Here is a 60948-nt window from a genome sequence, read left to right on the forward strand (position 1 = left end):
CGTATAGGCCTCTCTGGGACCATATGGGCACCTATGGGACTGTATGGGGCCATACTGGGGGCTGGATGAGACCCTCAGGGTTCAGTACACGGCGCTCGCTGCGTGGTGCAGCACCCGGCATTGCACGCCCCTCGGTGCTGGACGGCGTTGCACGGCGCTCGGTGCGTAGTCCTTGGTGCACGGTGCTGCACGGCTCCCACGGCCTGAACCTCGCTGCACAGTGCTGCAGGAAACTCGGCGCGCAGCCTCGCCGCATGGTGCTGCTCGGTGCACGGTGCCGCTCGGCGCGCAACCCTCGGCGCTGCACGACACTTGGTGCACGGCTCTCGGCGCACAGCGCCGGCCACCTCTCGGTGCTCGGTCCTCAGCGCGCGGTGCCGCGCGCCGCTCGGCGCACGGTGCCGCGCAACCCTCGGTGCACGGCGCTGCACGCCCTCGGTGCACGGTGCAGCACGGCGGGCGGTGCACGGTGCTGCACGCTGCTGCACGGCGTTCGGTGCAGGGTGCTGCTGGGCGCCCAGCGCTCAGCACCCAAGCCCAGCACCCGGTGGTGGTAGGCTGGGTGCCGCAGCCGGTGGTTTCCTGCCTTCCCAGCAAGGCCTCGCACGGGCGGCGTTTTCCGGTGACTTATCTGGCGTCCGCAGCCGGAGCAGCCCTGGGCACGGCGGTGCACACGCGTGGGGCGCGCACGTGGGCGCACACGTGGGTGCAAACGCGTGGGCGCATGCATAAGCGGGGCCGCGTGCACCCACGCGGCCACAAACGCGCGTGGGCGCGTGCACAGGCGTGTAGCGGGGGAGTACGAGCGCTTGCACAAGCGTGTGCGCACAGCGCTGGGAGCACGAGCACGAGCGTGCACGGTGCAAGTGGGCGACGGCGCAGGCGCGTGCGCGCGCCGCAAGCGTGCGTTAGCACGCGTTTTGCGCGCTAGCACGAGTGTGCGCGTGCACGTGCACAAGTGTGTTCGTGCATGGTGCAAGCGTGCAATAGCCCAAGTGCACATGCATGAGCGTGCATGACGCAAGCGTGTGCGCGCACGACAGGCGCGTCCACCTGTGCGCAAGCACGCGCGTGCCTGATGCCTGCGTGCAAGGGCACAAGCATGCGTGAACGTGCGCACGCGTGCGCCGGCCTGTGCGCGGTGCAAACGTGTTGCACGCGCGCGTGAACACGCGTGCAAGCGTCTGCCAGCGTGCAATCAGCCAAGCGTGTGTCCCCCTCGGCTCCACGGTGTCCCCAGTGCTGGGGACAAGGTGTGTGTGTGGGGGTGGCCGGGAGCCCGTGTCACCGGGTGGGTGACACCCCCCCCCCGTGTCACCCCACCCCGTGTCACGCCGCGGTGTCACCCCACCCCGTGTCACGCCGCGGTGTCACCCCATGTCCTGCCGCTTTCCGCATCGGCCTCGCCGTGGGGACACGTGACAGCTGGGAGTGTCCCCAAGCTGTCCCCAACTTGTCCCTCCGGAGCATCCCCGAATTGTCCCCAGCATCCCAGGGCCACCGTGGGGACAGGGTGACAGTGGTGTCCCTGATGTCCCCAGCTGCAGTAGCCCCTGGGGATGGGGACACCCCCCCCCCCCAGTGGCCCTGGGGACACCGGTGACCCTCAGGACATCCCCAGTCCTGGGGATGTCACCGATGTCCCCAAAAGTGGGGTGATGCGGTGGCACCTCTGTGGTCCCCATGGGGAAAGTGCAGGGGACGCCACAGGGGGGCCACAGCGTTGGGGACGTGGGGGGGGGGGACACACACATCCAGAGACCCCCCCCCCGGGGACACAAAGGGGGTGACACCATGGGGACACTGCGGTGGAGGGGACAAGGACCCTTTAGGACAGCGGTGGCACCGGGAGGGTGGGTGATGCCACGTGGCCACGTCCCCCCCCCCCCCGTCCCCCCCCCGCCGTGTCCCCATGACAGGGGGAGCCACCCCGGGGTGGTGACACCGACGGGTGACGTGGGCCCCGTTTCCTCCGGGGCCCATAAAGCGGGTGCAGGTCCCCAGGACGGCGGGTGACACGGCGGGTGACACACCGGGGGTGGCCCATGGGGGACGGCGTCTTCGCCCTGGCGGGGCCCTGGCCACCGCTACCCCCCCCCAGGGCACCCATGGGTGCTGCCACCCCCCCCGTCCCGGCGTGGCGGCGACGAGTCCGGGGGGGGGCTTGGGGACGCTGGGTGTTGGGGACACTGGTGGCCCTGGCACTGGTGGCGGTGGCGGTGCAGGGCTGGGTGCTGGCGGGGGTCCGGGGGGAGCTGCAGAGGGTGACAGCGCGGCTGCAGGTGAGAGGGGACGTGGGGACATTGGGGGGGGAGGGGGGGACACGCACGCATGTGGGGGGGCTTGGGGGACGTGGGAGTGGGGGGGGGGGGACATGGGGCGTATGGGGACACAGGGACGTGGGGGGATATAGGGACAGAGGGGGACATGGGGGATGTTGGGGATATTGGGGACATGCAGGGACACAGGGACATGCGGGGGACATGGGGGGAACTGGGGGGATATAGGGACATGGGGGATGTTGGGGACGTGGGGGGGTATTGGGGACATGCAGGGACACAGGGACATGCAGGGGACATGGGGGGACATGGGGGATGTTGGGGACATGGGGACATGGAGGGATGTGGGGGGATATAGGGACATGGGGGATGTTGGGGACATACAGGGACATGTGGGGGACGTGGGGGATGTTGGGGACATACAGGGACATGGGGACGTGGGGGGACATGGGGGATATAGGGACATGGGGGATGTTGGGGACGTGGGGGATATTGGGGACATACAGGGACACAGGGACATGCGGGGGACGTGGGGGGACATGGGGGATGTTGGGGACATGGGGGGATGTGGGGGGATTTAGGGACATAGGGGGACATGGGGGATGTTGGGGACATGGGGATGGGGGGGATGTGGGGGGATATAGGGACATAGGGGGACATGGGGGATGTTGGGGACATACAGGGACACAGGGACATGCGGGGGACATGGGGGGACATGGGGGATGTTGGGGACATGGGGACATGGGGGGATGTGGGGGGATATAGGGACGTGGGGGGATATAGGGACATGGGGGATATTGGGGACATGGGTGACATAGGGGATATGGGGGGACATGGGGGTCATGGGCATATACAGGGACACAGGGACATGTGGGGGACACGAGGACACGGGGGACACAGTGGTACAGGGAGACACGGGGACGATGGGGATGGGGACACCTCGTACGTGGGCAAGACATGGCTGGAGGGACACGCGTGTGCGTGTGGCAGTGGGTGACACCACGTGTGCGTGGGAGGGGGCCGTGGCGGTGCACACGTGTGTGCGTGTCCCCTTGTGTGTCCCGCTGTCCCCTCTTCTGTCCCCATGTATCCCGGCGTGAGCGTCCCCGTGTCCTCTTGTGTCCCCTCGTGTATTCCCAGGTGTCCCCTCGTGTCCCCACGTGCACATCTGTGTCCCCCCACGTGTGTCCCCGTACCCAGGTGCGTGTCTACCCACGCATGCCCCCACGTGTCCCCGTGTCCCCCCACGTCCCACTTCGTCCCCGTATCCCACCACGTCACCATGTCCCCGTGTGCCCTCGTGTCCCCATGTGTCCCCTGACCCATGTGGGTGTCCGCAGGCGAGTGGGGACCGGCCGCTGTCGGAGAAGGTGCAGCAAGGTGGGTCCCCAAAAATGGGTCCTGGGGTACACGGGTGCCACCACCCTGGGGACATGGGTGCCATTGCCTTGAGGACATGGGTACCACCACCTTGGGGACATGGGTGCCACCACCCTGGGGACATGGGTGCCACCACCCCAGGGCCATGGGACCCCCCCACAGCCTGAGGACATGGGTTGCCACCACCTTGGGGACATGGGTTGCCACCACCCTGAGGACTTGGGTGGCAACCACCCTGGGGACATGGGTGCCACCACCCTGGGGACACTGGACGTCACCTTGGGTTCCCTTTGCAGATCGCCCCCCAACTAAGAAGCCAGCAGCTCATCTGATAGGTAAGGGGGGGGGGCAAAGGGGGGGGCCCAGACGCCCGGGTCCCCAACCGGCGGGTGGGAGTGGGTGGCCCAGACGCCTGGGTCCCTCCGTGGGGGTGGAAAAATGTGGGGGGGTGCTGGAAGTTTCCGATGGGGGGGGGGGTGGGGAGCCAGGATGCCTGGGTCGCTCTGGGGGGGGGGAGTTCCACTGGGGGGGTTGGGGACCCAGATGCCTGGGTGCCCCTATAGATAATGGGGGGGTGCTAGAAAGTTTGGGGGTGGGAGTCAGCACCCTGGATCCCTGGGTGTCCCTATAGATTAGTGGGTGCTGGAATGTTTGGGGGGGGTGTCAGCACCCCAGATGGCCTGGGTGCCTCTATAGATAATGGGGGGGGTGCTGGAAGGTTTGGGGGGGGTCAGCACCCCGGATGCCTGGGTGTCCCTATAGATAAGTGGGTGCTGGAAGGTTTGGGGGGGTCAGCACCCTGGGTGCCCCTATAGATAGGTGGGTGCTGGAAGGTTTTGGGGGGGTCAGCACCCCAGATGCCTGGGTGCCCCTATAGATAAGTGGGTGCTGCAATGTTTGGGGGGGGTCAGCACCCCAGATTCCTGGGTGCCCCTATAGATAGGTGGGTGCTGGAAGGTTTGGGGGGGGTCAGCACCCCAGATTCCTGGGTGCCCCTATAGATAGGTGGGTGCTGGAAGGTTTTGGGGGTTCAGCACCCCGGATGCCTGGGTGCCTCTGTAGATAATGGGGGAGTGCTGGAAGGTTTTGGGGGTGTCAGCACCCCAGATGCCTGGGTGCCCCTATAGATAGGTGGGTGCTGGAAGGTTTGGGGGGGGGTCAGCACCCTGGATGCCTGGGTGCCCCTATAGATAGGTGGGTGCTGGAAGGTTTGGGGGGGTCAGCACCCCAGATGCCTGGGTGCCCCTATAGATAAGTGGGTGCTGGAATGTTTGGGGGGGGGGGTCAGCACCCCAGATGCCTGGATGCCTCTGTAGATAATGGGGGAGTGCTGGAAGGTTTTGGGGGTGTCAGCACCCCAGATTCCTGGGTGCCCCTATAGATAGGTGGGTGCTGGAAGGTTTTGGGGGGGTCAGCACCCCAGATGCCTGGGTGCCCCTATAGATAAGTGGGTGCTGCAATGTTTGGGGGGGGTCAGCACCCTGGATGCCTGGGTGCCCCTATAGATAGGTGGGTGCTGGAAGGTTTGGGGGGGGTCAGCACCCCAGATGCCTGGGTGCCCCTATAGATAGGTGGGTGCTGGAAGGTTTGGGGGGGGTCAGCACCCCAGATTCCTGGGGTGCCCCTATAGATAGGTGGGTGCTGGAAGGTTTGGGGGGGGTCAGCACCCCAGATGCCTGGGTGCCCCTATAGATAGGTGGGTGCTGGAAGGTTTTGGGGGGTCAGCACCCCGGATGCCTGGGTGCCTCTGTAGATAATGGGGGAGTGCTGGAAGGTTTTGGGGGTGTCAGCAACCCAGATGCCTGGGTGCCCCTATAGATAGGTGGGTGCTGGAAGGTTTGGGGGGGGGGTCAGCACCCTGGATGCCTGGGTGCCCCTATAGATAGGTGGGTGCTGGAAGGTTTGGGGGGGGGTCAGCACCCCAGATGCCTGGGTGCCCCTATAGATAAGTGGGTGCTGGAATGTTTGGGGGGGGGGGTCAGCACCCCAGATGCCTGGATGCCTCTGTAGATAATGGGGGAGTGCTGGAAGGTTTTGGGGGTGTCAGCACCCCAGATTCCTGGGTGCCCCTATAGATAGGTGGGTGCTGGAAGGTTTTGGGGGGGTCAGCACCCCAGATGCCTGGGTGCCCCTATAGATAAGTGGGTGCTGCAATGTTTGGGGGGGGTCAGCACCCCAGATTCCTGGGTGCCCCTATAGATAGGTGGGTGCTGGAAGGTTTGGGGGGGGGTCAGCACCCTGGATGCCTGGGTGCCCCTATAGATAGGTGGGTGCTGGAAGGTTTTGGGGTGCTCAGCCCCCCCCGACCCCTCGTCTTCCTCCCCGCAGCCGGCGCCGACGTCTCGTCCCAACCCAACGGGTCCCTTCGGTGGGAACCCGGCAAATCGTGGGCCTTCATCCGAGGTCTGGGCTACCGCGGCGGCTCCCTCGTTTGCCGTCAGCCCGGTCTCTACTTCGTCTACGCCAAGGTGCAACTGGGTGCTCCCGGGTGCCCGACGCGTGCCGCCACCCTCCACGGCATCCACAAACGAACGCCCCGTTATCCCGGTGTCCTCGATCTCCTGGTGAATAAGGTGGTTTATTGTCCCCAAGCCCACGGGGTCCCCTGGGCCCGGCACAGCTTTTTGGGGGGACTCGTGCGCCTCGAAATGGGGGACGAGGTCTTCACCCGGGTGCAGGCACCCGAGTTGGTGCGGGCAGTGGATGGCACCCGTTCCTATTTTGGGATGTTTATGGTGTAAATTTGGGGGGGGTGAGGGGGGGTATTGGAGGTCTGGTGGGACCTTGGTTGTCACCCCTGGCGTTCCTGGGGGGGGGGGGGGGGCCGTGGGTGGGTGTGGATTCTCCAGTGGCTCGTATAGGGTTGGGCATGGGGGTGTCAGTGGGCTGATACGCCCCCCCCAAACCCCAACCTGACCCATCCGGATGCCTGGGTTGATTTTTGGAAGCCTGCTGGAATCCCACTTATCCCTCCTGAGATCCCTGAGGTCCGGGAAGAGGGGTGTGGGTGGGTGTGGATTCTCCAGTGGCTCGTATAGGGTTGGGCATGGGGTGTCAGTGGGTTGATACGCCCCCCCCAAACCCCAACCTGACCCATCCGGATGCCTGGGTTGATTTTTGGAAGCCTGCTGGAATCCCACTTATCCCTCCTGAGATCCCTGAGGTCCGGGAAGAGGGGTGTGGGTAGGTGTGGATTCTCCAGTGGCTCGTATAGGGTTGGGCATGGGGTGTCAGTGGGTTGATACCCCCCCCCAAACCCCAACCTGACCCATCCGGATGCCTGGGTTGATTTTTGGAAGCCTGCTGGAATCCCACTTATCCCTCCTGAGATCCCTGAGGTCCGGGAGGCAGGGGGGGGGGGGTGGAAACCGTGCTGTGGATTCTCCAGTGGCTCCTATAGGATTGTGCATGGGATGCTGATGACCTGGACTCTCCAGACTTGGACCCTGACCCACCTGGACCACCGGGTCCCTCACTGGAATCCTGAGGAGCCCCCTTTGACCGCCCCCCCCGACATCCCTGAGGCTCAGGACTGGAGCCCAGTGGGGATTCTCCACTGGCTCGTATAGGGTTGTGCATGGGTTTGTTGATGACCCGGACCCTCCAGACCTGGACCCTGACCCACCCGGATGCCTGGGTCCTTCTCCGGACCCCCAAGGGACCCCCCAAGACCCTTTTTGCTGCCCCCCCCCCCCCGCTGAAGTCCCTGAGGCTCTGGACTGGAGAACAGTGTGGATTCTCCAATGGCTCGTATAAGGTTGTGCATGGGGGGGGGCTACCGATACTGAGAGCAACCCCCCCCCAGACCCCTGGGACCTCTTTTTACCTATTTATTTGTGGAGGGGTTTAACCCTGATATTCAGGGGGGGGCCCCCAAACCCCGATCCCGTCCCCAGGATTGCCCCCTGACGTGTGCCTGGGTCCCTCACCCAGCATCAGCTCTGCTGTGCCCCAGTTTCACCCCAGGTGGGGCCAGGCAGGGGTTGGGGGACCCCCCCCTCAAATTGGGGGACCCCCCCGGGGAGTCCCCCACCCTGACCCCCTCCGCATTCTGAGCTAAAAATAAAAGTGAAGAGAAACTGTTGGGTGCCAGAATTTGATGAAGGGGTGGTGCAGGGGCAAATTGGGGGGGGGGCAAGGGCAAATTTGGGGGGGTCTGGGGTATATTGGGGGGGCCTGGGGAAAATTGTGGGGGTCGGGTAAATGTTGGGAGGGCAGGGGCAGATTGGGGTAGTCTAGGACAAATTTGGGGGATGGTCTGGGGTATATTGGGGGGGCTGGGGCAAACTGGGGGGGGGCTGGGGCAAATGTTGGGGGTGCAGGAGTAAACTGGGGGATGTCAGGGCAAATTTGGAGGTGCAGGGGCAAATTGGGGGGGCTGGGGTGTATTGGAAGGGTCTGGGGTAAATTGGGGGGGTCTGGGGCAAATATTGGTGTTCAGGGGCAGATTGGGGAAGTCTAGGGCAAATTTGGGGGTGTCAGAACAAATCTGGGGGTGTGGGGCAAAGTGGGGGGCTGGGGCAAATTTGGGGTGTCTGGGGGATTTGGGGGTAAATGTTGGGGGTCAGGGCAAATCTGGGGGTGCAGGGGCAAAGTGGGGGGGGACTGGAGTATATTGGGTGGGGCCGGGGCAGATTTGGGGGTGCAGGGGCAAATCTAGGGTCTGGGAGGGGCAATAGGGAGGAAAAATGGGGGTTAGGAGAAATTCGGGGGGGCTCAAGGGCAATTTTGGGGGGATCAGGGGCTATTTGGAGGGGGGGGATTGGGCCAAACCAGCCCTTCCCAGTTCCCAAGCGCCCTTTACCCTTTGGAGTGGAGATTCTCTGCTGGCTGCTATGAGGTTGTGCCCCCCGTTTTCTCCCTGCTCTGGGGGGGGGGGGTGTATGAATCCAGGATTTGGGGGGGGCAATTGAACCCCAGATGCCTGTCGTCACCCCCCCCAACCCCCCAGGACCTGGGTCCCTTCCACCTCCTCGTGCAAGCGGTGCACGGCCCTCGTGCGAGTGTGACACGGGGAGGATTTCCTGCTGCTGGGGGCCGGATAAGGCCACAGCGGTGGGGGGGGGAACTGGGACTGGGGGGGCCGTGGGGGTTGGGGCCCCCCCCTTGCAAAACCCAGACGCTTGGGGTTTTTTTTTTGTTTGTTTTTGTTTGTTTTTTTTTTTTTCCTCTAAGCAGCGGGACTGCGGCACCTAAGAAAGTGGGGCACGGGGCGGGGATTGCCCACGCGTGTGCTTATGCACACGTATGTAGATTGGCATTCGCACGTGTATTTGCATTTGCACGTGCACGTGCATTGCACACGTATTTGCATTTGCACACGCCTGTGCGTGGCGCACGTATGTGCACGTGCACACGTATGTGCATTTGCAAACGTTCTTGCTTTTGCGCATGCCCGTGCATGCGCACACGCATTTGTGCATGCGTGTGCACGTGCACGGACACATGCATGCACCCGCACCTGCCCGTGTGCTCACGTATGTGTGTTCGCATGCGCACACGTCTGTGCGTGTACACGTATGTGCGCGTGTATTTGCGTGCGCACACACACGCAAAGCTCTGCACGAACGTGTGGCAACCCAGGCGGCCAGGCCAGTGACACCCCTGGGAGGGGGGTGGCTCCGGGGGGGGGTCCCCACTTTTTTGGGGGGGAATTAAGGCCATTTTGGGACACTGGGAATCATAAATAAATTTATTAAACAATAAATAAAGCGGCTCCGAGCACCGGATAATAATTTAGGGGGGGAGGGGTGCCCCCAGGCCGGCTGGGGGGGGGGTGGGACCAGCAGGGACCCCCCACGTGTCCCCAGTGTCCCCAAAATGGGGGTCTGTGAGGTCCCTTGGTGTCCCCAAGTGTCCAGCATTGGGGTCCCCAAATGGCCAGCATGGGGGTGTCCAAGGTCCCTTGATGTCCCCAGGTCTCCAGCATGAGGCTCTGCGAAGTCCCTTGATGTCCCCAACCTCCAAGCGGGGGGGTCTCTGGACCCCAAATCTCCAGGCACGGAGGCGAGAAATGTCCCTTGATGTCCCCAGATCTCTGGTCATGGGGGTCTTGGCACCCAAATCTCCAGGCATGGAGGGTAGCAATGTCCCCAGATGTCCCCAAATCTCTTGTCATGGGGGTCTGGGGACCCAAATCTCCAGGCATGGAGGTAGCAATGTCCCCAGATGTCCCCAAATCTCTGGTCACGGGGGTCTTGGCACCCAAATCTCCGGGCACGGAGGTCAGCAATGTCCCCAGATGTCCCCAAATCTCTGGTCACGGGCGTCTTGGCACCCAAATCTCCAGGCACGGAGGTCAGCAATGTCCCCAGATGTCCCCAAATCTCTGGTCATGGGGGTCTGGGGACCCAAATCTCCAGGCATGGAGGTAGCAATGTCCCCAGATGTCCCCGGATCTCTGGTCATGGGGGTCTTGGCACCCAAATCTCCAGGCATGGAGGTAGCAATGTCCCCAGATGTCCCCAAATCTCTTGTCACGGGGGTCTGGGACCCAAATCTCCAGGCATGGAGGTAGCAATGTCCCCAGATGTCCCCAAATCTCTTGTCACGGGGGTCTGGGGACCCAAATCTCCAGGCATGGAGGTAGCAATGTCCCCAGATGTCCCCAAATCTCTTGTCACGGGGGTCTGGGGACCCAAATCTCCAGGCATGGAGGTAGCAATGTCCCCAGATGTCCCCAAATCTCTTGTCACGGGGGTCTGGGGACCCAAATCTCCAGGCATGGAGGTAGCAATGTCCCCAGATGTCCCCAAATCTCTGGTCACGGGGGTCTGGGGACCCAAGTCTCCAGGCATGGAGGTCAGCAACGTCCCTTGATGTCCCCAAATCTCTGGTCATGGGGGTCTGGGGACCCAAATCTCCAGGCATGGAAGTCAGCAATGTCCCCAGATGTCCCCAACCTCCAACCAGGAGGGTGACCAGCCTCAAACCCCACCGGTCACCCCCTTGCCACCCCACGCATCACCCCCCGGCGATACGCAGCAGCCCTACGAAATTGCTTTCCCGCTTGTCCTGTGCCAGCTGCCACCCGTCCCCAGATATATTCCCAGCCAGCTCCAGGCGGAGGACATCCCCACGTCGGAGTTGCCCGACGGCTTGGGCCAAACCAGACCGTGCCGGATCGGATCCCGCGTTGTCGGGTAGCGCCAACGGCACGGTGAGCAATGGGTGCCGTGAAACGTCATGTCGGAGCTGGAGGGTGACGGTGCCGGGGGGACAGGTTGATGCCGTGCAGGTGACGGCAAATTGGCCGTAGAAGAGGTAGAGGCCACCCGCTGTCACCTGCAGCTTCCCGGCTGTCATCTGTACGTCACTGCTGAGGAAGACGCCGTTGATGCCTTCCTCATAGCGCCAACCGAGTCCTGATGGCACCACCAAGGAGCCTGGGGGGGGGAGAAGAAGGGAGAGGGGTGGTGGGTGATCCCGGTCGGTGATGGGTGCTCCTGATGGGAGATGGGTGCCCCGGTGAGAGATGGAGGTCCTTGATGGAATATGGGGTGACCCCGATGGGACATGGGATGTCTCCAATGGGAAAGAGGTGTCCCCAATGGGAAATGGGTGCTCCTCCTTGGTAGTGGGTGCCCCCAACGGGAGATGGTGCTGCAGCCCTCCTCGATGCCCCCGAGGCACTGCAGCCCACCCAGGGGTACCTGGGATGGGACCAGGGGATGACAGGGACAGAAGATGCTCCGTGAGACCCCGGGGACAGGGGATGCTCTGTGACACGGCAGGGATGGAGGATGCTCCGTGACACCCCGGGGACCACAGGGACGGAGGATGCTCCATGACATCCCGGGGACCACAGGGACGGAGGATGCTCCGTGACACCCCGGGGACCACAGGGACGGAGGATGCTCCATGACATCCCGGGGACCACAGGGACGGAGGATGCTCCGTGACACCCCGGGGACCACAGGGACGGAGGATGCTCCATGACATCCCGGGGACCACAGGGATGGAGGATGCTCCGTGGCACCCCGGGGACCGTGGACTAGAGGGACGGAGGATGCTCTGTGACACCCCGAGGACCGTGGACTAGAGGGACGGAGGATGCTCCGTGACACCCTGGGGACCACAGGGATGGAGGATGCTCCGTGACACCCTGGGGACCACAGGGACAGAGGATGCTCCGTGACACCCCGGGGACCACAGGGATGGAGGATGCTCCGTGACACCCTGGGGACCACAGGGACAGAGGATGCTCCGTGACACCCTGGGGACACTCCATGACGCCCTGGGCACCGCGGCCGCCCTGTGACACCCCCAGATGCTCCAGGCCAGGGTTGATGTTTCCTCTCCGAGGGCGGAAGGAGGAACCCGCGCGACAGTTTTCGAGATGACTGGGCGAGCCGCCTATGGAAGGACTAACCCCCCCCCCCCCCCCGTCGTGTGTGTGTCCCCCCCCGCCACCGCTTTCCCTGGAGCCCCTCACCGTGGCCTCAGGCCTGGGGGACTTACCAGCACTCAGCAGCATGTGGGCGGCCGTAGCAGCCTGCGAGGAAGAGGAAAGAGAGTGTCAGCGGGACGGGAAGGAGTCGAGCATCCTCATCTCCATGAGTCGTGTGTCCCCCCGCCCCGGTGAAGGGGAAGTTGGGTGTCGCATCGGGATTTGGGGACTTTCCAGCACCCCGTGGGGTATTTTGGGGGGTCCCCAGGGGAGGGGGCGACCCCTGGATTTGGGGGTGGGGGAGGATTTGGTGCCTTTGGGGATGGGAAACTGAGGCACGGGGTGGGGGGGGGGGGTGTTGGAGGCCTGATGCATCTTCCTTCCTTCCCCCCCCAAGCCAGGTGGATGGACACCCCGTGGGTCCCTGGGGACAGACGGACACCAGCAGGATGCGCAACCCGGATGGACGCCCGGACACGCGGAGGAACGGACACCCAGAAGGATGGGGGGCGGGGGGGGGGGGAAGCCCGGATGGACAGACACCCGGGTGGGTGGACATCCAGAGGGATGGACAGATAGCTGGACAGACACCCAGATGGACAGACGGACACTCAGACAGATGGCCACCCAGACAGATGGACACCCAGAGGGACACTTGGACAGATGGACGGACCCCTGGGCAGACAGATGGACACCCAGGTGGATGGACACCGGCGCAGACACCAGGACAGAGGGACACCCAGACAGTGGGATGGACACCCGGACAGACAGACAGGTACACAGACGGATGGATGGACGGACAGCCAGACCAGGACAGCACCTGGAAAGACAGACATGTGGACAGACGCCCGGACCGATGGACATGCAGACAGACAGACAGACGGACAGACCCCTGCGCAAGAGGAACACCCAGGTGGATGGACACCTGGATGGACATCTGGACAGCCACCTAGATGCACACCCTGACAGACAGACGGACGACTGGACGCCCAGGTAGACACCGGGATGGGTGGATAGATGGACACCCGGACTGATAACTGGACACCCAGACAGATGGACACCCAGACGGATGGACAGATGGACACCTGGACGGACACCTGGACAGACAGACGACCGGACACTTGGATGGATGGACACCGAGACAGACGGACACCCAGAGTGATGGACAGACAGACTGATGGACACTGGGACGGACAGATAGATGGACACCAGGACAGACAGACACTGGGCCAGATAGACATCTGGACAAGATGGACACCTGGACAACCGGACAGATGGAGGGATGGAGACCAGGACAGACAGTTGGACAACCAGAGAGATGGACAACCAGATAGAGGGACACCTGGACAGATGGACAGGCAGGCGCCAGGACAACTGGACAGACGGACACCGGGATAGACAGACACTTGGACAACCAGAGAGATGGACAACCAGACAGATGGACACCAGAACTACTGGACAGACACCTGGACACCTGGACAGATGGAGGCTTGGACAACTGGACAGATGGACAACCAGACAGATGGACACCCAGACACCCGGACAGACAGAAACCTGGACAACCAGAGAGATGGACAACCAGACAGATGGACAGCTGGACAGACGGGCAGATGGACAGACAGACACTTGGACAACCAGCGAGGTGGACAACCAGACAGATGGACAGACAGACACCTGGACAACCAGACAGATGGACACCTGGACAGATGGGCAGATGGACAGACAGACACTTGGACAACCAGACAGATGGACAGACAGACACCTGGACAACCAGACAGATGGACACCTGGACAGAAGGACGCTTGGCCAACCAGACAGATGGACACCCAGACGGATGGACACCAGGACAACCGGCCAGACAGACCCCCCGGAACAACCAGACAGACGGACACCCGGACACTTGGGACAACCGGACAGACGCCCGGCCACCAGGACGGACAGACAGACACCTGGCCAACCGCGTACCCGGACGGACGGACGGACCCCCAGCCCCCCCTTTTCCCGGTGCCCACCTGCGGCGGGGTCCCCCCGGGGCTCACCCCCAGGATGACGGTGACCGTGGCGGCGGCGACGGCGGCTCCGAGAGCGGCGGCTCCGAGAACCGGGAGGAGGAGGCGACGACACCGGCTCCGGTACCGGCACCGGCACCGACACCGGGATGGACACCGGCACGGGCAGGGAGGCAGCGGGGGGGTCTCGGGGTCGACGAGCGGTGGCATCGTGGCGGGGACCGAACGGCGGAGCCGCCTTATAGAGGGACGGGGAGGGACCGGGGGGGGGACACGGGACCGGGGAGGGGACGGGGACACCGGGGAGGGGATGGGGACACCGGGGGGAGGGACAGGGGAGGGACCGGGGGGGAGCGGGCGGGGTCGGGGAGGGGCCGGGGGGGCCGGGGAGGGACAGACCGACACCGGGGGGGGCTGATTGACACGGGGGGGGACAGATTGACACCGGGGGGGGGGGACAGATTGACACCGGGGAGGGACAGATTGACACCGGGGGGGGACAAATTGACACCGGGGAGGGACAGACCGACACCGGGGGGGGCTGATTGACACCGGGGGGGGACAGATTGACACCGGGGAGGGACAAATTGACACCGGGGGGGGGCTGATTGACACTGGGAAGGGATAGATTGATACCGGGGGGGGTCAGATTGACACCGGGGAGGGACAGATTGACACTGGGGGGGGACAGACTGACACGGGGGGGGCAGATTGACACTGGAGGGGGGACAAATTGACGCCGGGGGGGGGCTGATTGACACGGGGGGGCGACAGATTGACACCGGGGAGGGCTGATTGACACTGGAGGGGGGCTGATTGACACCGGGGGGGGGGGACACTGGGTGGGACCGGGGCGGGTCCGGGTGACACCGGGGAGGGGCGGGGGGGGGTAGGGACAGACCGGCACCGGGGGTGGGGGACAGACCGGGGAGGAACCGGGGGCGGGGGGAGCCCGGGGGACACCGGGAAGGGGGGGGGGGGGGCTGGAATTGGGACGCAGAGGTCCGGGGACTGCCCCAGCCCCCCCCCCATCCTTGGGTGCCCGGACACTTGGGTCCCTTTAGCACCCTAGGGAGCAATTTTGGGGGGGGGGGAGGGGAGTTGGGTGCCCGGCGGTGACGTCACGGCGGAGGGGAAGTGCCCCCCCCCCCCCCCGCCTCCCCTCCCCACGGGGATTTCGCCTCCCCCGGTCGTGACGGAGCCACGGAGTTTCCTGCCACGGAGCCGGGCCGGAATTTCTGCCCCCCCCCCCCCCAAACCCCCGGGTGGGGTGGGGAACGGGACCGGGACCGGGAAGGGGTTTTGGAGGGTGAGGCAGGTTCCCGGAGGGTGCAACGCTCCGTGGATGTGCCCACGCGTGTTTCTGCAGGCGGTTGTGAGCACCCGTGTGGGGTAAAGCCTGAGACCACCCCCCCATGGGGGACACCCCACTCCCCCATGAAGACCCATGGGAGACCACCCCCTTTTTTAGCCCCCCCCCATCCCCAATGAGAGAGCCCCACGGGAAACCCCGTGGGAGACCCCCCCCATGTGAAACCTCCCAAGTGGGACCCCCCCCAAGAGAGACCCCCGTGGGAGAACCCCCCAAGTGAGACCTGCAAGCAAGACCCCCCCCATGGGACACCCCCTAAGTGAGACCCTCAAATGAGCCCCCCATGTTAAACCCCCCCAAAATGGGACCCCCACGGGAGACCCCACCCGTGGGAGACCCCCCCCCAAGTGAAACCTGCAAGCGAGACCTCCACATGTGAAACTCCCCAAGTGAGACCCCCCCCATGGGAGACCCCCCAAGTGAGACCCCCAAATGAGCCCCTCCCATGTTAAAACCCCCCAAAATGGGACCTTCATGGGAGACCCCACCCATGGGAGACCCCCCCCCAAGTGAGACGTGCAAGCGAGACCCCCCCCCCCATGTGAAACTCCCCAAGTGAGTCCCCATGGGAGACCCCCCATGGGAGACCCCCCCCATGGGAGACCCCTCAAGTGAGACCCCCCCAAATGAGCCCCCCCCATGTTAACCCCCCCAAGAAATGGTACCCCCATGGGAGACCCCCACCCCCCATGGGAGACCCGTAAGTGAGCCCCCTCCATGTTAAATCCCCCCCCCCCCACGCGAGACCTCCATGTAAAAGCCCCCCATGGGGGTTCCCCCATGGGAGACTCCCCTGACAGGCCCCGCCTTCCTCCCCGCCCCTTCCTCTGGCCCCGCCCCTTGCTAGCCCCGCCCGCCCCCCAAGGACGAGAGTGGCCCCGCCCCTCTCCGCGACCCGCCAATCAGCGCCCCCCGCTGCGGGGAGGCGGCGAGGGCGGCGCGCGGACGAGTGACGCCAGCGCGCCCGCGGAGGGGGGGGGGAGGAGGGGGCGGGGCCGGAAGGTCGCGTTCACGTGACTCAGGCGCTGGGGAACGCTGGGAGGCGGCGGGCTTACACCCCCTCCCCCCCCGCCCTTCTCCGACGGTATGGGGGCGTGGTCACGGGTGGGGATTGGGGCGGGGATTAGGAGTTGTGGGCGGGGTCGACAGGTGTGGGCGGGGTTGTGAGGCACGGCACTTCCGGGAAGGGCAGGTGGCTGCGGGGGGGTGATCCCAGACCCAGGGTGGGTTATTGGGGGGGGGGGGCTGGGAAAGGGGGTCCCCTTGGTTTGGGGGGGGTCCCCTTGGTGGACGGGGGGGTCCCCAGGCCCTGGGGGGGGTCATAAAGTTGGGGGGGGGTGTCTGGGGTCTGGGGGGGACACACACACACAGAGTAATGGGGGGACTGGGGTGAGCAAGGGGTTTGGGGGGGTCCCTGGGGTGTCACAGGTCTCGGGGGGGGGACACACACACTAGGGACAGGGGTGGCTGTGGGGGTGGGACGGGGCAGGGTGGACATGGACAGGCGGGGGGTGACAGCAAGGGTGGGGTGGCCATGGGGGGGGGGGGGACAGCGAGGATGGGGTGGCCATGGGGGGGGGGGGGACAGCAAGGACAGGGTGACCACAGGGACAGGAGTGACCGTGCAGAGAGGTGGCCGTGGAGAGGGGGGGGGACACACAGGTTCAGGGTGACCATAAGGACAAGGGGGGGGGACACACACCAAGGATGGGCGGGGTCATTTGGGACGGGGTGGCCGTGGGGACAGAGGGGACAAGCGGGATGGGGTGGCCACAGTGTTGGGGTGACCATAAGGAGAAGGGGGACACCAAGGATGGGGGGGGGGACACACGACGTAGTTGGGACAAGGGTGGCCACAGGGATGGAGGGACAATTGGGTGGCCTTGGGGACAGAGGGGACAATCAGGCCATGGTATCGGGGTGACCATCAGGACAGGGGTGGCCTTGGGGACAGAGGGAACAACCAAAACGGGATAAAAAAACCCAGGATTGAGCTTGTCCCCTTTGTCACAGGGACCCGTCGTCACCTCGCCGTCACCGTCACCCAGCAGGTACTGCCGTCCTGGGTGGGAGGGGGACGACACACACCGAACCCCAAAACCGCCCCCCAAAAAGGGATTATTTTGCCCAATTTGAGCCTTTTTTTGCCCCATTTCGCTCTTGCGTTTGCCGCTGGTGAGCTGCAACATCCACACGCCTTTTTTTGAGCCCAAAAAGGGGGAAATTGGGGTTTAAGGAGAAAATCCGGTGTCTGAATCTGCTCTGGGTGTGGGAAGTGGCTAAAACCATGCATATTTTGGGGGAAATTAGGCTGGGTTTGGTACCATCCGCCTCTTCCCTTCGGGTCATTACGCCCGCGCCAAGAATTGTGGCAGACTGACGCCAGGGCGCTGCCGCCACCACCACCTTCGTTAGGGGGTAATTATGCAAACGAGCTGGGTTTGGACTGGCGCGCGGGTTGAGCCGGAGAAGTGGTACTGGGTTCAATTAAACGGTTCAATTAAACTGGATCCAAGTCACTGGGTTCAATTCATTGGGTTCAATTAAACTGGGTTCAATTCATCAGGTTTAGTTAAACCGGGCTTGATTAAATGGGGTTCAGTGAATCAGGTTTGATTAAACCGGGTTCAATTAAACCAGGTTCATTTAAACTGGGTTCAATTCACTGGGTTCAGTTAAACTGGGTTCACTGGGTTCAGTTAAACTGCATTCAGTCAAACTGGGTTCAATTAAACTTGGTTTCATTAAACTGGGTTCAGTTGAGCAAGTTCAGTTCATTAGGTTCAATTAAACTGCGTTCAGTCAAACTGGGTTCAATTAAACTTGGTTTCATTAAACTGGGTTCAGTTGAGCAAGTTCAGTTCATTAGGTTCAATTAAACTGGGTTCAGTTCACCAGGTTTGATTAAACTGGGCTCAGGGAAACCAGGTTCAATTCACTGGGCTCAATTAAACCGGGCTCAGTTAAACTGGGTTCAATTAAACCAGGTTCAATTCATTCCGTTCAATTAAACCAGGTTCAGTTAATCCGGGTTCAATTCACCAGGGTCTGGGGACGGTGGCACCATGCCGCGGTGGTTTTGGCACATCCCCGGTCGGTGCAACCCGATCTCATGGGTTTGGTTTTTTGGTTTTTTGCCTCCATCCTGGCAACATTTTCCAGCTCCCGGCACACCGGCATCCCCATGGATCTCCTCGCCGGCATCGGCTACGCCTGCGCCGGGCTCCTGGCGGTGCTGGCGGCGGCACTGTTGGGGATGGCGTATCGCTTGGGGCTCCTCTACCAGCTCTGGCATAAGGTAGGATGAAACGGGTGAGAACGCCGTGGTTTTGCCGAAAAACGCCTATTTTTTAAGTGATCCCAGCCGGCGGCTCGGCAAAGGGATGGCGACCCCGCGTACATCCTCCCGGTCATCTCCCCACCGTGCAGGTAGACCCCCGAAGCCCCCGGCACGGTGGTGAGTTGGTGGCGGAGGTGCTGAAGGCACACGGCGTCCGTTTCGTCTTCGCCTTGGCTGGTGGCCACATCTCACCCATCTTGGTGGCCAGCGAGAAGGTGGGCATCCGCGTGGTGGACACCCGGCACGAGGCCACCGCCGTCTTCGCCGCCGATGCTGTCTCCAGGCTCTCGGGTGCGGATATGGATGGGGATCCCATGGCCAGCACCTTCTCCTGCCCCAACGGATGGAGGATTTTGGGGTGTCCCAGCTTGGTGGGGTGCTGGTTGAGCGGAGAAGCGTTCAAAGACTTTGTGGGTGTCCAGGGTCGCTCCATGGTGGGTTTTGTCCCCATTTATCTCCCCCGCCGGCGCTAATTTGGTAGCTCTGGTGAGGAGAGGATGAGGAGAAGGTGACCCCATGGCCAGCACCTTCTTCTGCCCCAACGGATGGAGGATTTTGGGGTGTCCCAGCTTGGTGGGGTGCTGGTTGAGCGGAGAAGGGTTCGAAGACTTTGTGGGTGTCCAGGGTCGCTCCATGGTGGGTTTTGTCCCCATTCTTCCCCCCCCCCCGAGCTAATTCAGCCGCTTGCGTGCCAACGAGATGAGCAACCAAACGTGCCCGGAATCCCCGGCCAAAAATCGGGGTGCAGAGGGACCCACTTCCACCCCCCCCATATTTCCCCGCAGGTCGCATCGGTGTCGCCGCCGTCACCGCCGGTCCCGGCGTCACCAACGCGGTGACGGCCATCAAGAACGCCCAGATGGCCGAGTCACCGTTGCTGCTCATCGGGGGAGCAGCCGCCTCGCTGCAGAAGGTGGGGGGGACCAAAGAAATTCCCTCTCGGACCCATTTTTTGGGGGGGGTTCCCCCGTTTTTGGGGGTTCAAGGCTTGTTTTTCTCGCAGGGTCGGGGAGCGCTGCAGGACATCGACCAGCTCTCGCTCTTCAAGACGCTCTGCAAAGCGTGCGTCTCGGTGCGCGCCGTCCGTGACATCGTCCCCACCCTCCGCAAAGCCATCGCCACCGCGCAGTCGGGGACCCCCGGTAAAAAATTGGGGGGGTTCCCCCAAAACCACCCCCAGAACGCTTGGGCGATGGGTTTCTTTCCCCGCCACGGGTCACCCGGGATGATTTACAGTGGTGTTTTGGGGTGGTGGTGTTTTGGGGTGCCGCTGTTTGAATTGGGAGGGGGGGGTTTAGCCCCCAAAAGCGGTTTTGGGGTGACATTGGGGGCACCGTCTGCACCCCAATTTTTTAGGACCCGTCTTCATGGAGCTCCCCATCGACGTGCTCTACCCCTTCCACGTGGTCGAGAAAGAGATCGGTGGCACCAAGAACGCCCGGGGGCTGCAGGGAAAAGTGGTGCAGTGGTGAGTTGCAGCCCCCCCCCCCCCCAGCACCCTAGGGTGCTGCTGGCACCCCAAGGGGTCCCAGCACCCCAATATCCACCCCCCTGGTAGGTACCTCCAAAACTACATCCGTAACCTCTTCGCGGGTGCCTGGGAGCCCCGGGACATGTCCCCGTTGCCCGTCCAGGTGCCGCTGGCCACCGAGGATGAGGTGGGTTTTGGGGGGGATTGGGATGGGTTTGGGGGCTGGTTGGGGCAGGTTTGGGGTAAGGCAGAGCTGGGGTTTGGGGTGAAAACAGCTGGTTTTGGGGTTCAGCTGAGCTGGTTTTGGGGCTAAACTGTGCTGATTTTAGGGCTTAGTTGAACCAGTTTTGGGGGATCAGCTGAGCTGGTTTTTGGGGCTCAGCAGAGCTGATTTTGGGGCTTAGGTGAGCCAGTTTTGGGGCTTAGCTGAGCTGTTTTTGGGGCTCAGCTAAACTGGTTTTTGGGGCTGACTTGAGCCAGTTTTGGGGCTTAGCTGAGCTGGTTTTTGGGGCTCAACTGAAGTGGTTTTTGGGGCTGACTTGAGCCAGTTTTGGGGCTTAGCTGAGCTGGTTTTTGGGGCTCAGCTGAAGTGGTTTTGGGGGCTGACTTGAGCCAGTTTGGGGGCTCAGCAGAGCCGATTTTGGGATCAGCTGAGCCAGTTTTGGGGTTTAGCTGAGCCGGTTTCAGGGTCCAACTGAACTGGTTTTGGGGCTCAGCTAAGCCAGTTTTGGGGTTCGATAGGGCTGGCTTTTGGGGCCAACCTTGCCAGGTTTGGTGCCCAACTGAGCCAGTTTTGGTGCTTACTGAGCTGGCTTTTTGGTGCCCAAATAGGGCTGGTTTTGGGGCTGACCGAGCTGGTTTTTGGCACCCGACCGAACCGTTTTTTTGGGGCTGATCGAGGTGGTTTTGGGTCGCACGCAGGTGCAGCGATGTGCGGAGCTGGTGAGCCGGGCCACGAAGCCGCTGGTGCTGGTGGGCAGCCAGGCCATGCTGCCGCCCACGCCGGCCGAGGAGCTGCGGTGAGATGTTTTGGGGACGGATGAACTGGTTTGGGGATGGATGAACCGGTCTGGGGATGGTGGAGCCAATTTGGGGGCTGCTGAGCTGGTTTGGGGATGGATGAACCGGTTTGGGGACAGTTGAGCTGGGTTTGGGGACCGATCAGCCAGTCTGGGGGCTGGTGAAATGATTTGGGGACAGCTGAGCCAGTTTGGGGGATGGATGAGCCGGTTTGGGGGATGGGTGAACTGGTTTGGGGACAGTTGAGCCGGGTTTGGGAATGGTTCAGCCAATTTGGGGGTCTGGTGAGATGATTTGGGGACAGATCAGCCAATTTGGGGTCAGATGAGCCTGTGTGGGGACAGATGAGTGGGTTTGGGGTCAGATGAGCTGCTTTAGGGATCAACCAGCCAGTGTGGGCACAGATGAGCCAGATTTGGGTCCGACTGAATGAGTTCTTGGGCTCAACTGAGCCAAGTTTTGAGGCCAAACCAAGCTGGTCTTGGGCCAAACTGAGCCAGTTTGGGGGCTCTGACAGAGGTGGTTTTGGGGCCAAACCGAGCCAGTTTGGGGCTCTGACAGAGGTGGTTTTGGGGCCAAACCGAGCCAGTTTGGGGCTCCAACTGAGCTGGTTTTGGTGCCAAACCCAGCCAGGTTGGGGCCCTGACTGAGTTTGGTTTTGGGGCCAAACCAAGGCAGTATGGGTCTCCAACTAAGCTAGTTTGGGACCCCAACCAAGCTGGTTTGGGGGCCAAACCGAGCCATTTCGGAGCCCGACCGAGCCGGTTTTGGTGCGTGCTGATGCCCACCTACCTGCAGCGCGGCGCTGGAGGCCCTGGGCATCCCCTGCTACCTGGGGGGAGCGGCGCGGGGGCTTCTCCCCCCCGGCAGCCCCCTCCTCCTGCGCCAGAACCGCCGCGACGCCCTCCGCGATGCCGACCTGGTGCTGCTGGCAGGTACTGGGATGGGACACACCCGCGACACCCGCTGTGTCCCCGTCCCCATCCTGACACCCTGTGTGTGTCCCCAAGGCTCCGTCTGTGATTTTCGCCTCTCCTACGGGCGCCTTTTCAGTCGCCGCGCCGTCATCGTGGCCGTTAACCGGGACCGGGCGCAGCTCCTCCGTAATTCCGATGTCTTCTGGAAACCCCGGCTCGCCGTGCAAGGTGAGACCCTTAACGCCAGCCCTGGCTCCCCATCCCCTGCCTGAAATGGGCGGCGTGGGGGTGCGATGAGTTGGGCGTTCTCGGCAGGAGACGCAGCCTCCTTCGTGGTGCGGTTGGCGCGGAGCCTGCGGGGCTACACCTGCCCCGGTGACTGGGTGGAGGGGCTGCGCGAAGCCGATCGGAAAAAGGAGCAGGCTAACCGGTGAGCGCACGCGGGATGGGGACAGGCGTGGGGATGAGGCTGGAGATGAGGATGAGGACAGGCAGGAGGATGGGAACGGGGACAGGGAGAGGCTCAGGGACTGGGATGGGGACAGGGACAGGCGTGGGGATGGGGACAGGGATGGGGATGAGCGTGGGGACAAGCATGGGGACACAGGGATGAGGACAGGGATGGGCACAAGAACAGGGATGGTGTTGGATAGGGATAGGGATGGGCATGGGGACAGGGACTGGGATGAGGATGGAGATAGGGATGGGGATGAGGACAGGGATGAGGATGAGGACAGGGATGGGCACAGGAGTGGGGACAGGGGTGGGGGACAGGGATAGGCACGGAGATGGGGACAGGGATGGGGATGAGCGTGGGGACAAGCATGAGGACACAGGGATGAGGACAGGGATGGGCACAAGAACAGGGATGGTGTTGGATAGGGATAGGGATGGGCATGGGGACAGGGACTGGGATGGGGACAGGTGTGGGGATGAGGATGGAGATAGGGATGGGGATGAGGACAGGGATGAGGATGAGGACGGATGGGCACAGGAGCGGGGACAGGGGTGGGGACAGGGATAGGCACGGAGATGGGGACAGGGAGAGGCTCAGGGACTGGGATGGGGACAGGCGTGGGGATGGGGACAGGGATGAGCGTGGGGACAGGGACGGGCACAAGAATAAGGATGGCGTCAGGGATGGGGACAGGGACTGGGCTGGGGACAGGGAGGGGTATGGATGGTGGCCTGTTTGGGTGGGGGGATCCCAGCCCCTTTCTGGGGGCTCCCCATTTCCAGTTTTGGGGGATCTCAACCCATTTCCAACTGGGATGGGGGAGCCCCCATCCCCATTCTTTGGAGGATCCCACCCACCTCTTCCTTGCCCGGGGGGGGGGGGGTCTGTGGGGTGTCTCCCCCCAACAGGGAGAAGGCAGCGACCCCCACCCCGCAACACCTGAACCCCCTGGACCTGCTGCACCGCCTGGATGCGCTGCTGCCCCCCGAGAGCCTCCTCGTAGCCGACGGGGGGGACTTTGTGGGTACCGCCGCCTACATCGTCCGTCCCCGACGTCCCCTCGCCTGGCTGGACCCCGGTAAGAAACCGCCCCCCCCCCACCAGCCCCAGGCATGCTGTCACCGTAGCGGGGACACACACGGGTGACGCCGCCGGCTGTTGTCTCCGCAGGAGCTTTCGGCACGTTGGGAGTCGGCGGAGGGTTCGCGCTCGGCGCCAAGCTCTGCCGTCCCGACGCGGAGGTACGGGGCTGCGGTGGCCCACGGGGACGGCGATCGCCGTGCCACCTACTGTGTGGCCTCACGGTGTTTGTCCCCTCCCCGGCGCCAGGTTTGGGTCCTCTACGGTGACGGCTCGCTGGGCTACAGCTTGATGGAGTTCGACACCTTTGTGCGGCACAAGGTCAGACGGTGCCAAAAATGGGGTGAGGTGGGGGGGGAAATGGGGTCTTGTCACCGTCCCGGGGTGTCACCGGGGCGCGGTGGCCCTGTGCTTTGTCCCCTACAGACGCCTGTCATCGCGCTGGTGGGCAATGACGCGTGCTGGAGCCAGATTTCCCGGGAGCAAGTGGCTTTGCTGGGAAGCAACGTGGCGTGTGGCCTCGAGTACCTGGGTGCGTACTGTCCCCCCCCCTGCTTTGTCCCCAGATTTGGGGACACCTGGGTTGACCCCATGTCATCTTAGAGTAGATGGAGCCATGCCTGGTGTCACCACGTCACCCTGGGGAGGATCAAGCCATGCCTGGTGGCATCATGTCACCCTGGGGTGGATGGAGCCATGCCTGGTGGCATCATGTCACCTTGGGTCGAGCCATGCCCGGTGGCACCGTGTCACCCTGGGGTAGATTGAGCTGTGCTGGGGGTCACCACATCACTCTGGGGAGGACCAGGCCATGCCTGGTGGCATCACATAGCTTTGGGGACCGTCACCTCCAGGGACGATTGGACTGTGCCTGGTGGACCTGTGTCACCCTTGGGAAGATCTGGCCGTGCCTGGTGGCACCGTGTCACCCCAGATCTGGCCATGCCTGGTGGCACCGTGTCACCCTGGATCAAGCCATGCCCGGTGGCCCTGTATCACCCCAATATCAAGCCAGTCCCATGGAGGTGACAAGGCCACCACCGCTGTCCCCTCCCTACAGACTACCACGCGGTGGCCGAAGCGCTGGGTGGCAAAGGCTTCGTGGTGGGTCGCCAGGACCGTGAGCGGCTGGACGCCGTCCTCCGTGCTGCGCAGGACGCGTGTCGCCAAGGCCACCCTGTCCTCATCAACGCCCTCATCGGCAAGACCGACTTCCGTGACGGTTCCATCTCCGTCTAGGGACGGTGTCCCCAAAATGTCCTGGCCGTGTCCCTGGCGGGGCAGGGGGGACCAAGGAAAGGGGTGGGTTTGGGTGACGCTGGTGCTGCACGCCCAACCCTCCTCGGCAATAAAGCAGCACCGTCTGCCCCCACCCACCGTCCTGTGCCATCAATTTGGGTGCCGACACCCCAGGGACACCCTAAGTGACACTTTGGGGACTGTCACCCCCCCCCCCCCATCAAGACGGCATCACACCAACACACGCAGAAGGCCTGGCAGCGAGTGCAGCTTGTGTCATTTATTGCTGGTGACGGTGACAAGGCAGTGGCAGGGCAAGGGGGGGGTCAGGCCACCCCGGGGGGGGTCAGGGGACAGCTTTGTCACCCCTACACCCCCCCCCAGGCCTGCCTGCACCCCTTGCCTGGGCGCTTTAACACTGGTGGCTCAGCCCGGCCGGGCCGGTGGTTTCACATTCAGCTGGTTCCTTTAAGGCTAATACTGAGCGAGGCTGGTTTTGGGGAGGGGGGGGGTGTGTATTTTGGGGACTCCCCCCTCCCCGTTGTAACACTGGCAGTGGGTTTATTTTGGGCGTAAAAAGGGTTTTTTTTTGTTGCAGGCTGCGGTGACGGCGTCTGCCATCCATCCACGCGTACACACGCACACAAAGCTCGAGTAATAAATAAAGCTCAGCGCTCCCGTACCGGCAGCCCCCACGTTGGGGCGGGGGGGGGGCTAGAAAATGGGGGGGGCTCAGTGAGGGTGGGGGTCCCCACTGCCACCCAGGCTGGGCACAGGTGGCAGGAGGGAGCCCCCATTGCCCTCCTTGGGGTGCACACGCAGCAGGGAAGAGGGTTTGGGGGAGCATGGAGGGGGGGCACACCCCCCCCATCAGCCTGAGCGATGGAGGTCATAGACCCTTGTCAATATTTCCTAATACTGGTTTTGGTTTTTTTTTGGGGGGGGGGGGGGGGGGGGGCAGCCTGAGGGGGCCACCAGGGAAGGGAGAAGGGGGTGAACAGGCACTTGAGGGTAAAATTTGGCCATATAAAATAAAAAAAAAGCCGAGCAAGAGGCAGCGAGCTCCACATTCCCCCCCCCCCCCCAAAAGCAATGGGGGGGGGAAATTGGAGCTGGGGCTGTTTGGGGGGGGGGCCCTCACCTCAGCGAAGGCGGCATCACCCTCGCCGTTGGGGTCCCTCCTACTCGGCGCTGTGCAAATCGAAGGCAACTAGAGGCAAGTGCTGCTTTTTTTGGTCGCTCTCGCACCGGTGTCGGTACCGGTTTCGGCATCGGTACTGGTATCGGCATCGTCACTGGTGTTGGCATTGGCACCGGTGTCGGCATTGGCACCGGTGTCGGCATTGGCACCGGTGTCGGCATTGGCACCGGTGTTGGCATTGGCACCGGTATCGGCATCGGCACCGGTATCGGCGCCGGTCTCACAGGCAGACGTTGATCTGCTTGGCAAGCTCCCGCTCGAGGTCGAGGATGAGCGCGTCAAAGTCCTTGAGGTTGAGGCAGGGGCCGAAGGGCGCCTCAGGCTCCTCACCCAGGGCAAAATCGGCCACGAAGAGGGTCCGCCGGTGCGGGGTCCGCCGCGCCGGCACCCCGGTCTCGCCATCACCGGCTGCCACCTCGTCGTAGTCGGCGTCGCCGGCCGTGCCGGGTACCAGTAGGAATTGGTGGTCGCAGATGCTCCAGTCACCGGCGTAGCGGTTGCTGGGGGGGCTCTCCGGTCCTCGGGGACGGTGACGGGCCACCACCGCGCTCTCCAGCAGGTCCAGTCGCAGTGGTGGCCCCCGTTGCTGCTGCGGGCAACTGGGCTGTGCTCCCTCCTGAAATTGGGGGGCTGGGGCCAAGCGGGGGGCTGCAGAGAGAGCGGTAAAGGTGGGGGGGCGGTCACCAGGAGGTTTGTTGGTGTTGGGGGTGGGGGGGGAGCAATGGGGGGGCCACAGAACTTTTGCTGGGAATGGGGGGGGGGGGGGGGCAGACCAGAAAGAAACTGGGAGACCCCCAGGAGAGGTGTTGGATGTGGGGGGGCCATTGACCAGCTGCTGGGAATGGGGAGGGGGGGCCCACGGCAGCAATGTGGGGGTCACAGACCACTGGAGCAGCTGCTGGGGATGGTGACACATGGCGGGGGGGGGGTCACAGACACCTTCCAGAGCCAGGGGGCCCCCCCAAGAGCAAAGATATGGGGGTCACAGACCCCTGGAGCAGCTGCTGGGGATGGTGACACATGGCGGGGGGGTCACAGACACCTTCCAGAGTCAGGGGGGCCCCCCCCCCAAGAGCAAAGATATGGGGGTCACAGACCCCTGGAGCAGCTGCTGGGGATGGTGGCACATGGGGAAGCCATGGCGGCGGGGGTCACAGACACCCAGAGCAGCTGCCACCAACGGTGGCCCAGGTAGTCGCTGTGCAAAAAGCCCCCCCACAATGGGGGGGGTACAGGTGTCCCCCCTACCCCGCTCACCCGGCCAGGCCTGCAGCAGGTAATGCAACACCTCGATGTGCCTCTTGAAGTCAACGGCGCTGGCGATGTCCTCGCTGTGGGCGTAGCTGCGGTTGCCGGTGCCGGGTACCGGTGCCGGAGCGCCGGGGGCTCCTGGTTCTGGGTGAGCAGGACGGGCCCGAAGCAGACGGCGATGTTCTGCGAGTTCATGCGGTTGAAATCGTGGAAGGAGGCCACCAGGCTGAGGTGGTCCAGGAGCCGCGTCAGTGTGGCCTGGGGGACAAGGTGGCATCAACCGGGATGTCCTCTGATGCCACCCCGTTGTCCCACACCCTCCCGAAACAGAGCCGAGGGGAATCGCCCCAGGCGACTTGGCTGCGGATGGTCCCTGGGGCCGAGTCACACAGTGAATGCGGAGGTGGAAATAAATGCTTAAATATCAGAGGGATGTGAAGACACTCCCCCCCCCCCCCAAAAAATTCTTGGGGGGGGTCCTGAGTAGGGAAGTGACACAGGGACGTGCCCCATGTCACAGGTCAAGAAATAAGGACTGTCTGCAGTGGCAAGTTGGGATGGGGGGAGACCACGGGGCTGAGCAGCAACGGGATCCCCCCCCGTAATCCCTCACCACGACTGGGGCACCCCCTTTTTTGGTGCTGGGCACCCATCTTTTCGGCACTGGGCGCTCACCTTCTCAACGTCAGGCAGGCAGTCGAGCAGGGGTGACAGCGTCCCGCTCTCCTGGGGGGGCCCGGGGGGGGTCGCTTGGCCATGGCCTCCAGCACAACGTGGTAGAGCGTGGGGGGTGATGAGCGGCGGTGGGCAGCTCCCGGAGGTAATCCTTGAGGATCCCTGCAGGTGACAGGACGCAGGGAGGGGACGGGACATCCAGCGTGGTCCCGTGGGGTGCACGGGAACCTGCAGGGGCACCCCCCCACCCCAGGACGAGAACCCACCCGTGATGACGTTGATGTCGGGGTAGAGCTGCTCCGAGAGCGTCACGGCCGCGCTGTCCCTCTCAAAGGCATCACGAAGCTCTTTCTTGACGGCGGCCGAGCCGCAGAGCCGGTACAATCCCACCACCTGCAAACGGGGACACCGTCACCGTGGTTTTGGGGGGGGGGGGATTCATCCACCGCAGCCCCCTACAGCTGTCACCGTAAGTCCCCGCTCACCTTCAGCCCTCGTTTCTCTATCTCGGCCACGCATTTCTGGATGAGCAGAGGCACTTTGGTGGCCGCCTTCTCCCTCTCCACCAGCTGGCCCAGCTCCACGCCGAAGACACGGGGGTTCCCGATCACCGGGACTGTCCCACTGCTCCACCAAGGTGAATTTGGAGTAGAGGATACCGCGAGGTTGCAGCCGCACCGCCAGCTGCTGGGCCCGGCAACCTGTGGAGCCGAGCGGTGCCGTCAACAGGGTGCCGAGCCACCAAAACCCAAACCGACCCCACCACGCGGCCGTACCTCTGAAGATGTGGGGCAGGACCACAGTGCCGTGGCAGCAGAGACGGTTGCGGCAGGAGGTGGGATCCCAGGAGAAGACGATCACCTTGAGGTGCCGGGCACCCTCCAGCTCCAGGTTGAAGGTGTGGTTGAGGCCGAGGAACGCCGTCTTGCAGGGCAGCAAAGCCGTGCGAGCCCGGTTGGCCGCGTCCACCTGCAAGACGCAGAAAACCTCCCGGGCTTCGGCCCGTGGTGGCTTCAGGTCCTGCACGCCGTGGAGGTGGACGCTTACCAGCCCCGAGATGTGTTGCCCGCACCGTGGGCGGCATCTCCCCGCAGCTGTAGGGGCGGAAAGCGCCCACATCCAGCCCGTTCTCCCCATCCTCCGGTTCCGGACGTGCCCCAGCTTTAGCCGGCAGCTCCGGGGAGTCGCCGTCACTCAAGTAGCCGCCTTTGCCGGCCGCTTTGGCTCGCGGCAGCCCCGGCCGTGAAGTCACGCTGCTGTCTAGGTGGTAGCGGCTGATGACGTTGCTGGATTCCTTGCGGCTTTCGGAGGGCGAGGTGCCACCCTCTTGGCCCCGGGGACGGGGGCTGCGTAGGCTCAGCTTCCTCCGTAGCTCCGGCAGCTTCTTCATCTTCATGGAGAGACGACGTACGGTACCTGGGGACTTCACCTTGTTGAGGGAACGGCCCTTCTTGGGGCTGGCGGGGGGCGAGGGGGGTGGTCAGCCCTGTCCCCGAGCTCACGCATGGGATCGGCATCTTCGCTGTGGGGGGGGGAAAAAGGGATGAGTGTGTCCTGGGGGGGTGCACTGGGAAGCCTGGGTGGGACAGGGCTGCTCCCCGGAAACTGCTGTGGGGTGGAGGGAGGGTCCCGCGGGATGGGGGTGGCGGTGGGGGGGGGGACAATGTCCTGGGGGATAGGGAAGGGATGGGGACTGCAGGGTGTGGGGGACACTCCCCTGGGGGGGGGGACAGGGACTGTGGGGTCCGGGGGATGCTCTCCTGGGGGACGGGGAAGGGATGGGGACTGTAGGGTCCAGGAGACATCCTTGGGGACAGGGATGGTGAGGTCCCTTCTGGGAAGGGACAGGAACCACTGGCCTGGGGATAGGGAAGGGATGGGGACCAAGGGATCGGGACGATGCTGTCCTAGGGGACAGGGACCATGGGGTCCGGGGGACACGGGACCATTGGGTTTGGGGACCATGGGGTACAGGGGACACCAGGGACAGGGACTATCAGGTCTGGGGACCACAGGGTCCAGGAAACCTCATGGGGGACAGAGAAAGGACAAAGACCACAGGGTACTGCAGATGGAGACAGGACCATGTCCAGGGGGACACTCTCCTGGAGGGGTGACAGGAGGACAAGGGCTTTGGGGGACCGGGGGCCACCACTGTCCCACCTCTCCCTGACCCGTACCACGTGCCGCCCCTCACCACAAGCCTGGGTCCTGCCGGCTCCCGGCTCCTCTCCTTGGCCAGCCGTGGACAGCGCTGGGGCCGTTCCGCTGCGGGGTCCGGAGCTCTCTGCCATCCCCAAACCACCGCGGGGGGGGTCTTCCCTACCCGTCTTCGGGGGTGACTCCCCACCACGGCCCCTCTCGGTGTCACGACTCCCTCCGCTCCACGTCTTCCAGGAGCTCCCAGGCTGGGGGTCCTCATCTTCGGGGATGGGATTGTACCAAATCTCGCCCTCGCTGCCGGCGGCGCCGGCATCTGCCTCAGCTCCACCGCCCGGCTCATCCAGCCCCGGTCCCTTCACCGATGATAGCACCCAGTGCCGGCTGCTCCGCTCCAAGCTCTGCAGGTAGGCACCGTGCCCAGGGCTCCTACTGAGACCACCCAGCTCCCCAGAGCCGTTCACCGCCTCGGCTTCCTCCGCCGGCTCCACATCTTCCTCGCTGGGCTGCTCGATGCTGGGCCGGGGACTGCTGGCAGCAGGGTCCGGCTCGCCGGCGTCTGCCGGATCCGGGGCGGCTTTGGGAGGCGGCAGCTGCCTCTCATCGCGGCCGCCGCAGGAAAACCGGGCCCAGTTTTGCTTGCGGGATGCTGCCGGCACCGGCTCCACCGATGCCGCCTCGGGGTCCACCGGAGAATCGGGGCTTGGCGGAGGATGCTCTGCGGGAGGAAGGAAAAGAGCTGGGCTGAGTACGGGGGTTCCCAAAACACCAACGGGGAGAGCCCACCGGGACACGAGGACCTCTCTCTCGTCGTCCCCACCGAGCATTCCGCCACGCCACCCACCATCCTCACCCTGAATCCGTTGCCGTCCCGAATGGGACCGCCGTCCCGAATGGGACCCCCCGTTCCCCGTGCCGGCTCTGCCGGGGCGGCGGGCAGGCGCAGGCAGCTGCGCGTAGCCCCTTGCCAAGCGGGATTTCCGGTTGTTTACTGCTGGCCGGACCCGTGGCCGTGCTCCCACCGCCCTGGTGTGGGCAAGGGGAGCCCCGGCAAGGAAATTTGGGGTGGGGGGGGCACGGCTGAACCCCTCTGCACCCCAATGGGGACAGGCCTGCACCCCAATAGGGATGGGGGTGGCTCTGCCCGTGTCCCTTGGCTCTGTGCCGCAAGGCAGGGTCCTGTCCCCCCCTGCCTCACACACACACGGGGGGGGTCACCCCAATAGTGCGCCCCCATTCCCTGCACACCCCCCCCCCCCAGTTCATTTGTGGCCCCCCCCGGGTTGTCTGCATCCCTCCAACTTGTGCATCCCAATCTCCCCTCGCACCCCTGTGCAGCCCAAACTCCCCTGCCTTGTGCACCCCAATCCCCCTGCACCCACAGCCCCCCCACCGTGGCACCCCATGGACCCCCACAATCCCCAGGATCCCCCCCCCCCAGCCCCATGACACCATGGCTCGGTGTGGGGCTCCCCCAGAGATGTGGGGTGGGGGCAGGAGGGACCTGGGGGGGGGGAACCCCAATTGCTGTAGGGTACTGAGGGAGCTGGGGTGATGGGTGCCCCTTCCTTGGGGGGCAGGAGGGAAAATGGGGACATGGGGGGGGGGCTTGCTGGGGGAACAGGACCGCAGGGTAATGGGAGACCCTTCCTGGGGGGGGGGGGGGGGAGATATCCCTTCGGGGGGGGGGGGCGGGGGGCAGAAGGGACCCCAGGGTGATGGGGGTCCCTTCCATGGGGGGTCCCTTCTTGGGGGGGGGGGCGGGCAAAAGAGTCCCCAGGGTGATGGGGGCTCTCTTCTTTGGGTATATAACCCCGAAGTGATGGCAGTATCTTCCTTGGGGGGGTCCCCTCCTTTTTTTTTGGGGGGGTGGGGGTGTGCAGGAGTGACCCCAGGGTGATGGGACAGGCCTCTTCTTTAGGGTACAGGACCCCAGAGTGATGGGGGACCCTTCCTTGGAGAGGGGGGGGGACACACACGCAGTAGGGACCCCAGGGTGATGGGGGGGTCCCTTCCTTAGGGGTGGGGGTCCCTTCCTTGAGGGGGGAGTCCCCTCCTTGGGGGGGGGGGTCCCCTCCTTGGGGGGGGGGGGTCCCTTCCTTGAGTGGGGGGGGGGGGTTCCTTCCTCGGGGCGGGGGGTCCCTTCCTTGGAGGGGTCCCCTCCTTGGGGGGGGGGTCCCTTCCTTGAGTGGGGGGGAGTCCCCTCCTTGAGGGGGGGGGGTCCCTTCCTTGAGGGGGGGGGGGTCCCTTCCTTGGGGGGGTCCCTTCCTTGGGGGGGGGGGGTCCCTTCCTCGGGGGGGGTTTCCCCTCCTTGAGGGGGGGGTATCCCTTCCTTGAGGGGGGGTGTCCCTTCCTTGGGGGGGGGGCTGTCGAAAGGCCCCTGTGGTAATGGTTGGGGGGGGGGGGGGGGGTTGTTGTCCGTACCTCTGTCCTTGGCGTCCGCCTTCTTCCCCCGCGGGCGGTCGCGGCCCCTCAGGCGGGAGAAGGTCCGCCGCAGCAACGGCTCCGCCATCTCCCTCACCGGGGTCTCCTCACACCCCTGGGCAACCCCCCCCACCCCTCCACCTCCTCGGCCAGCTCCCCTTTCAGCCCGTCTCGGTCCCCTCAGCCCCAGCCCGGTCCCCCTCAGGCCCGTCGTCGCCGTCCCCCCCCCCCCCCGCCCGCCGCCTTCTCCCCTCCTCACAGCGGCGGGGCCTGAAGCGGCGGCGGCGCCGCCATCCCGCGGCGCGAATTCCTGGGATGCCGCCGGCAGCGCTGCCGGGAGCTGTAGTCCGGAACCACCGGGACCCCCCCCCCCCCCCCGGTACAGAGACAGCCCCCCCGGAGCTTGAACCGGGAACAACCCCTGTGAACCGGCAGGACCCCCCCAGGAGCGGGGACAGCCCCCCCAGAAGGAGAGAGAACCAACCCCCCCCCCCCCCCCCCCCCCCGCAGATCCAAGCCCGCAGCCAAAGGGTGAGGGGATGTGGGGAGGTTTGGGGGGGATTTGGGGGGGTCTGGGGGGGGTATTTGGAGGGCTGGAGGGTATTTAAGGGGGGCTGGGGGGGGTATTTGGTGAGTCTTAGGGGGTATTTGGGGTCTGGGGAGTATTTGGGGGGAGCGGGGTGTCGGGGTATTTGGGGGTCTGGAGGGAGATTTAGGGGGGTATTTGGGGGTCTAGAGGGGGATTTGGGGGGTATTTGGGGATCTGGAGGGAGATTTAGGGGGGTATTTGGGGGTCTAAAGGGGGATTTGGGGGGTATTTGGGGGTCTAGAGGGGGATTTGGGGGGGTATTTGGGGGTCTGGAGGGGGATTTAGGTGAGTCTGGGGGGTATTTAGGGAGGTCTGGGGGGGGTACTTGGGAGAGCTCGGGTGGGGTATTTGGGGGTATGGGGGAGATTTAGAGGGGTCTGAGGATATTTGGGGAGACACGGGTGGTATTTGGGGGTCTGTGAGGCATTTAGGGGGGTCTGGGTGTGTTTGGGGGTCTAGAGGGGGATTTAGAGGAGCCTGCAGGGTATTTAGGGAGGTCTGGGGGGGTACTTGGGAGAGCTCTGGTTGGGTATTTGGGGGTATGGGGGAGATTTAGAGGGGTCTGAGGATATTTGGGGAGGCATTTAGGGGGGTCTAGGGGTATTTGGGGGTCTGGAGGGGGATTTAGGTGAGTCTGGGGGGGTAATGGGGGGTCCTGGGGGGTACTTGGGGGATCTCTGGAGGGGGGTATTTGGGAGAGCTCTGGGGGAGATTTAGAGGGGTCTGAGGATATTTGGGGGAGACATGGCTGGTATTTGGGGGACTGTGAGTCACTTAGTGCAGTCTAGGGATATTTGGGGGTCTAGAGGGGGATTTAGGGGAGTCTGGGGGTATTTGGGGGAGACCTGGCAGGTATTTGAGGGTCTGTGAGGCATTTAGGGGGGTCTGGAGGTATTTGGGGGAGCCCTGGGGGCTATTTGGGGGTCTGGGGATGTTTGGGGGAGACCTGGGCGGTATTTGGGGGTCTGGGAGATATTTAAGGGGGGCTGGGGGGTATTTGGAGGGTCCTGGGGGAGTTATTTGGGGGTCAGGGAGGTATTAAAGAAAGTCTGGGGGGCATTTGGGGGAGCCCTGAGGGGTATTTGGGGGTCTAGAGGGGGATTTAGGGGGTCTGGGGAGTCCTTGGGGATCTGGGGGGTATTTTGGGGAGCCTGAAGGTAATTGAAGGGATCATGGGGGCTTGTGGGGAGCCTGGAGGCCCAAGACCCTCCTGCCCCAATCCTCCATGTGGCATCACCCCCCAAACCACCGCTGCTCTGCCGAGTGACCCCAAAACCCAGAGCCAGGAGCCGCCCCGCACCCATCCACCCCACACCATCAGGGGTCCCCCATCCCACGCAACCCCCCCCCACCCGGTCACCAGAGCAGGGCCTCACTCTGCATACGTGTTTATTGCCCTGCAGGGAACCCCACTCCACCCCGTATCCCAAATTTTCCCCAGAGATCCATCCATGGACCCCAAACGGATGTGCTGAAGGTCAGGGCTGCATCCTGGAGTGCTGCAGGTTAGATGTGGCAAGTGGAAAGGGGCCGGGGGGAGCCCCCGGAGGGGGTGGTGGGTGCTGGGTGGGGGGACGGGGGTCTTGGGGTGTCCCTTGCATGCTCAGGGGTGTCCCTCGCACACCCAGGGCAGTTGACTCGTGCAGGGGTAGTCGTACCACTCGCCATCCTCCCTCACCACCGCGCAATTCTCCTGGTGCCCGCCGTTGGGCTCATTCCTGTGCCAAAAGCTGCAACGAGATGGGGGGGGGGGGGGGATCGGGACAGCTTAGGGGTGTCCCCCTGCGTCCCTAAGCCCCCATCCCCTTGTCCCCAGCGCCCGCTGGGCTGTACCTGCTTTCCCGGGGTAGGATAGTCCCGTTTGCCCGCTTCCAGGTACCCTCGACCTCTTCATCCCTGATGCTGAGCCAGGAGGAGGTTTGCAGCACGGTCCGGATGTGATCCTGGGGGCAAAAGCAGTGTCGCCCCCATGGCAGAGCCCCCCACGGCCCCCTGCCCACCCTCGGGGACAGCGGGGGACCGCAGGTCCCGGTGGCAGGTAGGACCTGATGCCATATCCCCCCCCTCAATACCCCACATCTCCCCAGTGCTGATACAACCTCTGCCCTGGAGTGGGGGGATGTGGGGGGGAGTTTGGGGGTTTTTTTTGGTATTGGGGGACAGTTCAGAGGAGATTTGGGGTCAGGGATGGCAGGGTGAGGGTCCATGGGACACTAGGGCTGGGGTTAAGTTTGGGTTATACACAGGTTTGGGGTTGCAGTTATGAAAAATGAGGGTTAGAGTTCAAGTTAGAGCCTCACTGGGGTCTGGACTATCTTAGGGTTGGTTTAAGTCCTATATATTTAGGGTTAGGGCTGGGTTAGAGCCTCATTGGGGTCTGGACTATCTTAGGGATGGTTTAAGTCCTATATATTTAGGGTTAGGGCTGAGTTAGAGCCTCATTGGGGTCTGGAGGATCTTAGGGTTAGCTTAAGTCCTGTGTATTTAGGGTTAGGGCTGGGCTAGGGCCCTGGTGGCGTTTGGGCTGGCTTAGGGTTAAGTCAAGTCCTATAAATATATGTTAGGTTTAGGATAGGGGTAGGATTACAGTTATGGATAATCAGATTAGGGTTATGGTTAGGGACAGGGTTAAGGTCAGGGTTACCGTTAGGGTTAGGCTTAGGGTTAGGGTCAGGGTTATGGTGAGGTTTAGGATTAGGCTTAGGGTTAGGGATAGAGTTAGGGATAGGTTTCAGCTGGATTTGGTTCAGTTAAATTAGGGTTACAGCTCTCTTAGGAATGGGGTTGGGCTTAATTGTAGAAATATTAGGTCCTAGAGTGTAAATTTCGGGTTAAAAGGACAAAATTTGGGTAAAGCTTAGGGTGAGGGCTCAGCAGCACTCACTTGTGGGAAAAGTGAGGTGTGGGGTGACCCCAAACCTGTCATAGGGTTCAGAACAGGGTTTAAGGGCTTCCAGCTGCTCCCCATCCCACAGAAGATCATAACCTCCCCACAAAGCCCACCTCAGGCCCCACAGTGTCCCCCCTCCCTATCCCCTTTCCTGGATGCCTGGATCCGTCCCCCCTTCACCTTCTCCTCGGGGCTGTCCACCTCCAGGAGCTGCATGCCCAGGACCGAGCAGAATTGCTGGGCCTTCTCCCAGGAACTCACCGTCTTGGAGTAGAAATAGCAGGACTTCCCAAAATAGGTCCAGCCTTTGGAGCAAGGGGGACAGCCTGGGAAGGGGGGACACAGAAAAGTGGGGGGGTCACCCCTCAGTTGGGGCTGCAAGACCCCATAAACTGGAGACAGCCCTGGCCAGAGCCACGACCCCAGCTGCTGAGCGTCCCCACTGGGTTAGCGTCACAGCTGGGTTTGGGTTAGAGCCCTGCTGGAGTTTGGGTGAAATCCTATATATTGAGGGTTAGGACTGGGTTAGGGTCCCATTGGGGTTTGGGTTTAGCTTTAGTCCTATATGTTTAGGGTTACAGCTGGGTTGGGGTTAGGACCATGCTGAATTTTGGGCCAAATTAGGGTTATCTTAAATCCTAGATATTTAGGGCTATGGCTGAGTTAGAGTTAGGACCCCACTGGGATTAGGGCTTCTTTAGGGTTAATTTAAATCCTATATATTTAGGGTTAGGACCGGGTTCGTATTATTGAGGTTTGGGCTAGATCAGGGTTAGTTTAAATCCTACGTATTTAGGGTTATGAACGGTTTATGCTTAAGGCCCTGCTGGAGTTTGGGCTAGCTTAGGGTTAAGTTAAGTTGCATATATTTAGGGTTAAGTCTGCGTCAGGGTTAGGGTCCTGTTAGGGTTAGGTTAAGTCACCTAAGTCACCCTAAAGGTAGGGTTAGGGTCCCATTAGGGTTTGGGCTCAGTTAGGGTTAGGCTAAAAGTCACCTAAGTCACCCTAAAGGTAGGGTTAGGTCAGGTTTAGGGCCCTGTTGCAGTTTGAGTTTAGTTTAAGCTGTATCTGTGCCAGGTTAGGGCTGAACTTCGTCCAGTGTAGGGTTAGGCGAAGCCCTAAATATTGGGGATAAAGGTGCCAGGACTGACAGGAGCGGGAACAGACGTCGTCCTTGCTCCCGTGGACGACCCAGCGGCTCCACTCGCGGTTCCCGCTGTAAAGCATCACCGTGTGCTGCGGGTGGTTGCCGTAATTGAAGTAGAGATCGTAGCCGACGAGTGCCAACAGCCCGCCGTCACGGCACTCCCACCGCTGCAGCTCGCCGTCGTCCCGGCACGGCTCCAGCCCCACGACTGCCCAGCTTTGCCCGCGGGTTGCCGTAATGCAGTGCTGGCTCCCCCAGCCCCGTAGCCGGCCCCCTTGTAACCACTGGAACCGTTGTGCCGTGGCATCGGGCCGGCACGTCGTCACCATCAGTTGTTGCCCCCTGGCCTCCACGCACTTGCGGTGGTCTTCGTTGTACAGCAGGAAGGAGCAGGAGGCTGCGGAGAGGTTCCCGGTGAACCGGGGGGGACACACACGTGGAGGTTGGGGACACATTCGTGGGTGTCACCGCGGAAAGGAAGGGGAGGTGGGGGGACACACGGCATGGACACGCACCCACATTCGGCACCTTCTTCGCCTTCTCTACCTCCAGCGCCTCCGTCAGGGCTGCAACTGCGGGGGCGGACACGGGGGGGGACACACACACAGGTCACCCTGTCACCGCAAGGCACAGGGTGTCCCAGAGCCCTTGCTGTGGCAGGGGTGGGAGAGGGGCTGGTGTTGAGGGGTGCTGAGGACTCGCACCCCCCGTGGAGACCCCCAACACCCCGATAACCTTAACTCTGCCCCCCAGCAGCCCCAGCATCGTCTCCCCAGGTGGAAGGGGGCTCCCCCGAGCCCCGCAGAGCCCCGCTACTCACTGTGCCGTGAGCCGACGGCGAGAAAGAGCACGTTCATCAGCACCGAGACCCCCAGTGCCACGGTGCCCACCAGCACCAGCTTCTCCCTGGAGCAGCACCCTGACGCTGAGGAGGGTGGGTGAGTGACGGCCAGCCCCTGGTTTGGGCAGAGCCGGGTGGCACCAGCTTTAACCGCAGCGTGGTTTTGTCCTTTTGACGATGCTCTCGCCCTTGCCCATGCCGTACGTGGGGGGTCAGGCACGTGCTTCTGGCTTGGCACGGCGATGGCGGAGTCCAAGGGCTCATACAGGTTCTCCTCTGTGGGGCACAGGTCGCTGCAGGCTGGGGAGGGGATAGCGGTGGCAGCACTTGTGGGGGATCTCCCCCTCCCAGTGCCACCACGATCCCTGGGGACTCCCCTCGAGCACGAGGGTGGGGGATTTGCCCTGGTGCCACTTCCCTGGGGACCCCTCCAGGTGTCTCCAACCTCCCCAGGGATCACCCTTGGGCACCAAGGATGGAAATGGGGGTCCCCTTCAGTGCCACTGTCTGCCTTGGGGACCCCCTTCTTGGACACTGGGGGTGGGAGAGTCTCCCCGGGGGTCACCAACCATCCCAGGGATGCCCCCTTGGACATCAGGCACAGAGACGGGGATCCCCCTCAGTGCCGCTGCCCACCCTGGGGACACCCTTCAGGGACCAGGGGTGGAGATGGGGGTGCCCTCTTGGGTGCCTTCTAGGTGCCACCACTTTCCCCGGGACCCCAGTTGGGCACCAGGGATGGAGATGGGGATCCCTCCCTGGTACCACAGTCCATCCTGGGGACCCCCCCTCAGTCACCAGGGATGGGGGAACCCCCCCCGGGTGCCACCACCCACCCTAGGATCCTCCCTTGGGTACTGGGGACAGAGACAGGGGGATGCCCCCCAACACTGTGAGACCCCAAAAGTGACATGGGGTGTGCATTAGGGACTGCTGGGCTCGCCCCCACCCCATCCAGCACCCTGGGGTGCTCCCTACCTTCCCCGCCGCTGAGCTCCAGCGCCCACATTTGCCCCTGCCCGGCTTGGCTGGACTCGACGTTGCCGTACATCGTCCCTGCGGCGCCGAAGAGCTGTCCCCAGTGGGTGTCCCCACTGATAAATCCTCCGGGAAGTGGGTGAGGGGGGGTGCCGGATGCACCCTCGCCCCGGGGATGGGCCTCAAAGGGGCCCCCGAGCACCCGGCGGCTCCCTCCCTGCACCCCAAAGCTTGGCTGGAGGTGGCACCACCAGTGAGAGTCCCCAGTGGGTGCTGGCAAAGACCCCGGTGTCCCTAGGGTCTCGGCGCAAGAAGGCCCTGTTGGGGTGGGGGGTGGGGGGCAAGGGTGCTGCCTGGTTGGGGGGGGTGGGTGCTGGGTGGCATGTGGGGGACTCGGGGAGAGCAAGGGCCGGGTGTCCCCATGGCAGAGGTGTCCCCGTGGCAGCGCCCGGGGTGTCCCCGTGCCCACGGTGCCCCCCCCATGCCCACGCTCAGCAGATGCCGGTGTCCCCGTGGCAGTGCCCGTGGTGTCCCTGTCACCAGGGTGTCCCCATGCCCGGCACATCCCTGGCGTCTGCCCACACCTGGGTGCCCCCACACCCATGGGAGAGCCGGGTGGCCCCGAGACGGGTGCTGGCCCCACGCCGGCTCTGGCCACGCAGGAAGAACTGGGTGCTATCAGCACCCGCCAGCCCCGGCCACGGCTCCCCGGCCACCCGCCGGCACCCGGCTTATCGCATCCGGTGAGAGCGGGCACCCAATGCCGTGGGGCGGGCACAGGGCTGGCCGTGAGGCCGTGGCAGAGCCAGCTGTGCCGTGGCAGTCATGGGTGTCCCGTGGTGGTGCCGGGTGTCCCGTGGTGGTCCCGGGTGTCCCGTGGTGGTGCTGGGTGTCCCGTGGTGATGCCAGATGTCCCACTGTGGTGCTGGGTGTCCCGTGGTGATGCCGGGTGTGCCATGGTTGTACTGCCTGTATCGTGGTGTTGCCAGGTGTCCCGTGGTTGTGCCAGGTGTGCCACAGTGATGCTGGCTGTCCCGTGGTGGTGTTAGGTGTGCCGGGTGTGCCATCATGGTGCTGGCTGTCCCAAGGTGGTGCCAGGTAGCCCATGGTGGTGCCGGGTGTCCTACGGTGGTGCCGGCTGTCCCGTGCCATGCCAGGTGTCCCGTGGTCGCGCCAGGTGTGCCACAGTGATGCTGGCTGTCCCATGGTGGTGTCAGGTGTGCCGTAGTGGTGCTGGCTGTGCCAGGTGGCCCACGGTGGTGCCAAGTGTCCCATGGCTGTAGTGAGTGTCCCATGGTGGTGCCAGTTGTGCCGTGGTGATGCTGGGTGTCTCATGGCTGTACTGGGTGTCCCATGGTGGTGCCAGGTGTGCCATGGTGATGCTGGGTGTCCCATGGCTGTACTGGGTGTCCCATGGTGCTGCCAGGTGTGCCGTGGTGATGCCGGGTGTCCCACGGCGGTGCCGGCTGTGCCAGGGCTGCGCCGGCTGTCCCGTGGCGGTGCCAGGTGTGCGGTAGCAGTGCCGGCTGTCCCGTGGCGGTGCCGGCTGTCCCGTGGCCGTGCCAGGTGTCCCCTGGTCGTGCCAGGTGTGCCACGGTGATGCCGGCTGTCCCACGGTGGTGTCAGGCGTGCCGGAGCGGTGCCGGCTGTCCCCTCACGGTGACAGTTGTGCCGGGTGTCCCCACGGGTCCCCCACCTATCCCTGTCCTCGCAGGACCCCCCACCCCCCTCCTGTTCCCCCGTGTGTCCCCAGAGGGGTGTGTGTCGTCGCCCCCCCCCCCCCCCGCAGGGGTCCCCACGCGTGTCCCCGCCCCTCCCCACGCGTGTGTCCCCCTCCGCGGCCGCCAGGTGGCGCCGTCACGCCCGGAGGGGCGGGGCGGAGCGCGGGGAGGCGGGGCTCGGTACCGGGGAGCGGGAGGTACCGGGACCGGGGAGCAGGGAGCGAGGGTCGGGACTAAGGGATACTGGGAACGGGGAGCAGGTACTGGGGAGCAGGGACCGGGGGGGGGGGGATGCCGGGATCGGGGGGGCTGGAACTGGGGAGCAGGGAGCGGGGGATACTGGGAACGGCGAGCCGGTACTGGGGTGAAGCCGGTGGGGGAGGCAGCCGGTACCGGGGAGCAGGGGGAGCCGATACCGGGGAGGAGGGGTCTGTACTGGGCTGTGGGGCCCGGTTACTGGTAAAGCGATGGGTGTACTGGGCTGGTACCAGGGAACTGGAGAGCCGGTAGTGGGGGACCAGCTTGGGACTGGGGAAGGCACTGGGGAGTGGGACCCGTTGGTACCAGCGCACTGGGTTGCCCATGGAGAGCTGTGCCTATCACCTGCGACACCATCACCAGCTGGGCCCAGCACCCATCACTGGTGTCCTGGGGTGTCCCCAGTAGGGGCTGGGGGAGGGATCCTCCACCACCCCAGTGTGACCCCCCCCCCCCTTGGGTGCTGCCTGCTCACCCCTTCTCTCCTTGCACCCACCGCAGACGGGCCCCAGGAGGACACTGGCAGCACCGAAACCACACCGGGGTGCCGGGACGGGATGGACACCGGCAGCGCTGATTTGGGGCCACGGTGCCAGGCTGGGGCAGATGCCGGCAGTGCCGAATCGATGCCAGTGAGTCAGGACACCGGCAGTGCCGATTTGAAGTCACCGTGCCAACACCGAGCAGATGCTACCAGTGCCAAACTGACACCAGGCAGCCAGGACAGGGCAGGCACCGGCAGTGCCAAAATGATGCTGCGGCGTTGGGCTGATGCTGGCAGTGCCAACTGGGGGCTGCAATGCCAGGATGACAGTGCCAAACCGATGCCGGCGTGCCAGGGCCGGGAAGACACCAGCGGTGCCGTTTTGGGGACATACCACCAGAACCAGGCAGACACCGGCAGCTCCAAACTGATACCAGGGTGCCAGGACGAGGCAGCCATCAGCAGCGCCAGTTTGGGGACACAATGCCAGGACACGGCAGATGCTGGCAGCGCCAAATCAGCCCCACAGAACCAACCCGAGGATGCCGCCAAGCCTAGCCGGCACAACGGTGAGGCCGCGGCAGTGAGTGCCCGTCCCTTTCGGTGCGGGGCATGTGGGAAGCGGTTCGGGGCGAGCGCCACGCTGATGCGGCACCAGGCGCTGCACGGAGCCGAGCGCCCCTTCTCCTGTGCCGAGTGCGGCCGCGGCTTCTGCGACCGGGCGGCGCTGGCAACGCACCGGCGAGGGCACACGGGCGAGCGCCCCTTCGCCTGCGCCGAGTGCGGCAAAGCCTTTGCCGGCAGCGCGGGGCTGCTGGTACACCAGCGGGTGCACACGGGCGAGCGTCCCTTTGCCTGCGCCGAGTGCGGGCAGCGCTTCCGGCAGAGCGCCCACCTTACCCAACACTGCCTGGGCACCCACGGCACGGGGCGCCCGCACCCCTGCCCGCAGTGCGGCAAAGCCTTCGCTCTCCGCTCCACGCTGGCCCGGCACGCTCAGACCCACACCGGCGAGCGGCCCCACGCCTGCGGCGAGTGCGGGCGCCGCTTCCGCCAGCGGGCTCACCTGGCCCGGCACCGCCTGGCACACACGGGCGAGCGCCCCTTCCCCTGCGGCGAGTGCGGCAAAGCCTTCGCCCTCAGCGCCACGCTACTGCGGCACCAGCTGGTGCACACCGGCGAGCGCCCGCACCGCTGCCCCGACTGTCCCCGCGCCTACACCCAAAGCGCCTACCTGGCCCAGCACCGCCGCAGCGCCCACGCCGGCCAACGGCCCCACGCCTGCCCCGAATGCCCGCGGGCTTTCGCCGACCGCGCCAACCTCTTGCGGCATCGCCGGGGTCACGCCGGCGCCCGGCCCCACGCCTGCGGGCAGTGCGGGCGACGCTTCGCCCAGCGGTCGCATCTCCGGGCGCACGCTGGCACCCACGGCGGGCAGGGTCCCTTCGCCTGCGGGCAGTGCGGGCAGCGATTTGGGCGACGGGCAGCGCTGGCAGCTCACGGGCGGGCACACGGCGGGCAGCGGCCCTTTGCCTGCGGGCAGTGCGGGCAGCGCTTCACCCAGCGAGCCAGCCTGGTAGAGCATGGCCGGCGACACACGGGCGAGCGGCCTCACCGTTGTCCCCAGTGTCACCGCGGTTTCCGGCATCGCTCGGCGCTGCTGCGGCACCGGCGGGCGCATGCCGGTGAGCGTCCCTTTCCCTGCGCCCACTGCGGCCGCCGTTACAGCCGTAGCTCCAACCTCCTCCTGCACCAGCGAATCCACGCGCCCGACTAGCACCCATGGGTGCCGCCGCGGGGGTGTTCGTACAAGCGTTACGGGGTGCCAACGAACACCGCGCCGTGGCTTTTGCCGCGCTGGCGGGGGTCGTCCGGCGGTGTCACCCTGGAGCCAAGTGCATCGTGCCTCTGTGCCAGCCCCCGGCCTTGAAGCCTTTATCCCCACGGGATGAGCACTGCCTGGTTAATTTTAAATACTACTACTAATAATAATTAAAGAAGAAAATGTACAGCTGGGTTTGTTTTAAATAATAATAATTAAAAAAAAAAAAAAAAGAGAAAAATGAAAATATACAGCAGTCACTTCCCCTCCTCCCCAGCGGGGCACGGCCGGGCCTTGGAGGGGGGATTTGGGCCAGTGCAACAGTGCAGGAGGGGGGAAAAATGGGGGGTCCCTGGAGCCCCCCCGCGTCACCCCAGCTTGGGGACGGCAACGGGGACAAGCCAGGATGAATGGGAAAGTGCCGCGGGGCCGAGCCCCGGCCGGGGAAGCGGCCGCAGAAAGGGGGATCGGGGTGGGGGGGGGAACGACAACCCCCGGGGTGCGGAGGTAGTGCCGGCTCTTGGGCTCCTTCGGTTGCGTTTGGGGTCAGGCGCGGGGTGCGGAGGGGTCCTGGGCCGGGCTCGGGCGGTGCCGCAGGCTCTTCTCCTCCTCCTGGGGAGAGACGGGACATGGGGACACCGGGACGGGGACACAGCGCTGTCCCCGAGTCCGTTTAGGGGGGGTCTCCACGGCCAGGAGCAGGACCTGCCCCAGGGACACCCCATGAAGAGCATCAGGGCACCCTTGGGAGCCCCCAAACCCAGGGCCATCCCATTTTGGAGGGTGTCCGTGGCCACACACCCCCCATAAAGGGGTCAGGGCACCTTTGGGAGCCCCCAAACCCAGGGGCACCCCATTTTGGAGGGTGTCCATGGCCGGGGACACTCACAGCCTCCAAAGCGCCGGTGCTGGCCCACTCGGAAGGGGCGAACGCGTCCTCCTCGCCCCGCACCGGCTCCATCCCCTCGTCCTCGCACTCGGTGAGGTAGTCGGACTCTTCTGGGGGGACAAAAGGGGGCGCAGGGTCAGGCCCCATATCCGGATTTAGCCCCGTATCGTGGACCCCCGCCCAACTCACCGTCGGCGTATCCGTCGGACAAGTAGGGCTTGGCGGGCTCGATGCGGGACACGATTTCGGCCAAGTCGGTGAAGCCGGCGCTGGGACACGTGAGGACCTACGGGAGGAAAAGAGGGGGGGGCCCCCGAACAGCCCCCGCCCCGTGCACGAGAAGGGTGAGGATGGAAGGGGCAGGAGGAGAGACGTGAGACGGGTAAGGGGGTGGAAGGGCATCAGGGGACAAAGTGAGAGGGACAAAAAGTGACAGGAGATGGACCAAGGGGACAGGATGGACCACGAAGGGACAGGAGATGGACCAAGAAGGGGACAGGAGGATGCCAGTGAGGGACAGGAGATGGATGAGGGTTGAGGGGAACAGGAGATGGACCAAGGAGGGGACAAAGATGTTGGAGGGCACAGGAGATGGACCGAAGGGACAGGAAGATGATGGGAAGGGACAGGAGATGCACCAAGGTGGCAGGGACAGAAAGACGGACCAAGGGGACGGGAGGATGGCAGTGACCGTCAGGAGATGGCCCGAGGGTAGACAGAAGATGGACCAGGGTGGGAGGACAGGGGATGGACCAAGGCACACGAGGATGGACCAGGGTAGGGGGGACAGAAGGATGGACCAAGAGGACGGAAGGACGCTGGGGAGAGACAGGAGACGGAGCAGGGTAGCAGGGTCAGGAGGATGAGCAAGGAGGATGAGCAAGGAGGATGAAGCAGGGCAGGGAGGGACAGGAGAACACCAGAACACCAGGGGGACAAGCTGCACCAGGAGGGCTAGAAGGACACAGGGGAGACGGAGGGGACAAGGGACAAGGCAGCGTGCTGCTCCCTGAAGATGGCTCCAGGGCCAGGGGGGGAAAAAAAAAAATCCTTAAAATCAGGGGGCCAGGGCCAGGGTGGCCCAGCCCAGGATGCCCCAGGGCAGGTCCCCAGGCAGCCACCGCCACCCGTGAGCCCCAGTGCCACCCCCTGCTCACGTCCATGCGTTTGCTCTCGTAGAAGTCGGCCGAACGCCGGTCCTTCACCATCTTCTCGATGATGTCGCCCCGGCTCCAACCGTCGAAGACCACCTTGCCGTGCTGGTAGCCCACGTCCTGCAGGGACAGCGGCCGCAGCACGTCGGTGGGCCGGGCACCCCAAACGATGGCCTGGGGCACCTCAAATGACAGCCTGGGCACCCAACTGACGGGTAGGACATCCCAACTGGTGGCCCAGGATACCCCGTTGATGGCTGGAGCACCCAACTCATGGCCGGGATATGCCAAACGATGACTGGGACACTCAAGCTAGTCAGGACCCCCCAAATGATGGCCAAGGGTACCCCATTGATGGCTGGGGCACCCAACCAATGGCTCGGGCACCCCGACCAATGGCTCAGGCAGCCCAACTGATGGTCAGAGAACCCCAAATGATGAGCTGGGTACCTGGAACGATGGTCCAGGCACCCCAAATAATGGCCAGGACGTGGCAATTATTGGTCCAAGCACCCCGAACGATGGCTCAGGCACCCCCAGATGATGGTCCAGTCACTCTGTTAACGGCTGGGGCACCTGAATGGTGGCCTGAGCACCCAACTGATGGCTGGGGCACTCCACCAATGGCCAGGACACCCCAACCCGTGGACCAGAGCACCCCCAAATGGTGGCTGGGGCACCCAATCAATTGCTGGTTGACCCTACCCGATGGGCAGAAGACCCTGTTAACGGCCTGGACACCCAACCAACGGCAAGGGCACTTCAATCCACATCCAGGGCACCCCATTAGCGGCCAGGGCACCCCAATCAATGGCCAGGACACCCCAACTGATGGCTGGAGAACCTCAGCCCATGGCTTGGGGTACCTCCCTGATGGCCTGAGGCACTCTAAAAGATGGTCCAGGCCACCCCACCGGCCTCCTCATCGCCCAACTCACATAGATCTCGTCGAACTTGCCAAAATCCATGGTCTTGAAGCGATCGATGGGGGGGCGGATGTACTCGCAGTATGAGCTGGACTTCACCACCTCCAGCTGCCGCACACACGACACGTAGGCCAGGCGGGACTGGATCTCCGCCATGTCGGGCACCTGCGAGGACGAGGCGCTCAGCACCCTGCCCGCGCCATCTCACCAGCATCCCCGCGTCCCACCAGTCCTCACCTTGACTTTTTCAGCCCAGGGGTTGAGACGTTTCCAGAGAAGCCACCAGCCAGACAGGCTGTCCCCATAGTTGCACAGGTCCGTCTCATCCTGGCTGCCCACGTCGATGGCAATCACCGTCTTGGCACCCATGTTGCGGGCGATGTCGGCTGCGGGGTGGGAAAGGGAGAAGCTGGGTTGGCAGCGTTGTGGTTTTCCCCGGTCCGAGCCCGTGGCGAGAGGCGGTGGCACAAGCGGAGCAGGGAAACGGGGTTGAGAGATCATCCCTGAGCCTGGGCTGGATGGCAAAGCCATGCTGGGGCTCGTGGTGGGACGAGCAGCGTCCCATGGGTGCCGGAGTTGGGGACAGGAACCCAGCGGCAGGACATGCCGGCGGGGAGCAGAGCAGTGACGCAACCTGGTGCATGTGCTGGGGCAACAGGAGGGCACAGGCAAGTTGCAGCGTCTGTGGTGGGATGCGAAGGAGCGTGGAAATGCCCCAGGAGAACACCCGGTGGTGAGGACACCAGGAGACGATGTGAGGTGGATGGAGACAGCTTGCACGTGGAGGAGGATGGAGATGCTCCAGGAGGGCGCCTGGTGCTGAGGACAACAAGAGATGATGATGCAACATGGAGAAAGGTGGTTTGCACGTGAAGGAGGATGGAGATGCTCCAGGAGGGCGCCTGGTGCTGAGGACACCAAGAGACGATGATGCAGGATAGAAGAAGGTGGCTTGGAAATGAAGGGGCATGAAGATACTGCGGGAGGCCACCCAATACCAAAGACACCGAAAGACGGTGCAGGATGGAGGAAGGTCACTTGCATGTGAAGGAGGATGGAGATGTCCTGGGAGGGCACGCGGTGCCAAGGACACCAGGAGGTGACACAGAATGGAGGGAGGAGGCTTGCACGTGAAGGAACGTGGAGATGTTCCGGGAGGGTACCTGGCATCGAGGACACCAAGAGATGGTTTGAGATGGAGGGAGGTGCCATGCATGTGAAGGAGCATGGAGGGCACCCGGTGTCAAAGACACCAAGAGATAATTTGAGATGACAGGAGGTGACTTGCAGATGAACAAGGATGGAGATGCCCCAGGAGGTGACCTGGTGCTGAGGAGGAGAAGATGAGGCAGGACGGACGAAGGTGGCTTGCACATGAAGGCGTGCCAGGAAGGCACCCAGGGCCACCAAGGGATGGTATGAGACAGAGTGAGGTGGCTTACCCCTGAAAAAGCACGGAGGGCACCTGGTATCAAAGACACCAAGAGCTGGTACAAGACAGACGGAGGTGTCTGGCAGGTGAAGGAGAAGAGAGAGGCCCAAGGAGGGCACCTGGAGCTGAGAACATCGAGAGTGGATGATGTAAGATGGACGAAGGTGGCTCGCACATGATGAAGCATGAAGATGTCCCAGGAGGACACCCAACGCTGGGGACATCAAAAGATGGTGCAGGATGGAGGGAGATGGCACCTGTACCTGCAGGAGCACAGAGATGCCTTGGGAGAACACCCAAAGCCGAGGATACCAGGAGAGGATGATGCAGGATGGAGGAAGGTGGTTGGCACCTAAGGAGCATGGAGATGCTCTAGGAGGGTACTAAGGACACCCAGAGGTGATGCAAGATGGAGGGACGTTTTTTTGCACATGAAGAAGGATGAAGATGACCTGGGAAGCCACCCGGTGCTGACAACACCAAGAGATGATGCAAGACTGTGTGACTTTCCTGGCGCGTGAAGAAGGATGAAGATGCCCTGAGAGGGTGCCCAACACCGAAGACACCAAGAGATGATGCAAGATGAAGGGCTGCATCTTGCATGTGAAGAAATCTGAGGATGCCCTAGGAAGCCACCTCATCCTGAGGACACCAAGAGATGATGCAAGGTGGATGAACTTTTTTTTTTTTTTTTTTTTTTTGCATGTGAAAGAGGATGAAGACACCCTGAGCGGACGCCCAACAACGAAGACACCGAGAAGACGCAAACCCAAGCAAGATGTCCCAAATCCAACCTCAACGTCTCCAGCCATTGAGACCCCATCTCGTGGTGGCCATGCAGCTCCCACCCAACCGCCCGGGGCCGGACCTGGCGCCGCCTTGGCTGCCGCCCCGGTTGGGCGGTGGCGGTGACGGCGTTGAGCTGCTACTTGCCTGGCAGGTTGTTGATGTAACCACCGTCCATCAGTAAGTTGCCGTCCTTGGGGTCGCAGAGTGGCGGTAGGTACCCAGAAAGGGTCATGCTGGCTCGCACGTACCGCCAGAGCGAGCCTGCGCCGGCGGGAACAAACGCAATGAGCACGGCTCGCCTGAGACCCCCCCCCTCGGGGGGGGGGGCTGCCCCTCGCCCCTGCCCGCGCCCAGGGACATCTGCACCCCACGGGTGCCCAACGGGCACCCACGGGTGGCAGAGGAACCTGTCGCGGCGCCCTGACCGGCCGTTTACGAAGCCCAGGTGGCTCAACTTGGGATGGGATGTTGTTTTGGGGGGGGTGGGAAGGGGTTTTTTTTCTGGGGCGGGGGGGGGGGGGCCGGCGGCCCCGGCGAGCGAGATGCTGACCTGGGACATTGTTAACATAGCAGCCGTCCACGAGCCAGTGGCTGTCCTTGGGGTCGCAGAGCGGAGGCAGGTAGGGGGTATAAGATGCACTGGCTCGGACGTAGCGCCAAAGGCTGCCTGCCGGAGGGAGAGGACACGGTCATGGCCACGGGGGGACGGGACGTGCCCGAGCACCCGGCGGTAGGTGACCGAGGATGTCGGCACCGCGTCGGCGGGATGTTTGCAGCCCCAAGACCGAGCCGCTGGGATGGGGAAGGATAGCTGGGCGAGATGCTCGCCGGAGGGTTAGGGGTGGTGAGTGGGGATTAGTTGGCGTTAGAAGCCAGAGGAGCAGGCAGAGCGAGAGCCAGGCTGCTTACGAGCCACCGCGTGCGCCCCGTGGACGGCTCAATGTCCCAGGTGAGCTCCGGCACCAGGCAAGGAGGAGGGGCAGCCACCGCAACATCCCCATCACCGCAATGTTCCCACCACCAAGATGTTCCCACCACCACCACCGCATCATCCCCACCACCACCGCATCATCCCCACCACCACCGCATCATCTCCACCACCACCGCATCATCTCCACCACCACCACGGCATCCCCACCACCACCACGGCATCATCCCTACCACCACCACCGCGTCCCCGTGCTCCACACGCCGTGAGCGTGGGTTACTGGGATTAGTGGTGAGCAGATATGTTAGAAGGGACATGCACGCTTGGGGCGTCAGGATGCGGCTCCACGCTCCAATTCTGCCCCCAACCCCACCAAGGATGTGGGGCACGGCCAGATCCCCATGGGGACCTGAGTCTGGTGGGGTCACCGACACCAGACGGCTCTGGGAAGCCGCCTGGGCTCACCAGGAGCCCTCCAAGCCCTTTTTTTCGCCGTGCCAGGACGCGTCCTCCCCTTGGCACGTGGCAGACCTTCCCCCGTGGGGCAGCGGCACCGTTTTGGGGTGCCGGTGAGAAGGGTCCCCACAAGGGTGGACGTGGTGGCACCGGAGTTTCTCCAGATCCCCGGGGAGCTCTTACCGTCCGTGTGCACCCGCATGGCCGAGGCCGTGATGTCAGTCGTGACGTTGAAGTAGGGCAGCCACAGGTCCTGTGAGGACAAGATGGGGTGGGTGACACCGTGGGGATGTTGGTGGGTGGGTGGGTGGGGAGCTGGTCGGACCCCCCGCCACGAATGGGTGCAGCCCTGGGGGGTGTCTGTGCGACGCACCTCGATCTGCTTGTCCTGGAAAACCTTGTTGATGCTGGCGTTGAAGGCTGAGCCCGAAAACATGGAGGTGATGGGGTAGGTGAGGTCCAGGACGGTCTCAAACACCGAATTCATGCACTGGAGGAAGAGGAGGAAGAAGAAGGAGAAGAGGAGGAGGAGGAGGAGGAAGATGAATAGGAAGGACAGAAGAAAGAGGAGGAGGAGGAGGAAAAAGAAAGAGGAGAAGTATGAAGAAGGAGAGAAGAAGGAGGAGGAGAAGGATGAGAAAGAAAATGGAAAGAAGAAGAGGAGGAGAAAGAAGCAGCAGCAGAAGAAAAAGAGAGAAGAAGGTGAAAGAGGAGGAGGAAAAAAGAAGAAGGGGAGAGAAAGAGGAAGATAAGGAGACATGAAGAAGAGGAAGAAGGAGGAAGGAGAAGAAGAGGAAGCAGAAGAAGAGGAAGCAGAAGAAGAGGAAGCAGAAGAAGAGGAAGGAGAAGAAGAGGAAGGAGAAAAGGGGGAAGGAGACGCTTTAGAAACACCTCAGGCAGGGCTGGCCGTGGGCCGGGCAAGCACCGTGCCAGTGTCCTCCCAAAACAGGGCCGGCGAGGGTCAGGGTTTGCTTTCGCTGGGGTGGGGGACATGGCACAGCACCCACCTTGGCCCACTCGCGCGCCCGCTGCTTGGTGCGGACAGCGCTGCGCTCCTCGGCGTAGAGCGCCCCGATGAAGGCGCCGATGGAGGTGCCGCCCACCATGTCGATGGGGATCCCCGACTCCTCCATCGCCTTGATCACCCCGATGTGGGAGCAACCCCTGGACGGATGGAGAAAATAAAGAGGAGGATAGATGAGATCGGGACCCCCCACCCCGCTGGGTCCCATCCTGCCACGGCGCGGCACCCACCTGGCTCCGCCGCCCCCCAGGACGAGGGCGATGGTGTTGCCGGTGAGGACCCGTGCCAACCGGGAGAAGTCGCTGTGCCGGTCGGCGCTCTTCTCAAACACCTTCTCGTACATCTCCCGCTGCGGACGGGATGGACAATGGGTGACGATGACGGTGGTGGACCACCAAGGTCACCCAGGGGGACACACGTACCAGTTTGGTGGGGCTACGGCGGGAGAAGACGCGCCGGGGACACTTGATGTGGAGGTGGCCCGAGCACCAGCTGCGCATGTTGAGCCATTCAACGGTGCGGGAAGGGCTGGGACCGTCTTCGCGGTGTAGGAGGACCAACTGCTTCAGCGCACGCACCGCCGTGTTCTCCAGCATCTGCTCCAGCTGTAGAAGCCATCAGCCACCTGGCGCGGTGTTGTCCCACCACCGCCAACCCCCCGCCTCACCTCTCCCAGCGCCGGCTCTTGGTCACCCAACCCTACGATGAGGATGCAGTCGGCTTGACGGATGCAGCGCACGGTCCACGGCGTCAGGGTACAGTCGGTTTGGTACAGGACGATGCGGTGGATGTCCTCCTGCTGTGCCAGCCAGCCCGACAGGCGGTACTCCTGGATGCTGCCGAGACGGAGGGGTCAGCCGGCGGCCCGGTGGTGTGTCGCCGATGAAGTTCCTCCCAATGGGAGTTACCTGTCCAGCGCCGAGGAGCCGAGACGGGCACGGATAATGTCGCTGGTGAGGAGCAGCGTGGGACCTGGGAGAGGTAGGGACGTGGTCACCACCATGACGTGGTCACCACCGTGCTGTAGAGCTCTGGTCATCACCGTGCCATGGTTGCCAACATGCCGTGGGGCTGTGGTCACCACCACGCTGTGGTCACCGTCATGCCACGGGGCTGCGGTCACCATGCCATGGTTGCTACCATGCCGTGGGCCTGTGGTCACCACGCTGCGGTCGCTGTCACGCCATGGGGCTGTGATGGTCACCATACCGTGGTGCCCACCACACCACAAGACCATGACCACCTCCATGCCGTGGCCGCCACCGTGCCATGGGGCCGCAATCACCGCCACGCCAGGTCACTGGCGTGCCGCAGGACCACGGTCACCTCCACGCCACAGCCACCACCGCGTCGCAGTCACCGCTCCGCCGGCACTCACCGATGGCGTTGAGCGCGTGCTTGAGTTCCAGCGTGAAGGCAGCCGTGGGCACGTCGTCGCACACAGGCAGCACCGCCACCGTTGACAAGTTGCTGGTGGGGTTGGTGGGCTCTGAGCTGGAAGCCATGCCCAAGCCGGAGCCTGCATGGACAGAGACGATGGGGTGGTGGACACCTTCCCTGCGCTGCTCTGATGATGGCCACCAGCCCTGGAGAGGGCACCCCGTTGTCCTCAATCCCTTTAGGACCTACTTGCAAAGGGCCCACGGAGCTGCTGAAGGTTTCCCAAGATCTTCTGGCTCAGGAGATGGATGAGGCGGGTGACAACCTGCAGGGACGAGGATGGGGATGGCTATCAGACCTGGCAGGGCTTCCCAAGCTGGAGACTCATTAACATCCCAGACCGGTGTCCCACATGCCTTTTTGGGTGCCACCACCACCGCCCCATCCTTGGGGACCTCAGAGGTGGACAACCCTTTAGCACATCAGCCCTTCTCCCCCAACAGCTCTAACCACTTCTTTAATTCCTTAATTTAAGCTAGTTTTAATGAGTGTCACAGCTACCAGCTGCGGGGGGGAGACCTGGAGACACGCTCCTTCCACGGGAAGAGGGTGCAAACCCCAGGACGGGGAACTGCAAGTACCTGGGGGTATCTGCGCTTGATGTTGTTCAAGGTGCCTTCAGGCAGCTTGGCCAGCTCCGTGTCCCGAACCGCATGGACCGTGGTGGCACGGGGCTGCCGGGTGAGGGCTTCCACCTGGAGAAGAAGACATATAGCCAAGAGGTATCGGCCAGACGTATAGGGCGTCCGACCCTCGGCCCTGACACGGCTCTCACCACGCCGATGAGGTCTCCGCGGCCGTACTCCCCGATGAGCTCTTTCTTGCCACTGCCCTTCTGGATGACGGAGCGGAGGCGCCCGTTGAGCGCGATGTAGGTGCAGTCCGACTTGTCACCCTGCCTGGGGGGCACCACCAGTGGCAAGTCGACCCCCTGCCAAGCTGGTCCTCACCAAGTTGAGGTGAGCACCCACCCGTTGGTACCCACCTGTAGAGCGCCCGGCCGGCCTCCACCGCCATCCAGTCAATGGCGAAGTCCATCTGGCGCACGAAGGGTGACATGCGGGCGGCCACGGTGTGGGCGACGCTCAGCACCACGCTGGGCTGCTCCCGCATGATCCTAGGGGTCAACAGCAGTTGGGGGACACGGTGGTGGCCCCAAGAGATGCCACCATAGCGCTCACCCCAGCAATCCACTTTGACACCGATGCTTTGTCCCAAACCTCCTCCACCATCACCGGGACTCACTCGTAGAAGTCCGACTTGGAGATCTTGAGGAACGTGCAGTCACGGTTGGCCTTGATGGTGAAGATGAGGGGCTCGCCGGTGAGCACGGCCAGCTGCCCCACCATCTCGCCGGGCTGCGTCAAGAACAGGCAGACGTCCTCCGCCTTGTCGATCATCCGCTGATATACGTGCAGGCAGCCCCACAGCACGAAATGGAGGCTCACGTCCTGCCGAAACGGCACCCTGTCACCGTTGGGGGCCACCTGGGATCCCCAGGCATGAGGGGGTCCCACCAGCACCGCTTGGGGTTTCTTCTCCTCTTCACCGAGTCTTCCCGGGGCAAGAGCAGGAAAGGTGGCACCCCATGGAAATACGGGGTAGGGGGAATCAAGACGCCACACCAGCTCCCCGAAACCCAGACCCACCTGGTCTCCTTGACGGGCAATGACTGTCCCAGCTTTGGCGTGGTGGAGCAAGACACGGTTGTTGAGGAGGGAAGGGTCCTGAGGGGAAGAACAATGTCACGTGAGGTGGTGGGGACCCCCATGAGGAGACAGAGGACCACCAGGAGGCCACAGAGACCACCACAAAACGACAGGGACCACCACGAGGAGATGGGAACCCACCACAAAGTGACAGGGACCGCCACGAGGAGACAGGGGACCACCCCCAGGCAATGGAGACCACCATGAAGCGATGGAGATCATCCCAGGGAGATGGGGGACCATCCCAAAGAGATGGGGGACCACCCTGAGGCCACGGAGATCACCAGGAAGTGATGGGGACCCACCACAAAGTGACGGGGACCCACCATGAAGCGACGGGGGACCAACACGAAGCGACGGGGGGACCACCACGAAGCGACAAGGGACCACCGTGAGGCGACGAGGGACCACCACGAGGTAATGGGGACCACCACGAGGCAATGGGGACCACCACGAGGCCACAGGGATCCACCGCGAAGCAACACGGGACCAACATGAAGCGACAAGGACCACCACGAAACCCCGGGGGACCACCACGAAGCGATGGGAACCCACCACAACGCAACGGTGGACCACCACAAAACCACGATTCCCCCGCGCTGGCACCGTTTCTGCCCTCACCTCCACCTTCATGAGCTTGACCAGCTCCCGCTTGGCAGCCTCAAAGATGGCACTCGTCTGGCGGCCCTGGTAAGGCCCGAAGGGACAGTCCCCCGTTGCCGAATCGTCCTCGCAGTAGTTGTAGTGGTAGACACCAGACGGTTGCTCCTCCACCGTCACCGACTTGCGTTCCTTAGGCTCGTGCGAGACGGACTGCGGGGAGATGGGACAGCTTTGGCACCCATCTTGCAGCCACCCCGGCGGCGCCGGCGGCGAGGATTCGGGTGGATGCGACGTTGCCGGATCCGGCCTTACCCTGGAGAAGGCGGCCAAGGCGCCGGTGCTGTCCTCCTGCAGCGACACCGAGATGCGGCCGCGTTCGTAGGCCATGTCGAAGTCGGAGCGGGGACCCTTCTGGATGCCTGTGATGGGTGAGGGAGGGGACCGGGGGGGTCGTCGGTGTCCGAGATGGGGATGCCGGGGGGTGGGGGGAACGCGCAAGCACGGTGAGAAGCGGGATGTGCACGAGCCTGGGGGGAGCTACATGACCCCAGGACCCCCCCCACGCTTCCTCCAGCCTCCAACCCACCGGAGATATCCACCGGCATGGAGATGCAACGGCTCAACGGCGGCGGCGGCGCGGCGGTCTCCAGGCCTCCGGCTTTCAGCGGGTCGGCTGCAGGATGAGACCACCCTGAGCACCAGCAGCCCAGTCCCCCCACGGCGGCGGTGGCAGCATGGGGGGGGGTGGTTGGGTCCCGGGACCCCCTTCCCGGCTTTTACCCGGTTCCCTGCCATCATCGGCACTGCTAAGCCCCCGCTTGGCGTGGCGGACGGGGCTGGTGCGGGCGGCGTGGCCGGGTTGGGGGAAGAGCCGTAGCGGTTGCATGTCCTGCAAAGGGGGACATCAGCGGGGCTGGGGGGGGGGGGGGGCGGTCCGGATCCGGCCCAACCGCCTCCATTTTTGGCATGAACTCACGTGGCTGAAGAGCTCGTTCGTCAACCCAAGGTAGTTGTGTAAAGCCAAGAAGGTGACACGCTGCAGGCGCACCATGATGATCTAGAGGGGGACAAGAAGCCGTCAGCGGTCCCCTGCCACCCTAAGGGACGTCTCCATGGGCCCCCCGACTTGGACTCACCTGCACCACCCGCACCAAGCTCTCCGGGTACTTCTCGAAGACGGCAGAGAAGGCTTCAACCGGCAGCCGTAGCACGGTGGAGTCCTCTGCCGCCCGGGCACACACGGTGCGGTACGGTCGCTGGTGGCCCTAGGTGACACGCCGTGGTGTTGGTGGCCTTGCCAGGATGGGGATATCCATCCTGACAATGGATTGGGGATGGTGGCAGCTGGGGGCTGGCAAAGCCCGCCGGTGGCACCGGGCTTTTGGCTGGTTGGGCTCGGGGATGGCCATGGTTGGGCTGGAGGGGTTTGGGGATGGCTGGTGGGGCTTGGAGATGGCCACAGTTGGGCTTGGGGATGGCCGTGGTTGGCTGGAGACGGCCACGGTTGGGCTTGGGGATGGCCATGGTTGGCTGGAGATGGCCACGGTTGGGCTTGGGGATGGCCACGGTTGGCTGGAGATGGCCACGGTTGGGCTTGGGGATGGCCACGGTTGGCTGGAGATGGCCACGGTTGGCTGGAGATGGCCACGGTTGGGCTCGGGGATGGCCATGGTTGGCTGGAGATGGCCACGGTTGGGCTCGAGAACGGCCATGGTTGGCTGGAGGGGTTTGGGGACAGACGGTGGGGCTTGGAGATGGCCGCAGTTGGGCTGGAGGGGTTTGGGGACAGATGGTGGGGCTTGGAGATGGCCATTGTTGGGCTTGGGGATGGCCACGGTTGGGCTGGAGGGGTTTGGGGACAGCCGGTGTGGTTTGGGGATGGCCACGGTTGGGCTGGGAAGGTTTGGGGATGGCCACGGTTGGGCTGGAGGGGTTTGGGGACAGCCAGCGGGGCTTGGGGACAGCCACAGTTAGGCTTGGGGAGGGTTGGGGACGTCCATGGTCAGGCTTGGGGACAGTCACAATTAGCCTGGGGGGCTTGAGAGCAGCCATGATCAAGATTAGGGGGTTTGGGGACGGCCGTGATCAGGTTTAGGGGGCTTGGGGACAGCCACGACTGTCCTGGAGGGTTTGGGGGCAGCCACAATCAGGCTTGGGGACAACCATGATCTGTCACGGGAGGGTGTTGGGGACAACCGCGGCACCAGTACCGTGATGACATCAAGGATGCTCAGCAGACTGTGCACGCTGTCGCCGGGGAACACCTCCTTCATCACCGTCTCCTTCCCATCCTGCAAAGCGCAAATCTCCTTACTCTTTCCGTCGTCGTCCCCCAGAGTGTCCCCATCCCCCTACCACGTCCCCGTCCCCCTCATTGTCCCCGTCCCCGCACCGGTTCGGTGAGGAAGAGCTCCAACTTGCCATCCTGCAGCACGTAGATACTGGTGTCGGGCTGTCCGGGACGGAAAACGTAATCACCTTGTTGACACCGCTGGAAAACCATGTGCTTGCAAAGTTCCAGGAACAACGGCTTCTCAAAGTGGCCCAACACCCTAACGGGGACAAGGACGGGGACAGCGGGTGACACAGAGCCCGCCGGGACCCATCCTGGTCCTCTGGAGCCAGGCCAGCGGCCAGTTGCCACGGCGATGGGGGATGCAGAGGGGAAGAGCATCCTTCAGCGTAGTGGTCCAGCCTCCCCCTTCCAGGATCGGATCCTGACCTGTAGGGCCAGATCCTGACCCTGGGGCTGGATCCTGACCCCCCCCGGGGCCTGATCTTGACCCTCAGGGATGGATCCTGGCCCCCCTGGGGCCTGATCCTGAGCCCCGGAGATAGATCCTGACCCCCAAGGACGGATCCTGACCCCTGGAGCCTGATCCTGACCCCTGGAGATAGATCCTGACCCCCCTGGGGCCTGATCCTGATCCACCTGGGGCCTGATTCTGACTCCCCAGGGCCTGATCCTGACTCCCTGGGGTTGGATCCTGACCGCCAGGGATGGATCGTGGCCCTGGGGCCTGATCCTGACCCCTTGAAACAGATCCTGACTGCCTTGGGGATAGATCCTGACCCTGGAGACAGATCCTGACTCCCTGGGGCTGAATCCTGGCCCCCCGGGGCCTGATCCTGACCCCGAGGGATGGATCCTGACCCCTCTGGGCCTGATCCTGATCCCCAGGGATGGATCCTGATCCCCCCGGGGCCTGATTCTGACCCCCTAGGGCTGGATCCTGACTCCCTGGGGTTGGATCCTGACCGCCAGGGATAGATCGTGGCCCCAGGGCCTGATCCTGACCCCTGGAAACAGATCCTGACTCCCCTGGGGCCTGATCCTGATCCCCAGGGATGGATCCTGGTCCCCCTGGGGCCTGATCCTGATCCCCAGGGATGGATCCTGAGCCTCACCGGACATTTTTGAGCATGTAGAGAACCTCGGAAGGAAGATGGGAATTGGCCACGTCGAATTCGGTCAAGTCGGCTTCCAGCACCGAGGGGGGAGGCTCCTTCAGCTGCAGCGTGGGCAGCTCCTTCTGGATGCGCAGGAACCTTGGGGACAACGAGGTGACATCGGGGCACGGCCACCACCCCCTCACCGTCCCCACCTTCCCGGTGGCCCCTCACTTTTTGGCGATGTTGAGCATCTTGAGCTTCTTCTTCATCCGGGGCCGCGAGGCGCTGGAAATGGTGGTGTCCACCAAGGAGGAGGTGGATTGGGAGACCTGGGGTTGGGGACACCGAGCCGAGGTGTCACCCGAGGGTGACACCGTGAAGTCACCCCAGCTGTCACCCCCGGCGTCACCTTGCGCATGATCTTGCGGCCGTAAAAAAAGCATCTTGTCCCGTTTTCGGAAGCGATATTTCGGCGCTCCCTGCGTGGGATTTCTGAGGAGCACGACGGGGACAGGTTAATGGGGCGCAGCCCTGTCACCCCCCCCCCCCCCCCGTCCCCAAGGCCACCACGGCGGTGTCACCCACTCTTAAGGCGCAGCCGGCGGACCAGGACCACGATGGCAACGGCGACGATGACGGCGAAGAGGCCGAGGCCGAGCATCGCTCCCAGCACCTGCGGAGGGAGAGGAGGGGGGTCCCCACGCGGCCCCCCGGTGTCCCCCAGGGGACGGGGACGAGCGCGGGGAGAGGGGGGGACACGCCAATGGCGCTGCCACCTTGGTGACGTGGAGGGATGGGTGGGACATGATGGCATCGGGGCTTGGGACGCCTGTCCCCAGGGGTGTGGGGACAAATTTGTGTCCCTCAGGGGTGCTCAGCAGCGTTGGGGACCTGGATGCTGTCCCTTGGGGACATGGGGACAAGTCTGTGTCCCCTCAGGGGTGCTCAGCAGCATTGGGGACCTGGATGCTGTCCCTTGGGGACAAATTTGTGTCCCCTCAGGGGTGCTCAACAGCACTGGGGACCTGGACACTGTCCCTTGGGGACAAATTTCTGTCCTTCAGGGGTGCTGAACAGCGTTGGGGACCTGGACGCTGTCCTTTGGGGACATGGGGACAAGTCTGTGTCCCCTCAGGGGTGCTTAGCAGCGTTGGGGACCTGGACGCTGTCCCTTGGGGACATGGGGACAAGTCTGTGTCCCCTCACAGGGGTGCTTAGCAGCGTTGGGGACCTGGACACTGTCCTTTGGGGACAACTTTGTGTCCCCTCAGGGGTGCTCAGCAGCACCGGGGACCTGGCCACTGTCCCTTGGGGACAAATTTGTGTCCCCTGGAGGTGCTCAGCAGCACTGGGGACCTGGCCACTGTCCCTTGGGGACAAATTTGTGTCCCCTGGAGGTGCTCAGCAGCACTGGGGACCTGGCCACTGTCCCTTGGGGACAAATTTGTGTCCCCTGAAGGTGCTCAGCAGCACTGGGGACCTGGCCACTGTCCCCTGGGGACACGGGGACAAGTCTGTGTCCCCTGGGGTTGCTCACTGCGCCGGTGGGGAGCTGCTCCTCGGCGAAGAGCTTGGGCAGCACGGACGTCAGGGACGCATCCTGCGGGGACAAAGGGACAGCTGAGCCCCCCCCGCCGGTGACAGCCCCCTCCCGGGGTGGGGACACACGCAGGAGGTGACTGTCACCCCCCGCCACATCCAGCCACGGTGACATTTCCTACCTCCGCCTCCTCCTGCGGCTCCGACTCGCTCTGCCCCATGGCCGCGGCGGGGCTCTGCCCATGCAAAAACCTGCGAAAACGGGGAAAAATAATTTAAAAAAAAAAAAAAGAGAGAGGTTTGTGACACAGGGACCCGTGACGGCCACCGAGGGACCGGTGACAACAGGGTGACACCCCCGCAGCGGGTAAAAGTCTGCCGGGGGTCGGGTTTGGCCCCGATTTGCTGCCCGATGGGGTGCAGTAAGGGGTCCCCAGGGGGTCCCCAAGATGTTCGGTGACATCGAGTGACCCAGAGGGGACTTTAGGGGGTGTCCCCCCCCCTTGGGGACTTTAGTGTCCCCTCCCCGACGGGGAGAGGAAGCGGTGGCAGGAACCCTCCCGTTGCAACAGCTCTGGTCACTGCGCCGAGGCCACCGGCCGCTGTCACCCGTCGCCGCTGTCACCCGTCGCCGCTGTCACCCGTCGCCGCTGTCACCCCGCCACAAGGCGAGGGTCCCCAAAACGCCGGTGCCACCGCCGGGCCCAGCCTCGGTGTCGTGGGTGTCGTGGTCGTCCCCCCCCCCCCGCCGTCACCACCGTCCTTCCCAAGGACACCCTGGCGAGGTGACGGTGGCATCGGCGGGCACCGGATCGGGGACGTCACCGAGGTTGGCACATGTCACCCCCCCCCCCCCGCCATCACGGCCATCCCGTGGGGGAGGTTGGGGGGGGGGGGGGGGGGCACAGCCCAGCGGCACCGCGCCAGCACCCAGCACCCCGTTTGCGGTGACGGCGGCGCCGGGGCCCGGTGACACCCCCCCCATGGGTGACAACGGCCCCCCCCATGGGTGACAACTGCCCCCTCTTCCCCAATTTACTGCCCCCACCATCAGCCCCCCCTCCGCCAATATTACCCCCTCTGGCTGGTTCTGCCCCTCGCCAGGGTAATATTACCCCCCCCCCCCCAATTCTACTGCCCCCCCCCAGGGCAAAATCCCCTCCCCCGGGTAATATTCCCCCCCCCAGCTGGTATTGCCCCCCCCCAAACCACTATTGCCCCCCATTACCGCCCCCCCCGGCTCTTATTGCCCCCTCCCCAACCCCCATCACC

At 63.7% G+C, this 60948-nt stretch overlaps 8 protein-coding genes and 1 long non-coding RNA gene across 11 annotated transcripts in view; 5 read left to right on the plus strand and 4 right to left on the minus strand.

Moving 5' to 3' along the window:
• The window catches only part of C3 (complement C3), a 33122-nt gene extending 17915 nt beyond the window's left edge, over positions 1-15207 (plus strand). The window contains exon 41 of the mRNA XM_052798963.1: positions 15196-15207. The gene's annotated coding sequence lies outside the window, so the exon portion shown is untranslated. The remainder of the gene's footprint in view (positions 1-15195) is intronic.
• LOC128146945 (tumor necrosis factor ligand superfamily member 14-like) lies at positions 2024-6414 on the plus strand. Its single transcript, XM_052798969.1, has 4 exons — positions 2024-2282; positions 3620-3659; positions 3956-3994; positions 5988-6414. The coding sequence occupies exons 1-4, from the start codon at positions 2046-2048 to the stop codon at positions 6398-6400; spliced, it is 729 nt and encodes a 242-aa protein (XP_052654929.1). The 5' UTR covers positions 2024-2045; the 3' UTR covers positions 6401-6414.
• On the minus strand, positions 10406-14313 carry LOC128146946 (uncharacterized). Its single transcript, XM_052798970.1, has 3 exons — positions 14061-14313; positions 12120-12153; positions 10406-11044 (listed from the first exon to the last, which is right to left on the minus strand). The coding sequence occupies exons 1-3, from the start codon at positions 14265-14267 to the stop codon at positions 10623-10625; spliced, it is 663 nt and encodes a 220-aa protein (XP_052654930.1). The 5' UTR covers positions 14268-14313; the 3' UTR covers positions 10406-10622.
• A 1389-nt stretch (positions 15208-16596) lies between the features above and the next one.
• Positions 16597-25047, plus strand: ILVBL (ilvB acetolactate synthase like). Its single transcript, XM_052798967.1, has 17 exons — positions 16597-16621; positions 17443-17480; positions 18592-18727; positions 18859-19060; positions 19555-19682; positions 19773-19911; positions 20126-20237; positions 20328-20427; positions 21162-21259; positions 22059-22195; positions 22271-22405; positions 22493-22607; positions 23543-23712; positions 23805-23875; positions 23964-24035; positions 24141-24246; positions 24775-25047. Exons 3-17 carry the CDS (start codon positions 18614-18616, stop codon positions 24951-24953), a joined length of 1878 nt encoding a protein of 625 aa, XP_052654927.1. The 5' UTR covers positions 16597-16621; positions 17443-17480; positions 18592-18613; the 3' UTR covers positions 24954-25047.
• A 1298-nt stretch (positions 25048-26345) lies between these two features.
• Positions 26346-30502, minus strand: SYDE1 (synapse defective Rho GTPase homolog 1). Its single transcript, XM_052800014.1, is given in 16 exon segments — positions 26346-26802; positions 27412-27514; positions 27516-27539; positions 27541-27663; positions 28081-28110; positions 28112-28150; positions 28152-28199; positions 28202-28242; positions 28347-28473; positions 28566-28679; positions 28681-28781; positions 28857-29157; positions 29159-29554; positions 29556-29602; positions 30278-30397; positions 30400-30502. Coding segments are annotated over 16 exon segments (2145 nt in total). The 3' UTR covers positions 26346-26374.
• A 4127-nt stretch (positions 30503-34629) lies between these two features.
• Positions 34630-39233, minus strand: LOC128146849 (macrophage mannose receptor 1-like). 2 transcript variants are annotated; one of them, XM_052798708.1, is made up of 7 exons: positions 39110-39230; positions 38111-38431; positions 37806-37862; positions 37295-37687; positions 36324-36469; positions 35087-35196; positions 34630-34983 (listed from the first exon to the last, which is right to left on the minus strand). In XM_052798708.1, exons 1-7 carry the CDS (start codon positions 39180-39182, stop codon positions 34857-34859), a joined length of 1227 nt encoding a protein of 408 aa, XP_052654668.1. In that variant the 5' UTR covers positions 39183-39230; the 3' UTR covers positions 34630-34856. The 2 variants fall into 2 exon arrangements, with proteins under 2 accessions (XP_052654668.1, XP_052654669.1); XM_052798709.1 differs by lacking the exon at positions 37806-37862 and having other exon boundaries at positions 39110-39233.
• LOC128146848 (zinc finger protein 497-like) lies at positions 35192-43583 on the plus strand. Of its 2 annotated transcripts, none has more exons than XM_052798706.1 (2): positions 35192-35291; positions 41590-43583. In XM_052798706.1, the coding sequence occupies exon 2, from the start codon at positions 41646-41648 to the stop codon at positions 43347-43349; it is 1704 nt and encodes a 567-aa protein (XP_052654666.1). In that variant the 5' UTR covers positions 35192-35291; positions 41590-41645; the 3' UTR covers positions 43350-43583. The 2 variants fall into 2 exon arrangements, with proteins under 2 accessions (XP_052654666.1, XP_052654665.1); XM_052798705.1 differs by lacking the exon at positions 35192-35291 and adding an exon at positions 39708-39958.
• On the plus strand, positions 39975-40388 carry LOC128146853 (uncharacterized). The gene is made up of 2 exons (XR_008236860.1): positions 39975-40118; positions 40287-40388. It is a non-coding gene; the product is annotated as an uncharacterized LOC128146853 (long non-coding RNA).
• On the minus strand, positions 43580-59984 carry PNPLA6 (patatin like phospholipase domain containing 6). The gene is given in 36 exon segments (XM_052798712.1): positions 43580-44006; positions 44284-44393; positions 44473-44569; positions 45441-45557; positions 46376-46528; positions 46601-46756; positions 48736-48845; positions 50152-50221; positions 50342-50458; positions 50976-51132; positions 51223-51341; positions 51415-51597; positions 51660-51828; positions 51901-51964; positions 52371-52511; positions 52622-52697; positions 53014-53127; positions 53208-53331; positions 53418-53549; positions 53678-53883; positions 54082-54159; positions 54763-54954; positions 55057-55163; positions 55331-55417; positions 55525-55633; positions 55721-55801; positions 55881-56009; positions 56955-57035; positions 57137-57296; positions 58153-58293; positions 58369-58466; positions 58547-58573; positions 58575-58629; positions 58719-58810; positions 59675-59737; positions 59859-59984. Coding segments are annotated over 36 exon segments (4020 nt in total). The 5' UTR covers positions 59898-59984; the 3' UTR covers positions 43580-43940.
• Between the last annotated feature and the right edge of the window lie 964 nt (positions 59985-60948).

The sequence above is a fragment of the Harpia harpyja genome, chromosome 10, assembly GCF_026419915.1.
Source record: "Harpia harpyja isolate bHarHar1 chromosome 10, bHarHar1 primary haplotype, whole genome shotgun sequence".
NCBI lineage: Eukaryota > Metazoa > Chordata > Aves > Accipitriformes > Accipitridae > Harpia > Harpia harpyja.

Bases quoted from the DNA above. Each gene is read 5' to 3' on its own strand.
- LOC128146945 (XM_052798969.1), top strand. From the start codon at position 2,046: ATGGGGGACGGCGTCTTCGCCCTGGCGGGGCCCTGGCCACCGCTACCC. The intron at 2,283-3,619 runs GTGAGAGGGGAC...GGGTGTCCGCAG, and splicing joins GGGTGACAGCGCGGCTGCAG to GCGAGTGGGGACCGGCCGCT. The intron at 3,995-5,987 runs GTAAGGGGGGGG...TCCTCCCCGCAG, and splicing joins GCCAGCAGCTCATCTGATAG to CCGGCGCCGACGTCTCGTCC.
- LOC128146946 (XM_052798970.1), bottom strand. From the start codon at position 14,267: ATGCCACCGCTCGTCGACCCCGAGACCCCCCCGCTGCCTCCCTGCCCG. The intron at 12,154-14,060 runs GTGGGCACCGGG...TCTTCCTCGCAG, and splicing joins CCGGGGGGACCCCGCCGCAG to GCTGCTACGGCCGCCCACAT. The intron at 11,045-12,119 runs GTAAGTCCCCCA...TCCCCCCCCCAG, and splicing joins CCACATGCTGCTGAGTGCTG to GCTCCTTGGTGGTGCCATCA.
- ILVBL (XM_052798967.1), top strand. From the start codon at position 18,614: ATGGATCTCCTCGCCGGCATCGGCTACGCCTGCGCCGGGCTCCTGGCG. The intron at 22,608-23,542 runs GTGAGCGCACGC...TCCCCCCAACAG, and splicing joins AAAAAGGAGCAGGCTAACCG to GGAGAAGGCAGCGACCCCCA. The intron at 23,876-23,963 runs GTACGGGGCTGC...CCCCGGCGCCAG, and splicing joins TCTGCCGTCCCGACGCGGAG to GTTTGGGTCCTCTACGGTGA.
- LOC128146849 (XM_052798708.1), bottom strand. From the start codon at position 39,182: ATGTACGGCAACGTCGAGTCCAGCCAAGCCGGGCAGGGGCAAATGTGG. The intron at 38,432-39,109 runs GTAGGGAGCACC...TCCCCTCCCCAG, and splicing joins GGAGCTCAGCGGCGGGGAAG to CCTGCAGCGACCTGTGCCCC. The intron at 35,197-36,323 runs GTGAAGGGGGGA...TTTTGCCCCCAG, and splicing joins TGGACAGCCCCGAGGAGAAG to GATCACATCCGGACCGTGCT.
- LOC128146848 (XM_052798705.1), top strand. From the start codon at position 39,712: ATGGGAGAGCCGGGTGGCCCCGAGACGGGTGCTGGCCCCACGCCGGCT. The intron at 39,959-41,589 runs GTGTCCCGTGGT...CACCCACCGCAG, and splicing joins GTGTCCCGTGGTGGTGCCGG to ACGGGCCCCAGGAGGACACT.